This window comes from Pezoporus wallicus, unplaced genomic scaffold, assembly GCF_028554395.1.
Source record: "Pezoporus wallicus isolate ANWC-B61680 ecotype Strahan unplaced genomic scaffold, APGP_CSIRO_Pwel_v1 contig_6787, whole genome shotgun sequence".
Classification (NCBI taxonomy): Eukaryota; Metazoa; Chordata; class Aves; order Psittaciformes; family Psittacidae; genus Pezoporus; species Pezoporus wallicus.
The window spans coordinates 1,229,764-1,291,793 of NW_026636951.1; the positions used below are offsets into that span (position 1 = coordinate 1,229,764).

The 62,030-nt window shown below is 36.8% G+C and overlaps 2 protein-coding genes and 1 long non-coding RNA gene across 5 annotated transcripts; 2 read left to right on the forward strand and 1 right to left on the reverse strand.

The window, feature by feature from the left end:
* Positions 1-58: 58 nt before the first annotated feature.
* Positions 59-7,564, forward strand: CCNJ (cyclin J). 3 transcript variants are annotated; one of them, XM_057402291.1, is made up of 6 exons: positions 59-207; positions 523-617; positions 2,344-2,554; positions 4,889-5,188; positions 5,280-5,439; positions 7,076-7,564. In XM_057402291.1, the coding sequence occupies exons 2-6, from the start codon at positions 549-551 to the stop codon at positions 7,485-7,487; spliced, it is 1,152 nt and encodes a 383-aa protein (XP_057258274.1). In that variant the 5' UTR covers positions 59-207; positions 523-548; the 3' UTR covers positions 7,488-7,564. The 3 variants fall into 3 exon arrangements, with proteins under 3 accessions (XP_057258274.1, XP_057258275.1, XP_057258276.1); XM_057402292.1 differs by having other exon boundaries at positions 159-207; positions 523-1,175; XM_057402293.1 differs by having other exon boundaries at positions 159-207; positions 523-844.
* Positions 7,565-20,024: 12,460 nt separating this feature from the next.
* LOC130595500 (uncharacterized) lies at positions 20,025-32,126 on the reverse strand. The gene is made up of 2 exons (XR_008971333.1): positions 32,014-32,126; positions 20,025-20,227 (listed from the first exon to the last, which is right to left on the reverse strand). It is a non-coding gene; the product is annotated as an uncharacterized LOC130595500 (long non-coding RNA).
* Positions 32,127-32,233: 107 nt separating this feature from the next.
* LOC130595480 (uncharacterized) lies at positions 32,234-53,094 on the forward strand. The gene is made up of 11 exons (XM_057402242.1): positions 32,234-32,247; positions 32,359-32,893; positions 33,806-33,882; positions 42,941-43,016; positions 46,509-46,640; positions 47,487-47,610; positions 49,892-49,952; positions 50,055-50,101; positions 50,533-50,608; positions 51,560-51,661; positions 52,176-53,094. The coding sequence occupies exons 1-11, from the start codon at positions 32,234-32,236 to the stop codon at positions 53,092-53,094; spliced, it is 2,163 nt and encodes a 720-aa protein (XP_057258225.1).
* Positions 53,095-62,030: the final 8,936 nt, after the last annotated feature.

Below are 62,030 nucleotides of genomic sequence, written 5' to 3' on the forward strand. Positions count from 1 at the left end.
CGGGCCGTGCTGTAAAGCCGCAAGCGATTGGTGGGCTGGCGGCCGCGTGCGGGCGCTGCCTGGCTTTGTACACACGCCGGCCCGCTCGGCCCTTTAACAATGGGTGAGGCGGGCGGCGCCGCGTGATGGCGGGGGAGCCTTCGGGACGCCGTGCTGCGTTCTGGTGCCCCGGCCCCGCCGCGGCCGTCAGCCCCGCCGCTGCGTAGGGTGAGTGGCGGCTTCAGCAGAGGAAGTGCTGCCGAACTTCGCTGGGGCGCCACCGTCCTTCCTTGGGGCCGCCGCCTGGTCCGCGCCCCCTTCGCTCAGCCCTGCGCCGCAGCGGGAGGGGGCGGCTTAACAAGCCTCACTTGTGCCTCGCATGGCGGACAGCTGGGCTAGGGGTACGGGGGCGCCCCGCGGCGCGAGCGGCAGCTGATCGCGGTTAACTGGGGGCGAGTGGGGAAGGGGCGAGGGTGGTGCTGCCCGTCCCGTTCTGTTCTGCCCTCCGCGCTCAGTGGGTGCCGCTTCCCCCCCTTTTCCCAGGCCCCGGCCGCCGCGCCGCGCCGCCGATGGAGTTGGAGGCGCAGTGGTGGACAGGACAGCTGGCTGCCGACATCCACCAGGCGCTTCGCTACAAGGTAGCCCGGTGCGGCGGGGATTCGGTCGGGAAGGAGGGTCTGAGCGGGGGACCTTGGTGGGCGGCGGGGGACGGCGGCGGTCTCGGTACCTTTGTGAAGGCTGAACAATCGGAGCCAGCCCCGTGGCTGGAAGCGGCGTGGAAAGAGTGAGGCGACCGGACTTCGGTGGAGTTTGCTTTATCCTCAGTTAAGGCTCAGGCTGTTTGTTCTCGGGCGTGACAGTTTCTGTGAGTGACCGGACTCCTTTCTGCATTTAAAAAAGGACAGGGGTCACGGGGCGCTTAATTCTTCTGTCTGGATGTGGAAATGGCTTCAAGTTTAAGCTCTGAGGAAAGCGTTGTGGAGCTGTTGGAACAAAAATCTCCAAAAGCCAAACAAACACTAGGTGCAGCAAGAGTAGAGGGTTTAAGTAATGCTGCTTTGAAGTTACTTCAGCTAGCTCAAAGTTGCTCTTTGGGGCTGCTTTCTTAATAAAATACGTCTTATGCCTGGAGCTGAAAAACAGTTTACAGTGGCTGAGCCTACTAAAAATGCACTTTTGCTGCCTGATAGTACTTGGTGAGTGGATTATCTTTCTTTCAAGTGTGACTTTCTTGAAGTAGGGGTGGTGGGACAGGAGGACAGGATAATTTATTTGCTACCAAAGTTAGTGTTATTAAACTAAAGCGTTATGAAAGATGCATTCTAAAGCTTAATAGGTATGGGAGGTGTTGGGGGGGTTACTAAGTTTAGGGGTTTTCTTCACTTCAGTAGCATGTTTCAGAACTTTGACCTTAAGAATCTGAAAATTTGGCTGACTCCATTCCAACTGGATGTTGTCAGGAATGTAATTGTACTCAAAATGCTACTTACACACAGTAGGTAGGCTGCACAATCCAACTCATAAATTTATTAATGATAACAAAGGACAGCACTGCTGTTCTGCTGTATACAAGAGGAGGTACTAGGCAGAAGCTTGGGGAATGTTCTTTCTACTAGTCCAAATACCATGTCACAGGTTTTTCTCATCTGTGGTGTTGGTAGGGCTTTTGTTTTGTGGGGTCCCCGCCTCAAATCTGAGACAGTGCGAGGTTTATGTACGCTTAACTAAACACCTGAGAGCACACTGTAATCAGTGCCAGTGCAACATCAATCAGGTCAGATTAACTCGGGGTTTAAACATGCATGCAGCAAATGTTGACACATTGCATGCCCCATTCCTCTTCCTAAGATCACTACCTTCGGCTACCAGTTAGTGCCCTTCTCCTGGAGGCACCTGCAGAGATCTGGTAGCATTGGAACATGCAGATGCTTCAGTGCAAAGTCTGATTGCTCAAGTTGAGCTGTAGTGTGAGGGGGTTGAGTTAGCTATTGGACTTTGCATTGAAGCAGCTGAGGAGTACTCACATACCCTTGCTGTTTCCTTTTTGGGAGGTACAGCCTCTGCAGTAGAGATAATACAACAGAAATGGTAAAAGCTAAAGTCACTTGAACCATTTTCCCGATTGAAAGGTGTTAAATTTAAAATTGTTACACTAATATTATGCAGGACCAAATTATTTCTTGGTTCTTCTGTTATATAACAGATTTTGTTCTGTGAAAAGAAATGCTGAAATAATGGGAACAGAAGGAAGAGGGGAGAAATTTGAAAATTCCATTAAAAGTTTGAGAGTGTTAGCTATATTAATCTGATACCAATTAAACTAAATAATGGTTTTAACAAAATTGCATGTTGCTGTCCATCTAGGAGCTGAAGCTGCCCTCCTACAAAGGACAATCTCCGCAGTTACATCTGAGAAGATACTTTGCAGATCTGATTGCCATTGTGAGCAATCGGTTCAGGCTTTGTCCTGCTGCACGACATCTAGCTGTGTACCTGTTGGACCTCTTTATGGATCGTTATGACATATCTATACAGCAGCTGCATGTGGTTGCTCTTTCCTGTTTACTTTTAGCAAGTAAGTATGTAGCACCGAAGTTTAACTAGAGCAATATAAGTTCTGCTGCCAGATACAAGGTGTGTCTTGATAGGATATAGCAGATAGGGGAAACAAAGTGGTTATAAAAGAGGGGCATATTAGTGTGTATCAGTTTTGCCCAATTGGTAGAGCCTTTCTTTAGACTCTTGTTTTGAGTCCTTTTGGCACCTGTTGAAACTGATGGAACAAAAAACAAACTGACATGAAAAACTAATATTTATACTTGGAAACAAATTGTTCTAGGGGGAACTTTCAGAGCTGTATTGTAGGAATAGAAAGACTGTCTTTCTGAGGACCTCTTAAAATAGGTAGATCCAGTGCTGGAAATAAGAAATTTGCATAACTGTGATAAAGAAATTAAACCATCTGTAGACTGCACTGCACCCTGCTGATGGTGATGTGTGGTTCTGGAATACTTCAGATTTCATAAATTGCAATATTCATTAAGCAAGTTAAGGCTAACATAGACCCTGTATTGTCACATACAAAATGTAATACTGGTGAAATATGAAAGTGAATGTACAGTACTCTGAAAACAGAATTAATTACAAACATTCATTATGAGCAGTGCTGCATATATTGACCTCAGCTAGATTCTTGTGGTGTGTATCCATCTTTTGACATTTGTGGACCCCTTTTAGATGTCCCCAAAGAAATATGGGTACAGTTTGCTGGGATACCTGCTGCATTTATTCTTAAACCAGCAGATTCAGATAAATGGGTCCTGGCAGCAGAGCTAACTGTTGGTTCAGTTTCTGCTGATCTGTTTCCCTGAATATTTTAATTTTCTCAAATAAAATGTATGGCATCATAGCTCCATGTCCTCTCTGCTAGAAAACCAGAGCATGGAGGTGTTGACTATTTTTGCTATACTGCTTCCTTTCATTCCATCCCCATCTCACACCGATACAGCTATTTAACAGAACAGTTAAACAAGAAAAGGGTTATTTCAGACTCTTCTGGGGTAAACTTTGACTGGATGCAACCAGCCAGCAATCTTTTGGCAAAGGATAAGGTGCTGAGTATGAAAACCTTGCTTCAGAAACCAGTGTAATCCATTTAGGAAAATGGATTTGCTTTGAACTAATGCCAGACTTTCAAATGAAATTCATGTTGTGAAGAGAATTATAACTTGAAAAAAAAAAAAAAATCGCCTCTGCCATCTTTCGTGACAAGCTGCAAGTAGAGCTCCAAAAGCTGAGACTGCTTGTTCTTCCAAGCAGCAGTGCATGAATTGTTTCAGAAAATACAAACCAGAATGCTATTTTAAACTTTTGCCCTTTTTAATCAGTGATGCAATATATTAGGCAGATCACACCATGATGTATCTGATAAGGTTACAGAAGTAGTAAGAGAAATTATGATGTGACTCCTGAAGCTTTTATTTCTGTAATTACTAGAGTATGGGAAACAAAAACTAAGAGACTGAGGCTGGTATTGGATTAAGTCCTCTATAAGTACCTTGAGTGCTGGGGGGGGGGGGGAATGTTCAGTCCTGCAAAACTCCCTAAAAATGTGCATTTACAACATATCATGTAGTACTGAATAGAGATTGTAAGATGGAAAGAATTTGCAATGAAATTGAAATAGCACAACCATATGGCAAACTGTATGGAAATATGACACTTGTTTCTCTTATTAATGGGTTTTCTACATACACAATTTTGCTTCAGGCTAAAACCATACAGGCCTGACAAGTTAAAAGTCCAAGGAAAGCTGAAGCTGCTAGCAGCATTAAAGTTGAAACAGTGTATATAGCAGTGTAGGTTTTCAGCTGTACATTGCTGAAATTCACTTGTTTAAAGGGCAGGAGCGGCTTACCAGCTATCAAATCTAAACCGATGCCTACCATAACAGGCATTAAAAGCAGCCACGTTAGCTAGGGCTCTAGCTGTACTCTTAATGAGTTTTAGAAACAAAAAGGGTGTGTGGGGGGAGGAGGGTGATGAAAGCCAAATGTTGCGGTGTTGTGTATGCCAAGGCACATCACTGTGGTATTTCATTGATGACGGAGACATATAAAATAATTTGGTGACAAAAACTTGCATATGCAGTACTTCACAACCAGCTTCTGTGTGCCAGGGTGTGAAAACCAACAGGAAGTATGCACTGCACAATATCCTACGGAGTGTTTGACAGCTCTTTATAGTACATACCACTTTTTGTCTCTTTGCATCTGAAGGAAAGTCTCAATCTTGTTTGACATTGAATTGAAATATGACCAATGCAGACATTAGATACAAGCTGTTTTGCAGTTCAGTTGTGCTGAAACTTACTTTTTTTTTTTCCCCTCCTCTTTCTGTTCATCGGAAGGTAAATTTGAAGAAAAGGAAGACAGTGTTCCCAAACTTGAACAGCTGAACAGCTTGGGTTGTATGACTAACATGAATTTGGTACTAACAAAACAGAATTTGCTTCATATGGAGTTGTTGTTGCTAGAAACATTTCAGTGGAATTTGTGCCTCCCAACTGCTGCTCATTTCATCGACTATTATCTTTCTATTGCTGTCCATGAGACTGATCTTCATGATGGCTGGCCAATGGTTTGCTTAGAGAAGACTAAGTTATATATGGCAAAATATGCTGATTACTTTCTGGAAGTATCATTGCAAGGTGAGTTATGTATTCCAGATAATGACTCCTCTGTTGCATTGATAGACAATGTCCAACTTGAATTAATCCTTTTCTTATTCCTTTCTTCTAGATCATGCATTTTTAAATTATGCTCCTTCTTTAGTTGCTACTGCATGTGTAGCTTCTTCAAGGATCATCTTGCGTCTCTCACCAACGTGGCCTACCCGACTGCATCATCTTACTGCATACTCCTGGGATTTTCTAGTGCCATGTATTGAGCGACTATTAATGTAAGCTAACAGCAGCTTTATTTTTATTTTTTAAGCCCATTTCTGGATCTGTTGGTATGTTCAATGGCTGTTAGCACTCAGAGTAAATTTCTTCTTTTAATTTCAGTTTTTCTATTCTAAAAATAATTAGGTATTAGGTAATATAGTTAAGTAATAACTGTTTTGTTCTTTCCAAAAAAAAGAAAATCTTAACAGATCTAACCTCTTTCCTGTTCTTTCAACAAACCTCAGCCTTGCATTTCTACTGAACATCTTCTGGCATGCTTTGAGAATCTGTTAAATAGCTTGTTCCCAATCTCTGTAGTCTGCTCAGAGAGCAAAAAGAGAGTGAAGAGTACTGAAGGCATAGGAGCTTCTACTTATTCTGAAGTCTCTAACCCTTGGAAGTTCAAGGGATGCTCCAAACAGATTATGCAGACTGAGTGGCCAACTCTGGGGGGAGGAAGTGACCAGGAGGTTTTATTTAATGTTGCTGTATCCGTTTCTGCACTACAGTGGAGACATACAGCTGACATGAGACAAAAATGCCAAACCTTACTGAGAAGGGTTGTTATACAATAAGTTCTTTTATTCTAACCCTTAAGATCAAAACCTATGCCCACCATAACTGCTTTCCTCCTACAGAAGTTTTCTTTTGCCCAGATCTAAACACACTTGTATTCTGTAGAAGCACAGGAACAGCTATATCTGGAAGAAAGGCATATTCATTATAAGTGTGACATTGTTTTTGCTTTGCTAATGTGTGTAATTAGAGGAACAGTACCTAAAGTATGTGAGTGCTATTGTAGAATTTTCAGAACTGCTGTGGAACATTTGTGGGGTGTGAGAAAGGTGAAGTGTTTAGGTCATCCTTGCAGCGCACCATAAAAAGCAGTCTTTCAGGAAAATCTATTGAGGGGTTGAACCCCAGCTGTCTTCAAGAGATCTGCCCCGTTTTGTACAAAACCCCCCTAGATTTTAGGCCTGACTGAAGTATGTAGGTGGCACCTGATTAACCTCAGTGTAAGAGCAAGAGAAAGAGTACAGCTAAATACATTTCAGACAGGTGTAAATCAAAGGGAATTCAGGTGAGCTAAACCGTCTAACTGAAGTGTGCTCAGTGGGCTAGAAAAAAGGTGAGAAGAAGATAAAAAAAGGCATTTCCGCTCCCCAGAACAGAATCCAATATTAGTATACATACGATCTTTAAGTACTGTAATGTACATCTTTAAGAACCCTCTGATGTAATGTCTTAACCCTATATTCTCTTACTCAACTTAAATGTGGTAGAAGCAGCAAATAAGTTTTAATTTCAGGTTCTGGTAATCTGGCACTTTATTGCAGTACCAGTAGATTATATTGCACTGGTAATTTTAGATACTTCTGTATTATTTGTATTGTACTTGCTCTTTATTTGCATTTTGTATTGCTGTGCAATGAAGTGAAATGATGAAAAGAAAGTGTATTCTAGAGAAACAAATTTTAAAATCACAGATGATTTAAAGGGTAGGCTAAAATTACTTTTTCTCTTTTTTTTAAGCTTTGTAAGCTTTCAGGTGGAGCACTCTAAAAATTGTGCGGTTTAAATGTTAACCTAGAAGAGCTTAAATTATTTTAATATCTATTTTCATGTACTCTGTCTTCTTAATTTGTTTAGTGCGCATGATAATGATGTGAAGGAAGCAAACAAGCAAAAAGGACAACATGCTCAGTCTGCCCAACACACTGTATTTCAGACCCCAGCTCCAACTCCCCAGCAGGCTAATGCTCAACAGCACATACCACAGTATCTCCAAGCTCATCAGTCTTCATTACAGTATCACCATCAGGCATCACAGCAGCAAAAGTGTCAACAGATATTATCATCTAATCATACAGCATCTTACCCACTTCAGACTTGCCCTGCTGCCTTACAGTCTACTGTTCAGGCTCGAGGCCATGCACAGACTAGTGCTGCAATGTCACTTGCTGCTCCGCTAGAAGTGAAGCCATGTATAAGTGTCTCCTACAACCGGAGTTATCAAATGAATGGACGATATTCCTGTATTACTCCCTGCTTTGAGAGGTGATAAGTACAGAATAGTTTTGTGCTTGTTTGGGGTGGGAAGTTGTGTTGAGGGGAATTGTTTTGGGTTGGGTTGTTTGTTTTTTTTTTTGTTAACCCTCAAATAAGTTTGAGGGCAACAAATCAAATAAAAGAGTGTCTTTCTAGGAAAAAAGGCAACTGGATTGACAAGCAGTACCATAGGTCAAATACAGACTTGCTACAAGCACACAGAACACCCTCCAAAAAGAACGTGTATACCTGGGGGTAATAAGTTCTTACTCTGGCACTCGGAATACTCGGTGCTTCTGACGCACATCTTTGAAATACTAGTCAAAAATAGCTGTGGATTAACTATAGACTTACCTTTTAATGAAGGAGATACGCAGTATTATTTTGAAGACATTTATGTAATACCACCATACAGTATTAACAGTTTACTGAAACTTCAGAATCCATTGAATGCCAGGTTTCTCCAGATACATGGGAACCACAGGAGGAAACAGATCTCATCTGGCTAACTCTCTATTCTTGCCCCTTTTTCAGCATATGTGTTGGATATTTGCTTTAGGCTAAGGCATTTGAGTTAACTGGTATTTTGGCTAGTTCTTAAGTTTTGTACCTCACAGGATAGACACTATATTTTTGCTTCTTTTCTTTTCCCTGTCCTTTTTAAGTTTAAAGTAACTCTTTCATACTAACTCAGGGAATTTTCTGTTCATTACTCTGTGCTGCTGGTTTGTATACTTAATTGGGTATAACTTGAAGGGAGAAAGGTAAAGAGGGAAGACACTATAGCAGGTGGAGTGGCTTTTCTTCAGGGCATCTATATGCAGGAGTACCAAAGGGATATGTTAGTATTCACAGAATGTAGATGTAAGCTACTGCCCAGCAGTGTGCTACTGAATAACTGAAGAAAAGAGAGTTTCAGCTGAACTTGTACTGTACCAGAACTACTACAGTGGCTGCGATTACTCTGTGTATACACAAACACACATGTATTATTAATCAACAGAGAGCATCCTCCAGTTGTACTGATGGTATCACTCGTACAAAAAAAGTACAGTTAAATGTACTTCCAGGCTTACAGTGGAGGAAAATTCTCAGGTAATAGTGGGGCAACTTTTTCTTCTACTATGTTGCAGTTCTAGGAGAAAATGCAGAGATTTACTCTTCTAAATGGGTGGATCAAAAATATATTGCAGAGTGAACTGCTTTATCACAATTAAGGTGCTAATTATGTAACTTTATGGACTTACACTATCTCCTGTGGAGTGGGTAGTCAGAGGGTAGAAAGCTTCACTCATCCAACTATTGGATGAAAATGGTGATATTAATGGAGGGTTGGTTTTGGGTTGTTTGTTTTTGTGTTTATTTTTCTTTAAATACAAGAAGATACCTGACTTTCTCCTGTGGTGGAATATGGGAGAGAGGGGTATGGGTGACAGGATTCTTACTACTTTAAAATATCTTTATAGTTTGTGGACTTGAGGCTTTTTTTGTTTATTTGTTCTTTTACCACCTTCTGGCCTGTCTTAGTGGCAGCACTTAAAATTGTATGCCATCTAATGACCCTGAAGTATTGTGAATCTTATAGAGACTGTTTTGAAAGCAGGGGCAATTAAGATAACATTATCAATATTTATCACAGAAGAAGGGCCTTCCATAATGTTCAGAGTGGAGGGAAGACAGCTGCATTCATTCTTTCTTGGGCTGAATGATAACATGCTACAAAAACCTATACATTGTGGAGGAGAAGAAATCCTGTTTCTCTTGATTTGGTTTGGTTGGGCTTTTTTGCATAAATCCCAATTTTTGTGGTGGGCTTTTGTAGCATGTATGCGCAAGTCAGGGGGGTGAATGAAAGAGATGATCCTCTGCCTTATGTTACAGAATCAACTTTGAAATAGGCATAGTGGGGTCAATTCTTAAATAAAGTGCAAGTTGGTTTGGTTGTGGTGTTCTTGGTTTTGTTTTTCTCTCCTCTCTCCATCTTTTAATGAATATTTGCCCATGTCTGAGAGTAGTGTTCAGTAGAGACCTACCACCTCATAAGATGCCATGTTTTTTATTCAGCATTGTTACCCATTTAAGAGGGAAAGGGACTTCTTTCTCTGGGTTTCATTTTGTTGCAATGCTATATCCAAGTCCTAAATGCTCTTAACTACCTCTGATGCTATGAATGTACAGTCTTGTAATAGACCACAACTTGAAATAACAGCAGATGCCTGTAGCAATCTTTTCTGTAAGATCTTTAAATCAGCTAACTTGTCATCTTTATTTGTGGCACAGCAGTATAGGCTTTTTTTTTTTTTTTGAGTATTAGTAAATTTATCCCATAGGCATTTGATATTTAAAAATATAACTAATACTTAACACTGGAATTATAATGGGCGGGGGTGTATTCAGTTAGTTAATACTGCAAATTTACATTTAATGGGGTATTTTTTTATTTGACTATTTTAAGACATTGGGTCAACTGTAAAAAGATCCACTACATGCTGTTTGTTTTTAATTTATTACTTAGTCTAAGTTTTTTCTGACACTACAGCTGCATAATGTCTACAGAGAAAATGTACACTGAACAGTTTCAATATATTATTTAAAAGGGCTTTATCAGCGTATTTAAAAATACGCTGTTCTTACTGTTAGAACCAAAATGTGGTTTTTATGGCATGAATAAGAATGGTGCTCCTAAATGCAAAATGTCCAACCAATGGAATCTTTGTGAGTGCTATGCATTCGACTTATTTTTTAAAATAAAACTAGTTTTGAGTAAGAAGTCTTGATTGTTATGCTTTCAGGGGTGGGTGTGTTAAAACATGTAAACTGACCCTAGTCTGTCTTGAATCATCCCTGGGTATGGGCTGAAGAGGTAAGGATTTTCTTGTGTCTCCGCACCCTTTGTGACACTATAATAAGCTTCAGGAACACCATGACTTCACAATTAAAAACAAAACACAAAAAAACCCCAAAACCCAACAGGAAGGAAATCATGCAGGAAGGGGCTTTAAAACTAATTGCACCCACAGCACATGCTAGACATTGTATACTTCAACAATAAGTCTAGTGCACATCTGTAACAAAGAAATCAAGAACAAAAGAACTGTAGTAGTTCAAGATCAGGGGCGCAAATTCATCTTGTTCTCATTAAAAACCAAAAAAAACCCCAGTGATACTGGGAATATCATAGTAGAAATCATTAGGAGATGGGGGACAAGCCTTTTGTCAACAGCTGCAACCACTGAGGGTATTTACAATAGTTGTGAATACTCAGTCATGCTACATAAAATTGTGATGTATCCTAGAAGTAGTTTTAGTTGCTTACAGTTTCTGATAACTGCTCCTTACTAAAATAAATTCTAGTTCTTCCTCATAATGTGCACATTTCACATTTGTTATGAGGCTGTGCAATTATGGATAGAGCTCCAAAAATTACAGTAGGTTACATAGAATTTAATTCCTCTGAAAAAATTAGAAAATGAAGTTGAGATCTGTTATCTTGCAGCAATCCACTTTGGAATAACTCCTTGTGAAAACCCTTGCAGAGGGTCTAGAAGGAGAGCAAGCTCTGCTCTGTCCCCCTGAGGAACAAGGACAATGTTCTTGTACAATGCATTGTACTTTGGATCTGGAAAGTTTTGTCCTCACCCTTAGGCCAGCAAATACCACGTCTGTCTAGACTGTCTCTTTGAAATCTCAAGTTTTTATATCTATCTTTTTTTACTATAATTACAGAATAAGAACTACCCCTGACCTTGATGAGTCTCTAACAAGTACAAAGACTGCCAGCTACTTTTTCACTTAAATATTTCAGTACAAGTCTCTGCTTCAGATTTTAAATTGCAAGTCTGAGGCTTTTTGTGTTTGTACATAAAGCTTTTCTTGTCATCTCTGCTTCCCATGACCCAGGTTCATTATCTGCATTAAATATGAGGATATTTATATTCTTCCTGCATTGTAAATTTAGCTTAAAAAATTAAATTTAAAGTTAACATTTTAGTTATTGATGCATCACCAAAAATAGACTTTCTTCAACTGTAATACTGCTGTTAACAATATACAAGCCAGAAAGTAATGTAGCCATCCTCCTTTAATAAATTATTACCTCTACATTCTGGATGTTCACAGGAAGCAAAGTCTCTTGAGTAGATAAGGCCTTATCTGACTGAACATGAGTGCCCAGTTAGTCTTATTTTATTACAGGGTTGTCAACAGCAATTTTTCTAAAACGCCAACTAAAGCAAAAACGGCAAAATACACATATTTTTAGTCCCATTACAATGACATTTTAGAAGTTGTGGCACAAGCGCATGCTTTCATGAAGTTTACATTACACATTTTGTTTTGTCCCTGTAATGTTACGTAAAAAAATGTCTATAACTTCAATAAACAAGACATGCATTCTGACAAAGGAAAGCATTTGCTACTAAACATTAAGTAAAACCAAAACCCCAACCAACTTATAACTGAATAATTAAACAGATTTCAATATTTTCAGTGCAGCAAAGGATGTGGGCTTCTGCTGCCAGTTCTACCAAGAGAAGAATGGAGACTTAAGGAAGACATACTGGTGTTAAAACTGCAAACCTAAGATTAAGTACATAATTTCATATTCATCACTGCAAGTCAGTTAAATCATCATACCTATTAGCTGCTGTATACACTCCAAAGCTATTTAAACATTTGAATTTACTCTCCTGAAACAGCAGAAGGAAAAAAACTAATGCCACAGAATAACCCACTAAAGCGCTCAAAGTATGTATATTCTATACATCATTTATAAGACCACTCTAAGGCTATATCTAGTCAGGGTTTTTTTTCATGCTAGTCAGCCATTAACTACTAGATTTTCAGCTACTATAATGACAATTTATAATTTATTCTGCAGATAACAGAATCTTCTTGAAACAACATATTTATTTCTTTCGGTACTGAAAAGATGTGCTATAACCTCACTGCATTTTGCAACCAAAAAGCTTCATTTCCTAGTTTTCATTCCTTATCTAGCTGATGTAGGTCCCTTCCAAATGAAATACTCTAGTGTTACATAGCTTTATCAGTAACTACTCCCTAGATAAAACATATAGTTAAAACATATATAAAAGATGCTCTAGTACATGTGCAATGCCTTTTATGGACTCAATCAGTTTATCTGGTAACCAAGCTCTTGCCAAGAATTATTTTCTGCTTAAACACCTTTTTCTATGCACCTTCAGGTATCTAGGTATCCTTATCAATATTAAGAAAACAAAGATATGTAAAGCATTACTCAGAAATTTACAGAAAATCAGACAATAGAAGTAACTGAAAATTATTGTATGTGTATTGACACACTGGCACAGACTATGGATGTTCCAACACTGAAGCCCAAAGACCTACTCTCCTTTCAGTTTGACCTGCAGATTTATTAATGGGACTCCACAGCACAAGAAGTGGGCGAACTGTGAATCCACCTACCGTCAGCATAAAGTTGTGACAGACTTTGCCAAACGGTGTTCTGGTTTACCCTTTTGAACAGAGGTCATCTCTATGCATGCTTGCATTCCAATCACCTATCAACTGTTACTTACAGATTTTCGTAGTTGGTTTGTTTGTTTTTAGAACACTGGCAGCCGTCGTGTTTTGCTAAGTGTTGCAATATGTTCAGATGTGTAGATTTTGCAGGAGGGTAAATGGCACTCCAGATGGCATCACTGCAGATCTTCAGATGATGAAATTGTTCAGTAATGCCACAAAGACTGACTTTCCAGAGAAAGTGCCTGTATTTTGAAGAGCAGTTCTATGCTTCTGGACTTGCATCATAAGTCCATGCTCATATCTTATCTTAGTGCTTGTTCACTGTGGCACAATAAGGACAATCTCCAAGGACTTGGATATTCCATAACCTTCTAGCAGAGATTATGAATACCTAGAAGACTATCCTCATTGACAGATGAAGGAATGGGTGTGTAGGTATGCACCCAAAAGCCTGCTAAATGACAGATGTGAAAACAGGGTAAGATCCTACTGGGAAACATGTTCCTCTACCAGTCGTTACCAGGCTTCTATACCTACGTTCAGATTGTGTGCTCTAAAGGGATCCTCCCTCAATACCAAGATCATTGTAAGTCCTGTAAAGTCTCCTAAGACTTAGGAGAACCAGCTGGTAAAAAGGTAGCAAACATTCAGCACTACACCTAGGAAAAACCACAACGGCTACATCAAGAATTTTTTCCACTTCCTTCATCAGCTAGATTGTGAGAATACAAAAGTAGCTTGGAAGCGCTTTTCATCACCACCTTCACTTTGAGAATGCAGCCTCTTTTGTTTGTTTCCATAAGCCATTCCCTGTTTATATATTTGTGTTGATGCTTACTTTAGTACATGCACTGGTTTATATTTAACAAGAAAACATTCTTATCTCCCCATTGATTTAACTCCACGGTCATACACTGTCCCCATTGACAAAACAGTCAACATGCTTACTGGGGTAATGTGTGGAACTGTTTGTAATATATTTCCTTGCAATACAGTCCCAATTAAGAGATTCCAAAAGAATTTTTCCAGCATTAGGCAAGTCCCACTTTTCCCCCCATAATCTACACAATTCAGCAATGATGTATGCTTCCAGAGGAAAAGAAAGCAAAAAGGCTATTTTCTTACATACTTGCAGTAAGACTGTATAACATAGATTTTAAAGCAGCGCTTTCTTTTGTGGCCTTTTACAAATTGTTCTCTTTCCTTTGAGACAGGGTGAGGGACAACTCTGAATAGATCAAAGTGTTTCATATTAGAAAGAATACAGCACAAATTATAGCTGTGTCATAAACAGTACTGTATGTTGGGAAAACGTGATTAAAGGCACCAACTTCCACAACTATCTGATTTTACCTCACATGCAATTGCTGTGACTACACTGACAAACTGAAAAAGAAAGTGGTGTTGCTTAAAGAAGAATCGAGAAAGAGTAAACAGCAGAGGAGAGCAAAATAATAGGACAGACAGGGTAAAATTTGTGTTCTTTTCATTTCCCTGTTATTAAGAAAAAGAAGGTGGAACTGAAAGGCCATGTATTTAAATACAGAATTAACTAGAACAAATTATCACAGCTTTCAATGAGGGCAAGAGCTTAGCAGGATTTTGAAGAGATTAAGCATTTATGTAGCTAATGAAATCATTCAAGGTTTAAGCCAAATACTAATGGTGGTAAGGAAGCAATATCTCTTAATGCAAATTAGTCAATGAGTGTCTGTGACAGGATTTCTTGCACCTTCCACTTAGCAGATCCAACTAAATGCAGAAAGCAGAGGACTTTCCTAGACTTGATACAATAAAGAAGTTACTTTTTAATACATTTTTGCTGTAACAGATGTATATTTGATCCTGCTAAGCACTTTATATGCTGTATGCTTTTCTTAGGCACAGAAGTAAAAATATGAACATTTACTGAATTAAAGAATTGCTTTTAAAACAGACATTCCCAAACACACCCATGTTTTTTTTCCCCAAAATACGTAAAGTATTTACACAAGAGTCCTGCATGTTGTTCCTATTTCACAGAGTCAAACTGATGTAATACTATATGCATAAGGAATAAACTGTTTGCCAGAAATTCTGTCCCCTCTCTGTAACACTATTCCTCTCCTAGATACAAAATACTGTTTTTTTTAACAGAATCTCCTTCTTCCTCTGCCCCATGCACTTTCTGCAGAGCTCTTTGAGGAAAGAGTTGCTAGGATTTGTGTAATTCAGCTTGAAAACTCTCCTGGAACTGCATTATATGTTTATTTCCATACACAGGTTTGACTATCAGAGCAAATCATGCACTGTGTATTTAGCTAGCAATTAAGGATTTTACTTTTTTCCTCTCTGTAAAGCAAATAATTACTTTGCAAGAATTTAAATGAACTTAAACCAGATTGTTTCAGTAATCTCCCACCTCATTTACCTTTATTACACAATTTTCACTTCTTATGTGCTCTAAATATCAACCTAATTTTCATCCAGTGTTTTTGATCCATAAGGTATTAAAGATACAAGTCAAGAAAACAAGAACTACAAAAAATAAAATATATGTAAATAAAGCATGCACGTAATAAATAGTAGTGAATGAAGCGCAATCCACCTTATTTAAAAACCATCTACAGGAATTATGATAAAAATTACACTCTACTGATTACCTTCTATAGCCAGCACCAGCAAGTTATCAATTACAGTGTTAAATCGTGAGTCAAGACTAATTTCACAAGTTCTGGGGTTTTTCTTAATTGGATGCTAAAAAATAAACTCGTACTTACTTAAGTTAGAATAAACATCTACTACCTCTTGTGGTGGATTCAGCACCTTTAATGTATTTCATTACTAAAACTCCTCTTTCTTCATTGTTGAAACCACAAATTATTATTTCTTCTGCTTGGAAATTGTGCTTTACATTTCTTTTTAAAATACATGCTCTTTGAAGAACTCTTTCTTTTTAGCATCCTATAAACTAGAACATGCCAATTACTTTGATATGTAACTTCAAAGCCCAATTACAGAAGAAAATCATGTAGGTAAATAGCATTGGGTGCTCCAAGGCACTAATCCATCCTATTTTGCAATTCTTAAAACCTGATATTCAATTTCTATTATTTAAATTTTATTTTAAACTATTTTCAGTGGGTGATAGTTGACGTTTGGTTTTTGCAACAAGTTAAAAATGTATTATCTTTAAAATTATGTCCATCACACACTTCTATAGGAAATAAGTGCCTTATTGAAGCTGTGTCCAAGTAAATTTTGTAGTATAGTCACATGAAATGCTCTACAACTATGTATTTTTGTGCATAGGTCAGTATTACATAAAATCACTTTATCGTAGTATAAGAGATGGTATTTAAGGTACTAAATCCATTTGATTCAAAGTATATCATATGAAATAAAAAGAAATAATAATTGTTTACATCTTCCTCAAAGGGTTCTACTCCAAAATTCTGAAAAAGGACACCAAGGAAAGAACAGTAGCAGACTCTGCCCAGGATGACACATCCTGTAACAAATCATCTTGGGAAACAGTCTTTTGCTAGTCTTCTAGTTTCAGAGAAATGGAACAGAAATCTTTGAATGTGCATTTAAACATTAAAATCTAAGGAACTTGTAAAATTAAATTAACTTGGTAGTGCTAGCTTTACAGTTGGACTTAATGTCCCTAAGAGTCTCGATTCTGTTCTATGATGTCAAGACCTCCAGTATTCTGCAATTCACTTTCCATGATCCTATTCAAATTAACAAAGGTAATTTAAATAAAAGGAATCTGTAAACAAGCCAATGAAATACTTTACTGCAAACAGAGCTACATTCCAAATACCCCTTAATTCACTCTTTTCTCCCAAACTTCCTATAGTGTACATTCTCATGATAGACATCAGCTATGTCTGAATGAAGAAGCTTGGAGCTTGAATAGTTCAAGTACTGTGACTGAACCTTCTATTTGCTGAACTCTTTGTGTTGCTCAGACAAGCTTCATTTCAATTCCTCCTTCGGGCCTTCATGCTCTCCTCAGCATGAGAGAAACATGACCCCACCTTTCATTGTAGTCACAAAATGGACAAAAGAAGTGTTTCCTTAAAAAGTTTTGGGAAAAGGCTATTTTGGAATCACAGTAACAAAGTGGAGGCCTGTTTTCACATCAGCTCTAAGGCATAAAAAGACACAAAGAGTACTCACAAACAATAAATACCCACTGCAGTTGTTACAATGTACTACTGGACACTGTAGAATATCATTACTCTGAAAATTTAAAATCTCATCACCCTGCTTTTATAACAACCAAACCTCCTACAGATTTTTGTGAACACTATAGGATCACTTTCTATTTATTTTGTATTACTTTCAATTTCTCCAGAGGAGCTGAGAACAGAATTGTAACTTAGCCAACACAATTCTTTCTCATATGAGTAGCCACTGCAACACTTAAAACATGTCCTATCAAAATGCAAAGAAAGATGATAGAATTGAAAACACAAAATTAAAACTATTTGTTGGCAGATAGAAAAAGTAACAACTAACAGTGCTGCAGGTATAGATACCAAAACTGCTTCCTCACATGCTAGTATGGATCTAGCCAGTTTTCTCAGCTCAAAATGCAGCACAATGCTGATGCAGTTGAATCATTTCCAAAGCCCTTGGAAGTCAGATGCATCATCTTCATACAGCTTTGCACTTTGAACTAATAAACACTGTTGGATGAAAGAAGGTGCTTTGCAGATCAAAGACTTGAGAGTCCTAAACTCAGAGTTCATCTTTTTAAACTGATACAAAAATGACGTCTAGTAAATAAATAAAAAAACACCATCAAAACAAACAAACAAAACCAACATACAAACCAGCAAAATAACTCCTCCAAATTATAGTCACAGTATCCGAGAGGAACATCTGTATCACATGAAGGGTTCTCACATGTGGTGTCAACACTTTCTCATTTCACCAGCTCTAAATCTTCTCTGAGCACCAGGAAAGAGAAGCTGTCTACTTTGCATCAAAGCACTTGAAAAGTTTCCTCTGATGGCAGATTTTGAACTAACTGGAGAACAGTAATACAGCAGTATAAGAAAAGGTTGTTGTCAAGACAGAAAAACATCAAGATGTAAGTCTGGACAAGGGATCTACAGCTCAAAGAAGAGAAAGAAGATCAAAACTAAAATATAAAGGCAGAGATGTCAGGTTCTGGTTACATAGGTAAAGCAACATTTTTCTTCATTGCAACACTAGTGTTTTTCTGCCACCTACTGAAACATTTCAGCTACCTCTTTTACCTGGCAGTTTACTCATAAGATATTCAACAAATGAGTAGGTGACTCAGCTAGCTGCTGCTTCTGGCATCTGCATGTGCAATCATACATTTCTTTGGAATTATTAGAGTATTTTAAATCTACATCTACTCAAGTAAGCACCCAATGAAAAGCCCTGTGCACAACTGTCACTGATAGTGCAGCACCTATGTGGGTACATATGCTTACAAAAATAGTCTAAAATAATTTCATAATGCCTATAATGATAATAACTGGAAACAGTTATTCAGGAAATGAGTTTTCAAAAGGTCACCATGCTACAAAGGCATGCTACAAAGGCAAGAATTGAGAAACAGGTACCTCGTATTATCAATATATTTTATGTCAGTTGTTTACACCTCATTATCAATATTTGTGTCAGTTGTTTATACCACTTGTTATCACAGGCCTTATTTCTGTCTGAGTTCATTGTATGATTTGGGAACCTACACAATTTTTTTCCGACCCTACAGCAGTAATAAAGAAAAACACAAAAACTGGCAGGGAACTACAGAAAAATCTCTACAAAATAGACCTCAAAAGCTAATAAATCACAGAATAAACTCATCCTCTACATGAAAGCATTTAAGAATCAATAATTTCATTGCTAATCTTGGCATAAAGACAGAGTGCTATAAAAAAAATTATTTTAAAAAACCTTATTAATTTAGATAGAAAGCTTTAGAAGAGTTGCAATAAAAACTGACAAGAAAATTTTCATTCTAGACAGGCTGAAGTCAATTTAACATTATAAATACAGTGTTACTGATAGCCTATCACTATCTGCATAACAGGAACATATTTAGTATGTAGTCCTAAAGAAGGAGATACAGGTATACCAAGAAACAATTCCAGGAAGTTGAATGTTGATAAATTTAAACTGGATGCACATGACAGAAATAAAACATTCTGAATAACTAATTTTTAGGGCAACTCTTCTAGGGGTGGAACATTTCATCATGATATCAAATTCTTTAAAGGACTAACTGAAAGAGGAGCTATAAGGCTTCTTAATGAAGGAAAAGATAGAAGTTCCTATCAGTTGGTTTGTTGAAGAAAGTCAAGCCAGAATTTCAACAACAAAATTATTTCAAAGAAATGTCAGGTTTCTTCATAAATTTCTAATTGCAACTGAAAAGTTCAACATTTAAAGAAAACACAGTTTTTTCCCCAAACCAGAAACAGTTTAAATGGAACGATGTCCATACTTCTTTAGTGCCACTGCCTTTGCTAACCCTTGCGTCATCTGTCATGATAAACTGTGGCAGCTCAGCACAAGGGCTCACAGTGTCTCATGGGATATACAGTTCTGTCCATAAGGAACGCGTGAGAAGTCTTCTAGTCTACGAAAATCAGCATGGTAGATGCAGTATCTAATAAAAATGTTACTTTTCAATTACATTGTAAAGTTTTTCCCCAGGGCTTCGCTTTAAGGACACCTAAGGGGGAAATGGTTTATTTTGTTTAAAGTATTATAGTATCTAGCCTTAATAACTGTGAGTAAAATTTTGCAAGTTATAATAAATTTCTCATTGGATTTGGATCACATAATTTGTACTGTTAACTAATATACGTAAAATGCTTCTAATTTCAGTTAATCCAAATCTCTTCAAAGTAGGAAATAAAGAAGGTAGCACCTAAATTGTGAACTAAATTCCTCGCTATATAAACATATAAAAGAACAGGAAAACTGAATTCAGAAAAGATAAAAAAAGTCAGAGATTAAAGTCAGTATAATTTGTCACATATAAGTTAAAACAAAGACTAAATACTAAATTCCTGAAATATTTAATGTGGTATCCCTCTATAAACAGAGCTACTTCAAAATAAGAGAAGTTAAACTACTTAAAGTTGTAAACTGCAACAGCTGGAAGCATTTATACTGCTAATACCTTCTTCAGTAACAGTTAAATTCTTCTTGCAGCTGTTCAAGACAAAAGTATTTTGGAATGGTTGGTTCCTTGGATCCTGCATGCTGAGAGAGAATGCAAGAGCAAGGCTGGTTTCAAAAACTTTTTTTTTTTTCCTTAACCTTTATGGTCTTTGCATAAATTTCCTCAAAGCTCTGACAATAAATCTTTCTGACTAGCACCAACAGATTAACCTAGTTTGTGGCTTATTTGAGAAGAAACTACTTATCAGGCCAAAACTGCAGTATCTTTTGGCTGTAAACAAATCCGTATTTTTTTACTGGAGTGAATTTTTGGAAGTAAAATAATTATGTTATTGCTCATCCTCCTTCCTCTGTTGTACTTTAAAACATCCATAAATATTTTTTCTCTGCATAAATAAAATAACCTTAGAAATTACCATCTGCCATTTTCTAGTACAGTAAATTAAAGGGTTTTTTTGCAAAATCATTTCACTTAATTTTTCTCTTTTCACTGGATTATCAGATACCTACTATCCCTGTTAGTAGATGGGCCAGACGTATGGAGCACAAGTAGATGAGCCATACAGGATATGCAGCATAAATTCAACACACAACCCACACATCAGAATTACAGCCTAAATTCTCTAGCCTTAATCTATGCACATGCAATAACCCTAATGTGTCCAGAACATCCCAGAGTTACTGAGTATGGACAAGATTTCTATGCATCTTGGAAAAGACAAGGCCTTTATTCCAGTTACAGAAGTGATCTTCACATAACTGCAGCAAAAGATACAAGTTTCTCTATTTGGTTTTATTATTCTGCTACAAATCCTAATCCAGTTCTGCACTGGGCTTTTAAATAACTATAACTACTTAATTTTCTTCCCATTATTTCATCTATTAAACTTTTAAAAAACATAATTACCCTTAACTCAGTCTTCATTATTTGTAATCATGTAGCCAAAAGAACTTGCATGAAAAAATATTAATAGTATCTACAAGTACCCAGTTTCCTAACACAGTGCAGACAATACATATTTTTTAGAAAACATGTCAAAATGTGCTATCAGAATCTGCTAAACATCAACGTAATCAATTCCATCATACATGAATACCATCATAGACAGATACTCACAATATTTGGCATCAAGCTCAACTGCTTTAACCCATTCAGTAAGTTTGTGTGTTAGTGAGCCATCAAATTCCAGTAGCTATTTCTGTATTTATATTTCCTGGCACATTAAAATAAAACCATCTAGCATGAATTGCAGAACATTTAAAGGAGTAAATGTTTATTGCATCAGAAATTTTTAATAACCTATACCCTTTTTAGAACACATTTCCAATTCTGACAGATTAACCAAGTTATCTGATTTAACATTATAGCTATTAAAAGAACCATCAACTAAGATGCACTAAGAAACCCTAAAACATCATAGAACCATTTCCCACAGTTCTGAACTTAAAATCCTAACAGATGAGGATCCTGACAAACCTTAAAAATATACAACTTGTTACCACCTGCATCAAGAAGAATTTATCAGCTGAGAAAACAGGTGCTACAGGAAAGCACTTCCTTCATCAGCCCCCCCCCCCCCCCGTAAAGCATGCATGAGTTTACCTGACATCAAAGGATGTAGTTTCTCTTTTTAATCTAGAAAGAAAAGTACATCTAGGTCAAAATTAGCTGACAGAAGACAAAAAGCCATTCAATAAAATTGTGTGTGTATATGTATGTATTTTATAAAAATGTATGTGAAAGGTTGCTCTCTTTCCCCTCCAAATGAAGCAAAACTTCATTTTAATTGAACATAGCAACTACATGGCTTTCAAGCAAGATCTACAGTTGACTATCTCACAGGCATAGCGATTCACCTGCATTTTAATATCTGAATGGTGAATGAGCATGTGCTTAAGTATTTTCTTGAAGGAGGATGCTTTCTTGAATTTCCAGTTAATGGAGGGGGAAAACTTGATTTTCTAAAACCTCCAAAACCCACATAATTAACAAATACTTAAGAACAGGTAGAGCTCAGCACTGGCAGCCTGTCAGAGTTTAGAGGACTTTGTGGGGGGAGGGGGGAAAGGCATCTTCCCCCATGTGTTCTTTCAGGATAAGGAGAGTGGCATTCAGAACCCAACCCAGACTTTATCTGCTTCTTTTAAGCTATTGCCTATTATAGCTGTAACAAAAGTTACTACAAAAATGGTACAGTCATGGATTTGGACACTTCTACTACAGAGCATGTTCCTTTCACTTCCAATAGTTTTCTTAAAAACTTCAAGAAAAATAAATTAGCAATTTCCACAATCCTTACAGGTCTCCGTAAGAATCCATAGAGGAAAAAGCAGAGCCTTAACAGACTCCAGAATTCTAAGAGGCAAGGGAATAAACTTTGATTGTAATCAGTTATAAAAAATTTGAAACAACTTCTCATAGATGCAAGCTTTCATCAAAACCTTGCGCTTCAGGAGATCCCCAGAACATTAAGTCCAATACCTTATTATCATAAGCAAGTATATCATACAAACCCTTCCATCAAATTGCTCTAAAACCTTGCTCTGACAAGGTTTAAAGCTGACAAGTCATGTGTATGAACTTGGAACATGTTCACAGACATTTGTTCTTGCACAAATGCTGCCTTTTAATCTAAATCAGTCTTTCCTTGTCTGGGTTTTTCTTCCTGCTTCACTTAAATAAAGCAACTATGGAAGAGCTGCATAGCTGTTCCCCCATCACGTGTCTAAGAGCATGTCCTTCAACAAGCAATGCTAAAGGTGGGAAGGGGAAGTTGCAGCCACCTTCAACCTCCTCAGTAAATCCCTCTTGACCACAACTGCTCCCTGCTCTTAGTTTCTGCTCAGAAGAGATGTCTGTTCTCACAACCAGCAATTCCATGCATTCTGGTGCACCAGTTCTCTTCTGTGCTAACCTTTCTTGAACATAGGCAACTAGAATTGTACACATTATTCTGACAGGTTCTCAAATGGCGTGTCTCTCTCATAATGGGAGAGAAAAGGGGAAATGGGCAGCAGGGGAAGTGGGGTGCTGTTTTTCTGTATGGCTCATAAGTTTGTAAGAGGTAATTCAAAGGTTCCACACACCTTAGAAATGAATCCATCAAGTTTTTTCAGGCTACGAAACAATCCAAAACTGGAGTGATTTGGATCGCTTACTGTGATTCCATTGGACACTTACAAAAGTGTAGCCACTGAACTGTTTCAGTGCAAAAGAGCAGAAAGGTGTACCCATACGGCATTAGCCATTTTTACTCTGTCATTACAGTTATTTGACCTCTAAACTCTTTTCAAAGTCACTGGCTAGAACACAGTTATATTTTGCAGATATATACCCCTCCTTTTTTAAGCATGAGTTTTTAATGTCTGCAAATGTACATTTTCAAAACAAAGTTATGAAAAGATCTGCACCATTATGTATGAATGCCATTACCCAGCAGATTTTTCTCACTAATGATTTTAGCTTACTTTCAGATAACTGAGGGAAAAAAAAAATTACTGAAATTTCAAATTACTTTAAAATATTCAGGCCTATTAATTTCACTAAGAGTGTTTCTGTGTGATAACAATCTATCCATTTAGTGACAGTTATTTTAAGGACTAATTTTTATCAAAATCTTAGTAAATTTAATGTATGATTTATGACTACTGATACATGACAATTTTTACCAAACTATGATCTCTTAATAACACATTTGTAGTCTTAAAAACATTTAATGAACTTTATCAACCAGGTTTGTAATTTAGGGTTGTTTGGTTTTTTTTTAAGTAAGGTTTGCACCAGTGGAACTAATCACACTCCTGTCATCCAGTTATTGATAAAATCTCTCTTGTTTTCAATGCTTCAGGATTGATGTCAGCCTCCCTACAAACAAAAGCACTTTTCTGAACCTTGAAGAGAGTTAGAACCGTGCATGGCCAAGATACCAATAATGAAAGTAGATTAGATAATTGTATCTTCAGATTCAGATCAATCTGGTACCCAAATACTGAGTATCTGATGAGTATCAAGTATCACTTCACAAACTAACTGTAAAGAAGACACTGATGAAGACTTGCTTTCCATTTTTGGTTTTTGGTTTTGTTTTGTTTGTTTGTTTGGGCTTTTTATAAAACAGTTTCTGAACTTTGTTTCTTCTCCTCTGTTCATGTCTGTTGTGGTAGAAAAAGGGCAGAACAAACTAACAATTACAAGAAAGTACAGGAATGTTTTGCCATCGTATTTTGTTTTGCCCACAAATTTGTCTAATCACAGAATCAGAATCACATAAGCCACACACTTTACGATGTTTCTAGAATGGATCCAAACACTCCTTTTGCTATTAATTCATAATTTGGACAAATTAACCCCTTCTGATATAGAAGTTACAGCTAAAGCTAACTTACACAGGGATTTACTTCCTTCTTATTAAACTACAACATGATACTGTACATTGACTTTAAAGAGTACCTAAACCAGCAGTTTCTTAAATTATTTGTTAATCCATATGATTTATAAAGATTCTCCATCCTGTAGTATGTTATAACAATGAAGTACACACCAACTCAAGAATAAGTGCTGCTCTGAAGGAGCTTGGACTACCCAAGAGCCCTTACATTAGATAATTAGTTTGTATACTACCACAATTTAATTCCAGAGAAAGTAAAGATACAGAAAAAAGGACAAGAAAGTAAATTGTAATAGTCCTGTTTACCAATACAGAAAAAATAAGGCATAAATCCTAAACTGGGGAGTTCATTTCCAGTTATTCTGTACTCAACCATGTGGTTTAGAATCCACAGGAGCTAGAGAGGAAATGAGAGGAAGAGGTTTAGTCAGGAAACAAAAACAAATAGCTGCAGGATGGATGAAGAGTCTCTGAGCAGTGGGGAAGAAAGTCAACTGGAAATTGCTGAAGACTGAATTTACAAGCAGAAGCCTAGAAGTAAAGAAGTAATGAAATTTTTTGAAAGCTTTTCTGTTTATTACTGGTCTCAGCTTTCAGGGAGGATACTTGGCAAGTATCTGTATATAACTTGACCTGGTTAAAAGCACACAGTTGCTATAGGCGGCACTGTAATCCTTGACTTGCTCTAAAAGTAGAGGAATTGTGAAAACAGAGATTGTGTGTGAACACGCTCTTGGAGAAACTAAAATGGGGTCACAATGAAGCTACATGAAGCTACAGCAGGTCTACGACATCTAGCTGTCTTAGTAAGTTCCACAAACTTACTTCAACTACTGACACAATTCAAGTGAGTAACCATTCATAGACATTTTTTCCATTGTGTATTTAACAGTCCACCTATATACATATACAAGTTTCCTTACTTACCTCAGTAAAATAAATATTTATAGATAGTAAGGGAAACTTGTTCTTCCAGATGTTACAGTCAGAGTGGTATCATTAAGTATACAGCGATGTACAGAAATCTACTCTAAATGCACATCATGCATGCAAAATCAGATTTTTCCAGTTAATAGCAGTGCCATTTGTGTCTTATGACACAGCATTAGCGGGTAGAGTAGCTGCAAATCATAAAAACCATAATGGGTAAGACTACAGGTCTATCTAAGCACTATTCAATCTCCAAATACATCTCCAGAGCAAGTATGTACTTGAAGTATTCTTTCAGCATTAGGTAGTCCGTGTCTTGCATACCTGTTATAAGTTAGTATCTTTATCTGCAGTAGTTCAAAACAAATATCTATTAGTTTATCCAGTCCCTTTTTGAACCTGTACAAATTTTTTAACCCTAACAGTGTTCTGCAATATGGTCTTCTAACTCTGGGAAGGACTTTCTCCTTCTGTTTGGTACTAACTTGGCCTGGACAGTTCATCTGACAATGCCTGTCTAACCTTTCTGTTTTAAGAGAAAGGGAACAGTTGAGCACTGTTCATCTTCTGCATTCAATGAATGATTTTCTAGACATTCATCAAGTTCTTTCCTCTTTAAGCCATCTCCATACCAGGTCAGCATTACATTCAACTGTAATTCCTTATACAAGAGCATAGCTTTAAATTAATTTTGCTATCCTCCTCTTTCATTTTTGAAGAGTTTTCCGTCTTTGAGATAGTTTTAACTTATTTCTCAATGCTCATAGTTTGCTCAGCAATAAGGACTCATACACCATCTGGAGCTAGGAAGACTTCTGATGAGTGAATATAAAGAACTAAATTCAGAAACCTCTACCTTAAACCATGGGAATAGCCACCACGTTCAATGGGACTATTCAATGTAAGCATGTAAAAATAAAAGTTAACAGACTTCTAGCTGACTGGTAAAGTTTCGCTGCACAAAAGCAGGAAATATGTAAATAAGTATTTTTATTGTACTACCTTCCTGTAGGTTCTGATTTACAAGTTCTTCTATTTGTTGCCTACCAATATACTCAATGTCTTCAGTAACCTATGAAAGACAAACCAGGAAAAGCTTTCAATGTTTTAAATAAAATGTAAACCCCATTTAATTTTTTCCTACATGTTTAATGTTTGACCAACTGCTAATACATTTTTATAAATGAATGTGAATGTAATAACATAAAACTTAATAATTACATATATATAAACTAAAATGTCCGATGTTCCTGATATTTGAAATTTAACATTGTTACCTTCCAAATGGATTACTTTCTGACGCAAAAATGAGGAGCGTGAACAGGTCATGGGCTAGCTCCTAGCCTACGAGTCTTGACAACCAAAGACATTCGTAGTGAAAAGTCCTTATCGTGCAATTTGCTCCCTCTGGTGGTTACAACTTAAATTTGTGTTTCAGAGGGGTGGGGAAAGGCGTTTCCAAATCGAGACCAGCGCTTTTCTTGGTTCATAATACTGGAAGAGAGATTGATAATCAGCAAAATGGTGTAAAGAACCTATCACATTCAAACCAGTATTTAACATCACATTTATCAGCAGTATTAGGTAGCATCACACTGTACCATTAAAAATGGAACATAGTTATTGCTCAGAGGGCTGTTTTGTTTCCTGGATGTCAGTTACCTTTTGAAGATACTTGATTTACAGCACAGCTGTACTTGATTTTTCTTCAATCTAACAACATGAAACTACATTCAAACATCCCCCCAAAATGCACAAATATTTCTTTGAAAAAATCCAAGCCAAATCACTGGATGCAAGTTTTCCCTTTTCCAAAGGGAATCTGCTCTCGTCAGCTAGACTAATACAAATCCACACTACTTACATTCAAAAGTGAAACAAGAGCTATTACAGACTTCTACCTGCAATGCTATAAACAGAATTTTGTACTTTTCAATTTTCATTTACATCTCAAAGACTCTTCTTTGATTAAAAAAGAATGAAGTGTCCACAACATCAAAGAGTTATTCACTTAAAAACGTAAATGCAAATCTGATGTTTAGTAATCATACAGGAGATCAAAAAAGTGAAGTTCTACTAAAAAAAAAAAAAAAAAAAGGAACAAGTATTAATTATCAGTTTGTACTGAAAGCCAAGAGGAATAATCCAATATGAAAAGCATCAAAAGCAGTACATGGAAAGCATATTTGTAAGTTTCACAAATTAGGCATCTCAAAACTGCTGTACAAAAACACTTAGTGTAGGACAGGAGTGAAGAAACAGAGCAAAGAACAAACTCAAAGTATTTGCTTAAAATATTTAATGTACTTTTTTCAAGATCCACATTAAATAATAAAGTATCAAGTAGATGTCGAAAAATATTAATAAATAATGAGAACCAACAGCTGTTTCACTGTAAATCATGATCTAAATTTTCAGAACATGCTTCTAGTACTGACAACCATTCTGGCTGTCATCCACTTATGACAACTCAGAGTACTGTGCAGGAGCACATGGGAATAATTAAGCAAACAAATCAGCACCACCCAGTGAAGTTTCAAGGACAACAAAACCAAAAATAAATTGGCTTAAGTGAGGAGGATGATGAGCTGTTTTTTAAATCAGCATTACTTGCACTTCTTTGACTAAGGAGATGGTCTATTTTGAAACATCTAGTTGGAAAAGAATCTGGCATTAGCTGTGAAGGACACATTCTTTTTAACCCATGCTGCTATTGGACAGTACACTCAAGTAACAGCAAAGAAAAGCTCTTTGGGAATGCACTATAATTTCAAAGTACATTTAGTGCTACTACCAGAAAACTGTCTAAATAGGGCTGACTGATAATTAGAACTTGACTTGAACCTAAGAATCCCTTTTGACTTATAAACAAAAAGACTTACTGCATAGACAAGCACCTTTTACTTCTTTTTTGAAACAAATAAAGTATAAAATCTCAAAACTATCTGTATCTACAGGTACCGGAACAAAACTGATGAAAGAACAGTTTCAACTGTTAAAAGTAACAAACCAAAAGGAATGCATATTCTTCAAGCCATGTACACTCGCACAAGATATTTTTTAATAACAAAGCTGCACTATGCAGGGAGTGTACACCATACCTACAAAAAGCATAAGCTTGTTCCTGTTATAACTTTTAATATTAATGTAAATCAATTCAGTTGAGCAACCTGAGATATAAAAAGACTGATACTGAAAAAAATAATGTTTTCCTCACCCCCCACTGCAGGCATTTATGAAACAAACCTAAAATAATTCAACACAACAGAATTCAGCAACCATTTCTCCAAAATCAGACAGTAATCAGCTCTTCAAAGTTTAGACTAAAACCATTCTTGTCTAAAATAATGCAATTTTACAAATTTACAAACACAGATTACTCTAACCAAAATGACTCGAATTCAAAAGAAACAGAAAATTTCATATTAATGTTTAAATGAAGCTTGTTCAAACAAGACTCCAATGACCTTAATTTTGAAGAAAAAAGTAACTTTAAAATGGTCCAAAGCATATTTTCTTACAAAATATATTTTTTAACTTCAGTTCCTTAGAGGATGCTTGTGTTAACATTAATAAATGCACTCTGTTGAGAGTTGAGCAACATTATTTAGTAAATAATATTTAAAGCCAACTTTAAATTATAAGACTACTACCAGATTTTTTTTTTCCCTCCAGATGTTTTACAACTGCATAACTATTAGAGTGTATCACTGGTTATTTGTACTGTTTATGTAACTCCTGCCATTCATACTGACACAAAATAAGGCATTCCAAAACTACATACAAGAATCACAGCATCTTCATTACCTGAGAAATGAGAATGAAGTATTTTTGCCTTTCAATACAGCAACAGTCAGTTATACTATATTAAAAGGTAACATTAACAAAGCACTTTTTTATAACTGTCTCTTTATGGCTAATTAGTGTTATAGAGATGCGTTATATGTTTGCTATGTATATAATACACATCACTAGGAGAAGAAAATGAAGTCCCTGACATCAATCAGTGCATTGACATTCCACTTAAACTGTGGAGCTGAGGAGTTCTGATTACTGTCCGCTTTTCCTTGTTTGCAGTGGCTGAATAACTGCTAATTACCTGTTTGCCTGTTATGCCTTCTCTAACTTGATGTGACAACCTCTGGCGGTATCCTACGCAAAATATTTGAAAGAGACAGAAACAAGAAAACAAAGAGTCTTCTTTGTTAGAAATAACAAACCAGACCAAATGAATCAACCTTCTTACTCCAGGGCTGTAAAAATTAGTTTACTTAAATCTTACTGTAGGTCTAAAACTTTCTCCTCTGATGTTGGCTTTGTAACTTATTAGGCAATGAAGTGATTTGCATTCGCTACATTGCACCTTGCTTAGAAGGATCTAATCGGCAAGCCTTAAGGGGACACTAAACAACTGATATGTTACCATTTCAAGTGTTAGGTTTCAGAATGAATACTTTATCATTAAGTGTAAGAATTCAGCTATTCTTCAAAGATGAAGTGTTACATTAATTTCAAGAGTTTATGGCTGTCTCATAACGAGCACCTTACGATTCCACAGTATGATTTTGAACAACTGTAAGTTACACTGGTCTTTGGCTTTCCCTCAGATTAAAACATGTTAGGACTACAGGATATATGTTTTCTTTATTGATAACACAGAATGTTTTTCCTTTTGTCCACTTCTGGAAGTGAAAAAGGAGCACTGTACCATCCTTGCATAAACTTTTGAAAATACTGCTGTGAAGCACTGATGGCTATGTCAATGGCTAAAATATGAGTAGCTTTCATAACACTCACTCACAAACCTGCATTTTACTACTCTCAGACTGTAAATAAGTTCTACATTCAAAAATAGAAACAAAAAAAATAAGTTAAGAAAACCTCTTGTACTCCTATTCATTGGTTCTCACAATAAACTTTTCCACAATTGTGTTGTGGTAAGCATGCAAATCATCATAGTTATCTCTAAGAAACAAATGCTTTAGAGAACTCAATAGCTATCCAAATAATTAAAAGATGCAATGCCAATTTAATTTTCTAAATTATTCTTAGCAAATTCAATAACTGTTTTGGGTTTTTTTTTGCCATGCAGTTACACAGAAGCTTTTTCACAGAAGCAGTTAAGTTCATTTTCTTACATCATACTTTTCTCTAAAAGCAGAAAAGGGACCCTGTGGCCCACTCCACTATACTGAACACTTCAGAGTGCTTGTGAGCCAACTGCTACATCACAGAACAGTACTGCAAAAAGCCATGTGATAAAATACCGAAGTATAGATGTCAAAATATTTCTCTCAAAACAAACTGCACAGGAATGTTCACACAGCACTTCAGCATAGAGAACAGACAAGACTGCTCTCGCAGAACACTTACTGTATGCACAGTTGTTTGGTTATGCTAATAACCCTCACTGAAAGCACGATCAAGTACTGAAGAACTGTTTTCCTGTGCACATCAAACTGATTTAGTTAAGACTAGCGACTTTATACAGAACTATACCACAATCTTTCAGCTTCAAATTGAGTTTTGGGAGAGGCTGTTACTTTTTTTTTTAAAGGACATCGGACTATTTCATTCTTATGCATATAAAAAAAGATTACCTTCTTTCTAACCAGAACTCTCAGCATTGAGATCTAGTTAATCATTCCACCGATTTAGTGAAATCAGTCATGAAACATTTCTTACACGATGAGGAAAAAAACAGACAGTGAGGATTCCCAGCAAAACAGAACACGTATGGAACTCATATTTGCCGTGTATTTTTCTAGTTTGTAATTTAGAGCAGTGTGAACAAAAAGATGGACAAAATCTGGCATTAAGAAAGTTATTTTAATAATTTTGTCTGATGACTTTTCATTTTATTTCTCATAAGGGTCCATTTGTTTGAAGTGCCTGCATTAAAAAACAAGTTGCAACACATATAGCAGAAAAAAAAGAGTACATTCAATGCAGCAGAGCAAACAAAGTTATACAAACATTGCTTTAAAGTGTGCAATAAAGAAGCAAAAGAAGCAATAAGACACTAAAGTATACTCAGGAATTACAGTCGAGTTTTCCCCTCCAGCATATTAACTCAAAAACAAACAAACAAACCAACTCAAACCCCAAACCAAAAAGAACCCCTCACAAACCCCAAAATCTGTATTACTCCAGATTTAGAAATGTTAAAAGTTTACTATCTTGACAAAGAGAAGTCCTGTTTCTCTACTACCAGCACAATAACTTCAGACTAAACTGCAGCTCTGTCATAGATAATCAGGCTTATAAATTATGCGGCAAGGAACATCTACTCTAAAATTTAACACTGGCAGCTTCTCTCTCATATAAATAAGCAAATATGAAATCCAAAAAGGCTGTTATTTCACAGCATTTGTACCTTAATACACTGTAAACTATCAACTACTTACGTTCCTTCAAAAGACAAACACTTGAAGGAGTTTCATAAACGACTTAAAGGCCAGCCTGAAAATGAAAACTAGTAACAGAAACTGCACATTAATATCAGTGATCCAGTGCTAGTTCACCAATCACCTCTCCTTTAACCGCAACCTGCCTTCCACTCTAAAGAAGTGAACATGTCCTTTCATCTATACACGTTCTGAACACAAGACGTGAACAGGACAGTGCTACAAGACAGATGCAGCAGGCATGGCACAGGGGAGCAATCTAGAAGCAGATCCAATCAAAAAAACCGCCGACCACAGTAAAAAAGAGTCGGCAGTAACCCCGAGCACAGAAGTCAAAACCTTTTCCGACAGAAAAGGTGTGAATGAGGCCGTTTTTGTAAGACGAGGCCAACATACCCTCCCTACCCGCCCGCCCCGTGCGGTTCACCCTCACAGACTCCTTCAAGCCTCCGCAGCCCCGCTGAGCTTCCGGCAACTGCTTATTCAGCGGCTCCACCGGGCCATCAAGCTCCACTTCCAGAACTGCACCTGGCACAAAACCTCCCACCAAGAAAAACCACAGCTGCCTCTACCTCCCACCCAACAACGACTCCACACGGAACCAAAACCACTCCTCACCAACCCCCACAACACCCACACCCGACCTTCCACCTTACACACCGCCCACCAGCCCCGCCCAGCCGCTAAGCGTGCGTCCCAGCCCCGCCCACCCCGCGCCCTCCGCCCCGGCCCCCGTGGGCACGCATGCGCCTCGAGGTTGGCCCCCTTCACATGGCCGCGCACGCGTAGAGCCCCCCGCCGTCCTATTGGCCAGCCCCGCTGCGTGCTCAGGGGCGGTTCTTCTGACCCCTCAGCCGTCTGCGTCGCGCAGGCGTAGTCGACACTGGCGGGCCCGGCTTCAGAGGAGCAGGCGCGTTGCCTACCCCGGCAAGCCGGCCGGCTGCTGCACAGGCGCAGTGCGGACCCTTTCGGGAACGTTCTGTCTCGCCACAACCTTCCTCTGCAAGGGAAATCCTGTCAGGGTACGGGCCACCCGCAGCCCCGGTCCTCCCCGCGCCGCCGGCGTCCGGGCCTTCCCCTGTTTCCGACTCCTGCTGTAGCCCGCGCCCCTCTCCGCACAGCCCATCCCTCTTCTACAGCCGGCCGCCCAGCCCCCGTAGTCGGGCCGCGACCTCCCTCCCCCCCCCAACCCCTTGCCCCCTTCTCTTTTTTCCTCCCCCGAGCTGAGCCGCTTCCCTCTAAAAAAGAAATGCCTGGAGCCGGTCTCGGAGGCCTGTCCTGCCCTGGGCTCCCCGCAATCTCGGCATGTGGCGTTGAGGAGGGAGCCTTGCTCCATCCTCAAGCGTCTTCGCTGGAGCGGCGGACATGGGCCCTCCGCGCTGGGGGGCAGCTCTCCTCGCCCTTCTCTTCCCTGCCCTGGTCCCACTGAGATCGGCGGGCGGTGATGCTGGCCAGGATCTTGCGGGAGCGGACCCGTCTAGGTTATAGTGGGGCAGGTGATGGTCTTTCCCTTTCTGAGGTGCCGGCCTCGCCTCTTGCAGCTGCCTGGAGCTTCTCATTGAGACAAGAGTTCTAGCAGTGGGAGTGCAAGGGCAGAACAGACTGCTCCGAACCACAGGAGAGGGACGGAAGGGGCTGACAGGAAGATCTTCATCCCTGCAGCGCTGCTGCTAGAGTTAGAAATCTGCTGCCTCTCCTCTCGGTTTCGTTTGATCTCCTGGAGGGGAGAGGTGAGTTGTATTTCCCTCTTGTCGTGCTGTAGCAGTGGAGAAAATAGGCTAGCATGCAAGCTGCAGAACTTTTTCAGGATGGCTTCAAGCCCCAGCTGACTGCTTGGTTTATTTTACTTGAGACTCAGCCCTGTGAAAAGGCCCACTGATGGAGAAAGAGATTAGCACCGTGTTAACTGCGCGGTTCTCTCTCCTTTGCTGCAGTGCCCACTTTCACCGCTGTCTCCTGCTCTGCCTGCTCCTGCTTTCAGCATGGTAAAGAAGAATACTATCCCCGATGGGTAAGTATTCCTCATACTAAGCAAGAGGCAGGAGCGGGCACAGCCCTGCCCACAAAGAAGGGGCACTGACTGCCCCAGGCGCTTTCTTGTCACAAACATCTTCACCACCTAAAGCGAGGTAAGGTAGGTATTTTCTCCAAGACAGGAACAGCCCAGCCCTTCATCCCCCAGGTGAGTATAATGCTCTGACCTGCCTGTGAACACTTCGCCATCAGCCAAATACAGTCCAATCTTCCTAACCTTATCCTCAGGTACATACACTGGGGAAATGGGGAATAGTCTTATCTTTCTGACTATTCAGGTGTTTGCTACCAGGAGTGGAGGAAGAGCTGATAAGATGGGAGCAGGTGGTTGCATGCATGTGAACAAGGAGTATTTTTATGGATTCAGGTCCAGAAATATCCTTCGGTTTTGTTTTTAACAGTAGGACAACAAAAATGTTTAATTAAAATAATAACAAAAAGTAATTTAAAAGCCCCAAATGGCATTATACAAGCTTTCTGATGTCTTGATTGGGAGTGCATATGTGGATCACAAAACAGATCTATCAGTTCTCCAGCTCTACTGGGAAGAAGAAGACGGAAATCCAAGTTTAGAAGTTTAACCCATGTGTTAGTGCTGACATCAGTACAAACTTCTTCAATAGGAGAGTGTGCCGAGGTATAAAAGCACACTGTAATGGGACAAGAACTTGCAGTTTTTATGTTACTTGAGGCAAGGTTGATGTTGTCCTGGTTTCAGGGGAACCTTCTGAGGAGGAGCAATAAAATACAAAAAGCATGGTTTCCTGCAAAATCTGTTAGCCTAAAAGCAATAAACAGAAACAAAAGTTGAAGAAATTTTCAAAATAACTTCATGAAATTTAGAAGTTTGTTTTCATAGCTGACAAACTCAGAGATTAAAATTAGAACAAAATTTAAGAAAAGCTATGTAAGTTTGTCTTTTCTCTGAAAGTTTCTATGAAATTTCAGTTGAAAGTTGGACAAACTTGAGCTAACCTGGGTTAGGTTTGCAAGCAGTAATGCAGAAAGCCTGAAAAGAACTAACTGTCCTCCTTGGTTTTGCCATACTGGGAGATTATTACTAAAACATAGAGAATCAAGTGTTCATTTCTCCCTTCTTTTTTCCCCTTGCATTTGAACTGGAGCTTTCAGGCTACATGCATTTCTCAAGTATGGAAGAAGCAGTGGACTGTACTTTGGCTTCTGTGATTGGAAACAGCTGTTTTTCTTTCAAGGGGAGAAGCATCTACCGTGGAATAATTGGTTGTCAAGTTTGTGCTACCATGTGACAGAATTCATGGTACTGAAGTGCTTTCAGCTTCTCCAGCAACTCACTGTTTGATAATATTAACAAATAAGGCTAGACATCTACAGTATCAGGGTTTTGGCAGTAAAGGGTTTTAAGGAATTGTCAGTCTCCGGATCTCATGCAGCAATATATCGATGTCATCCTTGTGCTAGCACAATATGTTACAGACTTTCACTGTGATTAGTTTAGTACACCAGGAAAAAGTAGCAGTGAATGCTGGAAGAGGGCTTAAGGAAAAATAATTTTAACCTAGGTGTCCTGCACATGCAGTTTACTGGCCCCAGAAATAGCTGTTGGCAGAACAGCTATTGAGATTGTGGTATGCTACTATAGCATAGGGACCAGTCTAGGTGGTAGCATACTATGGAAGTACAGCCTCGATCATATCAGTACTGTAACAGCAAGAAATCTAACAGTAATAGTGTTTTTAATGATACTGCAAGAGAAACTTTGCAATTGACAAACAAAAGGAAGCCACACTATGTACAGACTTTTTTGATTATCTGTTACTGCCTCAATTCTTTATACAGTTCTTAAAGAGTCTCAATCCAAATTCTGTTCCGCTAATTAAAGCAATAGAATAACTTTGAGGTTCATTTAAGTTATAAGCAGCTAGGACTAGTGCAACTGAACAAGAAATGTTGATTCTGTTTTCAACTGGTCAGCTAAATACTATCACCTTTTACAGTATTGTCCACAACGTACGTAAGTTGCTTTTATGTAAGGGTTGTGCTATAGCATTGCACAACCTTGCTTGATATCAGCACTATTGGGTGTATTTAAAGTAGTATCAAAGTGATATTAATTGCCAATGATGTTACTGGGTGTGTTGGTCTTGTACCTTGTTCTTAGTCCACTGTCACCTAACCCATGTTTGGGTTAGGTGAATGTTTGATCTGATGGTATTTGTACCATTTTTGCTCCAGCAGTGCGAGGAGGGGGTGCACTAGAAGCAAGATATATTCTTCCTGTATTCCTTCATAGCTAGAAGTGTTTCTTTTTTCTCAGTAATTCCAGCAGTGGGATCTTTTTATTATAAAGACAAAGCTGAATTATTTCTGCCTATGTACTATAAACATATTTGTTCAACTGTTTTTTTTCCTGTGCAGTCTTAAAAGCATCAGCATTTTCATTTAGACAGGATCATTAAATACTGCGGCAGAACTGATTGGGCATGTTCAAGGGTGGATGAGAGAGAAGGGGTACCATAAGGTGAGAGTTTATTTGTAAAGTAAAAGTGCCTCTTACCATCAGGCATAGAACATTTGCACTGGAAAGTATGGGATGGAGAGAAATTACTTCTTATAATACCCAGCTAATGGTAACATTACTGTAAGTGTGTAAGTGTTGAAGGCCCATATCTTTAGTACAAAACACCACCACAAATATAAAGCTATGCAATTACTTCCTGACACAGTAAGGAACCATTTCTCCCATGCTTTATATCCACACTGTTTTTTACAAGCTAGGACTTACTTGTATCCCACTTAAAGGGGATGAAGAAAAGCAAAGTGAGACATCTATGTAGTGACAGATGATTAAGAGCTATATTCCCTTCCTTCTGGTTTTGACCCGTTCAGTATGTGTTCTGTCTTGACAGCATGTCATGGTCTTTGCACATCTGTCTTCAACAGAGTAGTACCGACTGTCTGTCTAGAGAGTTACGGAAGCCGCTTGGAAAATAATATGGAAAAATACCATAATTACTCTGTATAGGTATTACATTACAAAGGTTTTTACTCCTTTTTTTAGCATATACTAATGTAAACATCAGTTTCATAAGCAGTCTGAAGTGGGTTTAGGCTTTAGAAAGACCAGTATTTGCCGTAGAGAGTTTGTAGGATATCTCTTGACAGTTTGCCATGCTCTGTGTTTTTGTGTAACTCTGTGATTGAGATCTGACAAACTTAAGACATGAATCTTTCAAATTATTTCCAATTCAGTGGTTCTGTTGTATGGTACTTACGAGTTATTTAGCAGCTCTATGTACATTAAAAATGTACATAATATCTTTATGTGAAGCATGCTATTTTTCTTCTAAAAAGATTGTGGAGTAAATAGTAAGGTATTTTGCAGTTCATTGATATGTAGGTTTGTATGTTTCAAAACTTACATAAATTTGCTATCACTTTTTCACTTGGGTTTTTTTTTGACAGCAACATGTATGCAAAATATAGCTATTATAATGTTCTCTGCTTGGATTATTATCTTGGTGTTCAACATACCTTTGAACTTAACTAAAGAGGCTTCAGAATGAACACTGAATTTTGCCTTACTCAAATTTACTGTAAACTTGTCTTTATCATGGGCATTTCTATAATGTCTTCTCTTATCCTGCTTGAAGCTAGAGGCTGCTATGTGGGCCCTGTTGATGATGCTTAGTTGTTTGGTTTTGGAGTTGATTGTTTTCTAAAAGTGTTTTGGTTTTTTTTTAAGTTTTTGTTGCCTTTTTTTCTTTTTTTTTTTTTCTTTTATCGTGCAACAGATGCCATTTCACTGGTTGCTGCCATTACAAAGCATATGACTGCTGGATTCATGGGTTAATCTAGGTCACATATCTTGAAAACTTTTATTGGATACATGAAGCTAGTTTCTTTTCTGTTCTACTGAATATATCTGAAATGTTTAGATTAAAGAAAAAGACAATGAAACATGCTTGATTTTCATTTATATTAAAAAGGACAAGCAGAGTAATACATTTCCATGTAAACTAGACTTAAAAATCTTTAACAGATTGGTTGTCTGGAGTCTCTAGTATCAGTAAGAATTGTATGTAACAGGAAGTCTCTCAAGCATCACAGAAATTCCAGAGGGAAAGGAGAATTTTTTTTTTATTTTGATTTCAACACTTTTCTCAACTAAAACCCAATTCTTTTATTTAGAATGGCAGGCAAAATTCTGCCTGTGTTTTAAGGTGAGTGGTGGTAGCTGGGGAGTGATGAAGACAAACATGATAGGGAAGTGGGAACTGCAAAAGCTAAATAGTAAAATAATTGTTAATTTGTATGTTTTGTTGACTTCCAGGTCTTGATCTGCATGTAGTCCATGGATTGATTACCTGTTTGAAAACTTAGAAAAATAAAGCTGTAATTGAAAATGGATTGTGTGCACAACATGTCACTTTTTATTTAGGTGCTGTAGTCTCTTAATTACATTCCTGTTTGAACATGCAAAATTTGGGGGGTTTTGTGGCTTCGATAGTTTAAAGTTCAGAAAAAAATTAATTACCACATTAGGCCCATAAAAGGTTATCATAGCTATTCTTGTGCAAACTTAAGTTTGATTTGCAGTTCTTTTTACACGCTTCTTGAGATTCTGAAGGGAGATTATTTTGTGAAGGGACAGAAATATCACAGATTTTAAGATGATAGTTTGCTTTTTGTATGCTGACCTAGATTATCTGCAATTTGACAATGGTAGTGTTTTGTAGATAAGTTCTCAGACTTTAGTTTCTTCCTGGATATGCCTTCTGACTATTATTTGTGTTGGGAAGCTGCAGTGTTTCTTTGAATTTCCATGATTCCATTTTAGATTCTTATCATAGCATCTTTCTAATGTGAATTCCATTGGTACTATGGGCAGAGCTATTTGATGCAACTGCCTGGATTTATTTCTAGACATAGAAATAAATTTCATGTCTGTGTCTCAGTAAGATACCACTGCCTCTTTTAGGAAACTCTTCCTGCCATCTTTCCGCTACTTTACGTCCAGCATGTTTTTTGCTCAAGCTTTGATTACCTTTTAGTCATCAGTATAGGAATGATAACAGTGCCAAGTCTTGTGTTAACACCTTTGACTCCTGGCTGTCTTCTGTTACTTATGTTCAAGCAGAACACAAATCATGTGTCACAATTCTCATTCATACTTGTTAAAATGTTTATTTCAGCCTCTGCTCATGAAAATCCTGCGTATGTGACCACCTGCCACTCCCTTGTCTTTGGTAATTTTTGCCTTTATCTAGACTTCTGTCAGAGTTTTACTTTCTTTAGTCCCTGTCACCTATAATTCCCAACCAGATTCCTTTGTTGGCAACAGAACAAATTTGAATTCATTTCCTTAGCTGACCTTTACTTAATCTCAGTCTACTGTTTTCTACTGGTTTTAGTTTGAGATAATTTTTAGTTCTGCAGCAGTATGCTGACATTTCCTTTTTAAATATAATTTTAACGCTAACATGGAATACCTACCCTTTATATATTTTGATGAAGAGTGCCTTCTGTTTGTTTTCTACCATAGAAGTGTCAGCAGCTTTCAAGTTTCTTGCTGATTATGCAGATTTATTTCTGGAAGGATTTAAACAGCTTTAAATACACAAGAATAAAAGTCCGAAGTTTATTAACATCTGACAATAAACTGAAATTCTGGTGCATTGTTCTGTCAATCCCTTAATCTGAAAAAAAGGTCAGAATTATTACAAAACCTTTTTTACATGCTAATGACAGAAAATTAGATTTTTAGGCCTTTTTAAAAAATTTCTTACTGGCTCCTAATTGCTCATATTTATGATAATCATGGTTTTCCATGAGAAACCAGGTTAAAAAAAATCTGAATTTCTAATTCATGGCATCTTTTAAGTTGTCTTACTACATAAGGTAATTGATCTTCTGTGGTTGGGACTTTTTTACTTCTGCCTTCCTTCAAAATGTTTCTAAACATATAGATGTGAATATGGCTGGCTGTCAAATTAAGTCGTACTTTTGTAAAGCGTTTCATACATTTTATTGGTAGAAGTAACACCAAAGAATAATTGAACTAGGTGGAAGAAAAAATACTGCATTCATGTTTGGTTTATCTCTATGACAGCATTTGCTGCACTAGTTTCTATATCTCAAGGTACAGTCCATTTTCTAATCATATTTGGAAGTGTAAGAGCAAAAGCAGGAGGAGTATTTCCTTTTTTTTTTTTTTTTTTTAAATAAAGGCATGTAATTTCCAGAGGTATATAAATTAGCAAGGAGCAGAAGCTGGTATTAAACCTGACTTTGTCATTAATTTTAACAGTAGTTCAGATTAAATATACATCTAAATAAGGTTCACAGCATTTAGGAACTTTCCAAGATTGAGTAAGATAAAGTGTGCACAGAGTAGATATCACAGTTTAGCCTGTAGATTTTGTTTAGCTTTTTTTTTTAACTGAGCACTTCTTGCAACTAAGATGTTGTGGGGTTTGTTAGCATCAGTAATATTTTCAGCCCTTTTTCATTGTTTGTGATCTTTTCATATGCATATATGTTTGTGAACGATTCATATACAATTTATCTAAAACTAGAATAAATGGAACATAGTCTGAAATTTTTGTTTCCATAATTTACAGCTAGTATACAATGACCGGACTCCAAAGTTTACAGGTTTAAAAATTCACTTTAGGGAGACTTCTCAAGTTAGATTGCTTCTGTAATACCAAATCTGTAATTTTCTGAGCAGACTGCGGTGATTGAGAATGTGCTCTTTTTTTATCCCTGTAATTAACTGTCCTAAGCTAAGGAAATACCTGAAGTAGGAGACTGGTTTTGTTCACTCATTGCAATTTATGAAGTATGAAGTTCCTTCAGTAATTTAGGATTTAGTGAAAAGGTTTTACTTCAAATGTCTCTTTGTGATTTAATCTCTAGCTTGTCCTTATACCTTCTCACCTTGTATCAGTCTTCTACATGACAGCTGTTTGTGACAGCCTTCCTAATGATGAGTTACTGCTACTCCTTTATTACTTAATTTGTTGTCCATTAAACCAAGCATTTGTAAGTCTACACTATAAGTCTTGAGTACACTTCTGGTTACCATGCTGTAAGTGTTCCCCTTGTTACTTCCAAGCATCTACGAATGGTAATGTTAGTATTTATATACTGTGACAAGAACAATTATGCATATTTCTTTGAGCATTTTGCTAGCCAACATTTAGTTTTTGTTATGGTCCCGTATAGGAATTGTGAACAAAGTGAAATACTTGGTAGTTAGACTACTTTAAAGTGGAGTATTCAGTTTATTTTATAATTTATGTGGTTTTATGGAAATCAGAAAGGAATCTAAAGGCTGATGGATGCTCCCTTTGACGGAAGAGATTAAGTTAAGCATTAATTCACAAATTGTAAGTGAATGGGCACCACTGTTAAAGACTCTTACAAAAAAATATTTTGTATTTTAGCAGTTGAGGTATAAATGGAAGAAGACTATGTAGATTTTAAGTCATCCATCTGCATCTTCATAAAGGTCATAGAAATAATTTGTCCTCACATGAGAAGAAATAAAAGTCCTAAATTTAGTAAGTTACCTCTTTGAAGGTAAAACTAATATGCTGATTAAATTGTTTTCCTCTTCAGGTCAAGCTTTTCATACTTTTTAAAAAAACTGAAATATGATATATCAAGAGCTTTTTTCAGTGCAGTGTAGAATTTGTGAATACCAGTTCTTTGTGGTTTTGGAGTTAACTAGTGTTTTGATTGTTGTAACAAATTTTCACCTTAGTAGGTGCTTTTTGCGAAGGTTTGGTGTGATGAAATATTCTCGGTATTTTTCAAAATACGAAGAGAAAGTTCAGTCAAGAATGTTTCCTTGAAAAAGCAGTATATTACAGAGTAAACGTATTTGCAAAATCTTGCAGCTGTGTTATTTTTAATGGAAGTAAATTTTGCGTTTTGTTTTCAACTGAGTGATGGATACGCGCCTGCGGTAACTTTTTAAAGGTGTCTGATTTAGCCAAGTTGAAAACTTTCCACCAACTGTAATAGAACAATATTTTTTAACCTGTTGAACCTAACTCACCTGCTTTGTTTTACATTGGTGCCACTTGGTTGTAAATGCAATGTCCTGCTATTCTGAGGAGAGGAATTTTTTGGAATTTGAAGAATAATTCTGGAATTTGAAGAAGGAAAAAAGACTGTTTTCAAATGTCCTGATGATACCTTGAAACCACTTCATGGAATAATTGCAGATTTGGGCATTTAATTATACTGTATGATAACAGCAATTATTTCTAAGAAGTATTTTCTTTGTGGTGGTGCTCTAAGGAGAATAAAAAGTCATTTTATTATGGCTGCTGACTTTAGACTTCCAAACAATAAAAATATATTTTTTTAAAACTCTGTATTGTGCTAAATAAGCTTCTGCCCTGATCAGTGCTGTAGCAATATTCTGTTCATTTTCTTGCAGCATCTTCTAGGCAACTCCATTTCTGTTATCCCAAAATAATGCTGATTTGTTGTTTTTATTCAAATATATAATAACAAGTTTTTATAATTCTCCTAAAAAGATCTTAGTTTCTTGGTAAAGCAGGCAGGCTACTAATGGTAGATGGATTTAAAAAAATATTTTACTTGCATATCAGGATTGAATTGGTGATATTTTCAAACTTGTGCACATCATTTACAATTGCTTCTTATGTGGTCATGGAATTTTAGGAACTATTTGATCCTTGTGTTTGGAAATCTAACCGTTAATATATTATGCTAGTAGTTACATGGCACACCCTAGGAAAAAAATAAAACTATCATATCTTTCTTGCAGAAGTTTGAAATAACTATTATATTCAAAGTACATGAAATACAGCACCAGATTTGGCTCATATTTGTAAGATAATTAACATAGTTTGAAATAACTTATAATTTTAAAGGAACATAATTTGTATGTGTTTTGGTTTACCACTATTTTAAAACGAAATTTAAAAAAAAAGGGTTTTTATGAAGTTATGGGTGTTGTCTGTTGAATCATGTCATCTGGAGATATTTAACAATAAATATTTGTTTCATTACAGGTGGCGAAGTTTGACACCAGTTGGACAGCCTATACCAGGAACTAGATTTATTGCATTCAAAGTACCTTTAAAAGGGGTATGTATAAAAAGTAACTACAGATTGGTTCTGTAAAATATGGTACAATGAAGAATACTATGAATATTTATGCAAACTTAAGGAAAGTTTTATGGTAAAATAATTTAATCAGATTTAGCCCTTCCAGTCATTTAATAGTGGCTTTTTTACATAATATTCTATTTTTTTTCCCTTTCTTTAAAATTTGTATTTGGTGTTACTCTTTTTTTATTTATCTTTTTAAAATCATAAAATCTCTATAATCAATCAGCACAATTCATTTGATCACTAATAAGTGGCCTAAATTCATTATGCTATTTAACATCCTTTCATGACTGTTGTAAGAAAATTGTATGGAAGGGGTTATGATAGTAATAACAATCTAGGCACTGTAATCCAAAATACAGTTTTATGGAACTGAAGCACTCAGTAAAGGATACTCATTAAAGGATACCAGCCACTGCATTTCTTTTAAAATTACAAAATTTCATAAGCAAAAAGCTTAAGTGATCTGGAGGAGTGGAGTATATTTATGAAAGAAGTCTTAATAGATTTATTAATGTCTTAGTGCTTCCTTTAGATTGTTACTAACATGGAGTGCCATCTTAATCTATAAAATAATCAGATCTTTTAATTCTTTGTGGCAATACAAAATGTGAAGGCTGTCTTTTTTAGACTCTTCAGTTCTTTAGTGAGTTGAGGCATAGGTCAAATAGTGCAAATTTGTCCTTCTACGTAAATTAACACAAGTGGTGTCTAAATTTTCACATGACCTTGCTTCAGATACACAGGAAGTAAAAATAAGGTTATTTAAAGTTTTGTGGCTAGACATAACTTTAGCAGTTAAGAGTAAATAGTCTGTCTAAGCTGTTGACTACAGATTGCGCTGTAGTATTCATAGACACAAAATTTGTTTTTTTGGGTGTATTAGTGCCCATTATGTTTTCAGTCACCATTCAGTTCTGCTTCCTGCAGATCCTTTTACAGCTTTATTATGATGGTTTGGTTACTTTGACACAAAGGATCTCATATGTGACGTTAGTCATGTTCTCCATGGATGGATTGTACAGTCGTGTGTTTTTAACAAGACCATCAGTGAACAGATCTAGAAGTGATATGAAATTCAGTAGATTTATAACTAGCTTCTTTGCTATTGGGGTATTTGAGAGAGGATATTTTTGTGTCATCAGCTCTTATAATTCCACTTGATCCAGCTCAAATGTTTTGCATAGATGCAGTATTCCAGGCAGGATTTGATCAGTGTAGGTACTTTCCGTTCACTGTCCATATCACTCCAGATTTCAGAGAAAGACACTTCATTGCTAACTTTACTCTTTTCCTTGCAGCTCCTGTGGTAGTCTGGAAGGAGCTCCACCAGAGATCATAGAAAGGGCAGGCATTCTCGGAGAATATTTATAACAGTATCATGAGTAGGCACTCTGTCAGTGTGTTGCTTACTTCCAGTCCTGCTGGGGCATAGATCCCTTTTCTGTGGAAGTGTCTTTCAGCTTGGCCAAAGTCTGGTACCCAAGAAAGCAAAACATGTAACATTTCTGTCCTTTAGGTTTGTTCAATGTCAACTGCGCAAGATACAGAAATTACAAGTCTGCCAGAGACTGTGTGCTTGAAATTCATGGAATTTCTGGCAGAATACATGTAAAATGCGTAACTGGCTAAACTATGATGTCTTTGCAAAGATCGGAAGTAGTATTATTAAGTTGGTGGAACAGACCTCCTTTGCTATCTGTTAGGAAATTGATGGTTGGTCATTTCACCTGAAGGGACAAAACATAGTTTCAGTATTTCAGGACTCAAGGTTTATTGTTTTAGCAGTAGATATGCTGCTAATGAAGGCTTTAAGGTCACACATTTACTTGCAAGGATTTTGACTTTCCTTTCAAATTGTCATTGTAATGCTAACAGTAACACTGTAGTATAAGGTCTGGGCAAGTTCTTTCCCATGCCATTAGAAGGAGTTTAGAATTGATACAGATTTCTCACATTCTCAAAGCCCAATTAAACACCTAAACTACTGAATACTCAGCAGGAATTTCTCAGAGGATTCCAAATAGTCTTTCAAAACGCAGTTTTTCATAACACATGTGACTGTTTACTCAGTCAAGCAATATGTTTAGAGATGTCTTAGTTTTGTAACTTGTATTCCACCTCAGTGTGTGTGACTTCATGTAGTAAAATGAAAAATTCTTTAGGATTCTACCATAGACATTTTGCAGATTCTCTATTGTCACTGCAAAGTTAGGAAGTTCAGTTTCAGATTTTACTAAAACTCACTGCTGAAAAATGATGAGATAATGAACTTGGGTTCATTTTGTTTGAACCTTAACAACCTCCACTGTTTTCCCAGCAGTGTACCAGTATCTGAAATACATAGGACTGAATACTTCTATATGCTTTCTACCCAATTGTTTTTAACTCGAGCTTCCTAATCACGTACGAGCTTTGATAGGACTGTCCTGCTGTTTATTCCTTAATTTGGTTTCCTGGTTCTGTTCCTAGATGTGAGATAAATGCATGCTAGCATCTTAGATTATAATCCATACAGTCAGAAGAAGAAATGGTTAGTTACTCTATACCATTTGTGGTTCTAAGAGGTATATTGTCTGTGGCCGCCTTCCTTTCTATTAGCCTGAGTCCAGTCTCCTTGAATTTCTTGTTGACAAAGGAACTGAGAGGCGGTTGAGACTGCTGCATCTTTTGCCACTGTCTTTATTGGTTGTGGCTGAGCCTGTGTCAAAAGGCTGTCACAATGGACAAGTGCACCATTTAGAGAAAATCCACTCTTGCGTATATGAGGCATTTTCATACCTAAAGAACACATTTCAAAAAACACAGCTAGAGTAGAGTGAGTAAACATTTTTTTCCTATTTTTTTCTGTCAAATGAAATTAATTGTTCATTAATGCAGCTTTCTTCGTAACCACATCTTAGTCTTACTTAGTATTTCTCAGTGCTAAATGACATGCAAGTACACTCTGCCAAGAGATGAAGCAGGGATAAAAAAGTCTCCACATTTGTAGGGAGAAAGTTAAAACCTTTAGAAGAAATAAACTCTTCTATCACAGCTTCTCATGGTTTGTGTGAAATGCACTTAATTTTGTGTTACTCTGCCAGGTAAAGTATGTTTGGGGGAAGCTGTGCTGTTTTGCTTCTTGCTGATGTTTAGTTACTTAAAAATCAGTATATACATGCTGCTTTTTGCAAGATCTTTGTGCCTATCAAATTTGTGCTTATAATAATATATGTTAAGATTGTACAAGAGGAAATTCTCACATGTTTTCTTGCATTTTCATCTGAATAAGAATAAACAACAAATTCTTGCTTTCTGTTTATTTGGTTCCTTTTATCTGTATAATACATGAGTGTGGTTCTGATACTGTAAACATTCCCTCTTGAATACTGATGTTTCCTAGTCCTAATTAAGACAGCTGAATATTACAAATATCTTGTTACTAGAACTTAAAAAGGAAATAAATATTTTCTATTTTCCTTGCAGGCAATTAACCAGAGGCTTACCCCAACCCAGAAATTTACACCAAAAGACTTAATAGCTGCAATGAAAGCCCTAAATGTGGAGCTTGGATTAATTATTGATTTAACATACACCACACGATACTATGAAGTTAAGGTAATATAAACAATAACAGAATTAAATAGTTACGTCAACCTTTATTTTGAAGTATTTACACATTTGCTTACCTTGAATTGGAATAGACAGGTAAGCCATCTAGTCTTATTTTGTGTTCCCAATAGAAAATAAATGTTTTACTGCAGAGGAAATAACTTCTCCAGGGAGTTGCATTTATGGCTTATTTGTGTTATGGTAACTTAGGGTAATGGATAAAGACTTCAATATCGGGCATCACAGAAAAGGTGCAAAAGACTTGCAGTCTATATCCTAAAGACGTGCTTACTTTTTCCTTCTTTCTAACTGATCTTCTGTAGAATCCACTAAGAAAGTGTACATTTTTAAACTACTTAATCAATTTTAATTTTTTTTCCCAGTATAATCCAAACAATTGTGATTAATCAGGCTTCTATTGAAAAGCAGAATAAATAGCAGTGCTATAACTGCGTGCTAATATTTGAATGTACATGGGCTGTAAGCATTAAGGGGGTGAATATGAGAGTATATATCTGATTGTGGGTGGGGAAGACAAATATTGCTTATAATTGTAAAATGGGTTAAAATGGAATTACAGGAATCTGCTCTGGTTTAGTTAATGTTCTGCCTTATTAGCAGGGGTAAGTCTTCTGTAAAAACAGGGATTTTTTTTTTAAGATCAGGTCTTTAAAGTGGAAATGTAAATGGTAGTCTATGAGAATATATCTATAGAATTGTGTCAAGATTGTTGTCAATTTCTACTCAGGATTTGAACTGCTATTTTATGTTGGCATTAAGGCTTATTGGCACTTAAGGCTTTTCATTGATGCAAGACTTCAATAATTTTTTTTTTTTTTTCCTTGTTGCTAGGATTTGCCTAAAAGTGTGCAGTATAAGAAACTTTACACTGTTGGACTTGAAGTCCCCGATAATGCTACTATCCTACAGTTCAAAAAATGGGTCAGAAAATTCCTATGGGAAAATGCAGGAAATGGTAAATATCAGGACCTTCCGCTGTAAAACCCCATAAATTATATTTCAGTGCTAACTGTATCATTTATTAATTTCAATAGATAATTTGTGACACCAGGGATATCAGACTTTCCATAGCACTTTCCACTTTATTATCATAATAAGATAAATTATGTGAACCACTGCATGTCTTTTTTGCATTCAAAACGTGTCTTAAAAAAATTACTAGTAACTTAAATACCTTTCCTAATAGTATTTGAATATACATCCAAGTAACTGCAGCAAGGCTTTCATCTGTCTGACCCAAACTGTCTACCATCAGCTTAGTGTTGTAGCTGCCAGCCCTTTATGGATGTTCTAAATAGCAGAGGGTTTCTGTGGTGACACTAGACACTGATATGTGTAAGGAATTTAAGTCAGTTTAGTCTGCTGTAGGAGTATTTTGATTCATGAGTCATTAATGCCTTCATAGCCTAGAAGTTCTTAAGATCATTTTACTGTCAGTATCGATGTTTCCACAGTGTGGCTCTGCTCTTAGTATTCATTCAGTAGTACAGTTCTTGCTGTATAAGGCACTTTCTTTCAAAATAAATTTGCATTCATTTTGCTACAGCCTGTTTGTAGCTTTTACCTTCTCACTTTTTTTGCTGGTGATTCTTTATAGGCTGATTTTAACTGTCCATTGAATACTGGAGGACCATTCTTTCAAGCTTTTTCATTTTCTCTGGTTACTTTGGCATTTTCTGTGAGAAGGTAGAGATACTAACTGCCTAAGCATATAGAGTTTTTGCTGCAGAGCATACCTGTGTTTTTGCTGTGGGTGATCAGCTATTTTGTGAAGGAGACCTGACCTACATCTTGGGTATGAGAGCCTGAATTTGAAGTTCTGGGAAAAGGAAAAGGTATGAGAAGAAGCCTTTGTCCTTGCTCAGGAAGTTAGCATTTAAGTTCTTCCTTTGCTTTTTTTTTTTGTTTAGGGAAATTACTTGGAGGTTATGAGTTTTCTTCTGGTTTTGATCTAGTAATTTTCCTCTAACAAACAAGTCTGTGTTTGAATCTCAGTATTTCTGATTCTCAGAAATAATTTCTTCCTGGATGAAGACCTGCAGTTCCAGCTAGCAAAACCATTTTGGCAAGGGTTTATGTAACTTCAGAGTTGGAAGAACTTTTATTTTTATGTTAATTTACTCATTGAAACTTGTCCTCTTGTTTTAGATTACTACTAAAATTCCTCAAGATTCTTCTTACAAATAATTTTTGAGAAGTTGGGGTATTTTAGTGTCTGAATTGCCAGGACATATATGGCAATAAAACTGTCCTGTGGCAAGCAGTTGTATTTTATATCATTTAAGAATTTGTTAAATTCACATTTTGAAGACTGTCAGTACGTCGTACCTGCTACAACCTTCTTCTTATGACAGTTAAAGATTTTCTTCAAAAATCTAGCTCAAAACTCTCAGTTAATATCCATTTATTAACTACAATTAATACAGTTTTGACCTTAAGTATTGTTGCTCCCCATCCCAGTTACTGTATTCAGTATCTCAGATCTGGTTTTACAGGCTGACAAGCTTCTTACATCCCTTCTCATAAACATTTTTTGTGACCATCATAGTAGCCCGTCCTATATATGTATAAATATTATTTTGATTTTTCATTAAATATGGGTAAGTAGAATTGTATGAGATAGTGTGGATGAGATTTTATCAATGTCTTACATGACCATATTAGCATTTCCCTATGTCTGTTGGAAATACCTTCTTTGAAACACCCTTGCAATAGTAGGAGATTCTGCTTTTTAGCTTTCAGTTGATTAGCATAACCTTTCCAAAAAAGACAAGATTTCTTTAGAGGTTGCTCGTGCTTCTTTTCTCCATGTATTTCATGCTCCTAGACGCTAGAGGCATTATGTGTATTTTCTCCTTTGTGTAGGTTTTAAAAGAATCTGTAAGTAAAGTTCCTCAATTCTACATTTATTTGTTTAGATTTGCTTTCAAAAACCATATGTTACTATTTTTCTCTTGTTACTGTGGCCAGCCACTTTACCTGTCATCATTCCTCTTCCTTTTTCCCTACGTTCTGCAGAGTTAATCTCAGTCTTCACAGGTTTGGAAGTACTGAGCTAACTGCTGCTAGAAATCCAGCATGAAGAGGACACAGTCTGGATGTGTCTGTTGTTTTACAGGCATGACAGTATAATTTTGTATTTATTGTTACTTTCCTAGAAAAGTACCAAGTTTTTTTTGCCTTGCACTGACTTTTTAGTAATTTCACTTACTAAAGACTGTTCTCCTTTTTGATAGAGAAACTCATTGGCGTTCACTGTACTAATGGAATTAATAGAACTGGCTACCTTATATGTAGGTAAGTGTTGTATAAAGACAGAAATTGTTGTTCACAAAAGTTAGTGTCCTTATATTAATCTTAATCCCTTTGGGATGATAATATAATCATATTTTTCTTCAGGTATCTTATAGATGTTGAAGGCTGGGATCCAGAGGCAGCGATCCAAGGTATTTATACAGTTTGAACTAAGGTACATGTGTAACTCACAGTTTCTGCAATTGTATTCATAAATACTACAAGTCTGTGTTAGTAACTTTAGAGTTATTTCATATGCTGTCTTCCACAGATTTTATATGACTGTTGATTCTCTTTGATGCAAGACTTGAGCATTAGCAAATTGACAATATAGTGGGAATATGTTTCAGCTATGTAATACATTTTTTCTTTTGCTTTGAAGGGTTTTGACTCATAGGTTGCTACCACTGCTAGTTTCAGTTGTTAAAAAATACTGCTATTGTGATGTCAGCTTGCTGAAGTATTAGTATCAAGTTTGAATTGTTTGAAATTCATTATCTCATGATGAACAGAAACCTGCCTTTCATATTTTTGTGGCTCAGTTTGAGCATGTTTCATTAGACTTGTATCTCTTTTTCCTTAGCCTTTGGTGATGCTAGAGGTCATCGTATGGATGGTCTTGTATATCTCACAGATCTCAGAACACAACCAATGAGAAGGTAAACACAACAAAGGCTGTTAATTGTATCCTTAACATTTCCTGTACGTCTGCTTGTATTTTTAAAAGTTCACTTCCACTCATAAGCCAAAATTAACCTTAAACCTTTAATATGCAACTACACATATAAGACTTCAGATAGGAATTACATGAAGCGCAGTGTACTTCATTCGCCTTTTGAAGTTACATGGTTCAAAAGATTTTTCTAATCTGACAACAACAAACTACTGAGCGTTGGTTTACTTCTGTCATACTCTTAACAAGTGTATGAAGTCTATTCTCATTATAAGCTGCTGCTGCAAAGATACCTTTAAGAGTTATATGATCTGTCTGCTGTTGTTGGTATGATAGAGCCAGATATTAAAAAAAAAATAAGATAAAAAAGTACAACAATTTTAGGAATAAAAAAGTATGGGAAAGTGGAAAATTGTTCTGAAACTCCTCTGTTCATAGTAGTGTATCCCTGGTGTCTAAGAATTTTACACTTATCATATTCACCTAAGAATATCTAACCTTTACATTTTCCAAAGTTATTTGTACCAATGATACCTTGTAGCAGTAAATCGATTTTAAACTTAAAAACTGATTTGCATCTTTTTCGTTTTAAGTGAATGCCATTTATTTTACTGCTACCATTGTTTCATAGTCTGTGCATGATGAAGTTAGTCCCATGTCAGATTTTTTTAATAGGTATGGTGCTTGTCTCAAATCCCTTAGGATGTTTTTCTAAGCTTAAGAAGTTTAGGTATTCTCTTTGCTTTCCTTGCAGCCCTTCCCCAAATACATTTACAAGATTAAAATTTGCTAAGTTATGAATGTGTAAATTTAATTCAATATGCAAATATTTCTGTCATTTTGAACTGTAAAATTTTATGTGGGGTTTTGTTTTTTTTCTCACTCATTAGTATGGTTTAAAAAGGAAGCTTATGTGAGATGTATTCATTCTTCTTAGTAACCTTGGAATGGATGTCTGGGATTCAGATGAAGATATTATTCCCCCACCACATGCAATGGAAGGACCTGTAGAGCGGTTCCCAAATGAAGATTTTCAGGGGTAATAGGCTGAAACATGGAATGAAAAGCCAAACCAATCACATAGGGGAAAATATAATTGTTTCTTATTAAAAATACTGGAGATATTTTAAAAGATTTTATAAATATAACCTACTGATCCAAAATAAATTTATAGAATTTGGTTAAACAGTGAAAAGATGAGGTGGGGAAAAAAGGGAATGTGCAGTATTAGAAGCCTGCAAGTAATTAGTTCACTTGGAAAAAAATAGAGTTTTACTTTGCCTGTCCTTTTTTATTTTACAGTAATCTGCAATTATATTTTATTTATTTGGAATCAATGGTTTTGCCTGTTAAACAAGCACTATAGAATTATAATTGAATGTTTGTCACAGCTTCTACTGTGACATTTAAAGTTTTATAATCTTACTTACTTGGATTCTTAGTAGCTTTGATACATTTGCAATATCTTTATATCAGTTCTTTGTTAAAAAAAAAAGTTTTCATTAATGACTTGTAGCTACAATGTTCTATTTAAGACAAAATCTTCTTTACAGGTCTGGGAAAAGATTAAGAATTTATGATGACCACTCTCATGATGATTTGCAAGGACAGATACAGTTGAGAGATTTTGATTTCATTAACAAGGGACCTGGACAAAGACGAAGACCTTTTCATGACCATCATACTCAGGATGACTTAAGAGCACCAATGCAGATGAGAAATTGGGACTACAATAGGGGACCAGGACAGAGGCAAAGATCCTTTCCTGATCACCAGTTTTATGATGATTATGAAGAAGATATTCAGTTGAAGGACCCAGATTTCAGTAACAAGGGACCTGCACAAAGGTTGAGACCCTTTCATGGACACCAGTTTCATGATGATTTACAGGCAGAGAGACAGTCAAGGGACACTGAATTTAACAGAGGTCGTGGACAAAGGCAGAGATCTTTTCCTGACCATCCATCTCATAAGGAGTTGCAGGAAGACAGGCAGTCAAAGGATTTTGATTTTGGTAGCAGGGGCCATGGCCAGAGACGAAGACCATTCCAAGACCATGAATCTCATGATGAATTTCAGACTCAGATGCAGATGAAAGAGTTAGACTGTGTCAACAAAGGTCCTGGCCAAAGACCAAGATCTTTCCATGACTATCAGTCACAGGATGACTTACAGTCACAGATGCAATTGGGAGATTTTGAATTTGTTAACAGGGGTCGTGGGCAGAGGTTGAGGCATTTCAATGATCACCAGCCTCGCAATGACTTAAAAACAGAGATGCAACTAAAAGATTATCATAATAAAGGTCCTGGACAAAGGCGAAGACCTTTTCATGACCATCAGCCTTATGATGACATGCAGGAACAGACTCGGTTAAAAGATGGTAATAAAGGGCATGGACAAAGGCCAAGACCTTTTCATGATCATCCAGGTCATGATGACTTGCCACGTGAATGGTGTTCTGACAGGTAAAGCATCATTGAGCTGTAAAACCACAATTAGAGACTAAAAGTGTTAAACCTCAGCACTTCTAAATTAAATGTCAGATGAATTCATTTAAAAAGAAATAATTTGAAAACAATTACTCATCCTTTTAAAATCATATATAAATGATCAGTTAACTCTTTATTTTGACATATGGAAGGAGTGGAGTGTTGCATCTTTGAAAGCCAGTGTTTCCTGAATTAGAAGGTTGTGCTTCTTTAAGGCTTATATGTTTCCTTTATCTTTTAAGAGTCAGCTTGAAACAAAACTCTGTCCTACTTTGCTTTTTTTATAGAAACTTATATTTAGAAAGCAATCCTCAAGACAGAAGAGGATATGAAATTTTATTTATGCCCTTGGCCAAACAGCAATAAACAGTAATGCAACAAGGAAGTTTGATTTGCATTTGTTTATTCCATGAGTTAATAATTTGTTAGAAATCCCTTTGCTTCTGAACTTGCATTGTATTTTCCCAAATACATATATCACTTATTAGTAAACCTATTGGACTCTGACATAATATTTCACAATATTTTTAATATTTTGGAAAGTATTTCTGATTTTTAAGTAGATTTTAATTAAAAGTAAAAATATTTCATTTGATAAACACATATTTTCAAAGCTTACAACTGTTGGTACTCTTCTTAACATGCAACTCTTTTGGTTAATTGCAGAAGTCAGTCTTTTTCTTCCCATGAAAATGTACCAGAACCTCATTTCTCCTCATCTCCTTCACTTCACAGAGATTATGGGTCTGATAATGATGAGTTTAACAGAAGTTATAGGTAAATACCAGATTTCGTACGTTGTTTTCTGACTTATCTTTATACTCTCCCCCCCATTTTCATAAATATAAAATACAAATTAACTGCACGGTGTAAAAATGGATCTTAATACTTTTGCTTAAATGCAGCTTAAACCATTGAATCTGAACACAGAGCAAATAACGTGGCTGATTTGTGGTCTGTCTATAATTGAGTGTGATTATTAAATGGGTTGAGAACCCCTGATGTAAGTCATTGGCATGACAAGCACAGTTCAGGCACAAAACATGAAAAGCTGTTGTCAGTAAGCAAAAAAGCAAAATAGAGATGCTGTATTTAAATCTTCACTGCTGTCTACAACAAGCTTATGAGTTTTGCTATGAGGAAGGTCAGACACTGGAACAGGTTTTCCAGAGCAGCTGTGAAATCACCACATTGTATCCTTTAAGATACTCAACTCAGCCGGATATGGCTCCTGCATAAACTCTTTTAATGAGCAGGTGGCCCTAGGTACTTCCAGAGATCCTTTCCAGGCTTAAATTAATCTATGGTTCAGTGAGGGAGAAGATTCTAAAATTACAAAGATTGTTCTGAATTGGCTTTATACACCACTTATTTTACAAAGCAAGATACTTGAGAATAAAGAGAATCCAAACCAAAATATGTGTGTATTGTATATGCATTTGTAGAGTCTTCCATATGTATTTTGTAGGAGAGTGATTCTCCAATTGCAGAAGAATTAATATTTAAAATATTTGGCGCTATAAATCCGAAGTATATTATTGCCTGATGAGACTATGTACTAGAGAGCTACTGTTGCGTATTATTCACAAAAATGAAAACATGGCCTTAGGAACAAAAATAGCCCCTAGGTGAATAATCCTCAGTAAACAGGGAATAGAAACAGCACTTGGAAAAAAAACATCTTCTAGTAGAGTTACTTACTATAAAAAGCTGTACTTTTAATCACTAGAATTGAAAAATCAATATAAACAAATCTGCAACATCCAGTAGAGAGGATTTTAATTTATGGGTAAAAACAAGAATAAGAGTCTGAATTGTTCTTTCAAGGTTACGCTAGTTTAGTTTCTAATTGTGCCCACCAACAGTAAATCAACTGGTCTAGTTCTAAGGTTTTCATTGTTCATATGCGTTTTTCTTACAGTAATCGACCAAATTGTCCTGAAGACAATAGAAGAATGCATCCCTCAGATGAATTTAATAGAGGAAAAAACAGATTTGCACCATATTCTTCACGAACAGTGCATCCATCTTCATCTGTACACCAAGAAGATAGTTCAACAGATTATGCAAGAAAACCTTTTCAGGATGAAACTATCAGAGAGATGGAACAAAGCAAAAGATTACCAGTTGTAACAGTTGATTACAATTATGGTCTGCCATTAGATTATGGACCTGAAGAGCAAGAGGGAGAACATTATGATTTACCTTCAAGAGACCGCTACAACTGGTACTGAATAAAAAAGATGATGTTTACTCAGCTTAGACTTACTTTTACACATTTGACTTTGTATGTGGACCAAATTATTTTTTTTTCTTTTTTTCCTCCACATCAGGAAAACGCAAATTTCAGCAGTAGGGAACTGGTCTCTATTATAAGATTATATTCTACTGATGTTTGGTTCTTTAAATTTATTAGGGCATATTTGTAAAAGTGTAGTTGGAGACAAGGTCTCAGTACACAGGGAATTAAAGTAGTCCTTCCTTTTAGTGAAATTGGAATCCTGTACCTTAAAACAAACAACTTTGAGTGACTGTAGTTGTGTCTTTTCTTTTACCTTTCTTTAAAATGTGTGTAATTTCCAGATGCAGAAGTCATAATAAAATACTTCACTACCAGGTAAATGAGCACTGAGATTACAGAAAAATACTATGAAATGAATGAAACAGTTATGTCTGCTTCATCCTTTAATTTGAAAACAGAAGTTTGAATTACTGCTTACAAACTCAGCAGCTTTGTAGTCTAATTCCAGATTTTCTGTACCATCAGCTGAACTCACCTACTCTTTTTTTCATAGCAGACTTTTTCACAGATTGCTGAGAACACAGAAGCAAATGGAGTTTGAATCCTCTAAATGTCATACTTGCTTTTCATCAATCTGAATATCCCATCCTGATTGTATATTTTTTTCCATGATCCTATAGGTTATATATGTTTTAGGATAGCCCAGTGCAAGTAAATTTCATAGTTTTCTCAGCAGCACATCAGCTTACCTGTCTCAACTGGCCAAGATCACCAGTGCCTATACACTTACACCTCTTTGTTTGTCAGTCATACTCTCCAGTTCTACTTTTTGCTAGTTTCTTTTACAGCACAGCACAGTTAATCAGAGTAGAAGAATAAGCTCTTCAGGTAAGTCACTGTTAAGAGTCATGTACTGAAAAGTTTCCTCTGAACTGTTGCTTCAGTGGGTATCAAGGAGGTGGTGCAACAAACAGCAACCAAATTCATGACAGCAGCTGCACAGTAGCACCAACAGCTCCTACTGTGGATAAATCTTAGTTCATATGATGGAAAACAGTATTCATGTAATACTTAGGTGAACTTTGAAAATTACATTTTTCCTTATTATTACATTTTAATAATATTTGTAAAGGCATCACAGTAAATAAGGATAGAGCTAGACCATGATATTAAAATAATTAAAATGAATTTGCTAGATTACTTCAGTCATACAGTTGAGAAACTGCCTCAAAAGCCACATACCTGTAAAGCATAAAGCAAGAAGGTGTAGGTATACCTTAGAAAACAGAAAAAAGTGTTCGTAGCCAGAACCCACAGGCTGGTTTTGCCTTTTAGCAGCAGCATAAAACGCACATTTCTGAATTCATGGTTCTATGACTACTAAATAAGGACTAGATTTGAAAAGTGTGGAACATCTGGCAGCTCCTGTTGGTTTGTAACACATGCAAAAAGTTCCTAAAATCGTAGGACTCTGTGGATATAAATTCAAACTGCAGATGCTCCATTGCCTTTGCAAGTGGTAGAACAACTTCAGCTTTGTTCATTGTACAAAGTAAATAGTTTTCTTGTTTTCACAGCAGCCAGTCAATTGTATTCCCCATTAAATCTCTGTGAGCCTCATTCATGTGGTTTCAGGAGTGAATCTCTCTATATATAAACTGGTTCTGGAACTGAGCACTGAAATGTTAAGAAAAGGCATTTGTTCCCTTACTTGCCTCTTTTTAATTATTTTTTATTTTATTTATTTCTTTTAATGAATGGTGAGCTGAGTATCTAGGCTTCTTTATTTGGAGGTGAGGAAGATCTGCACCATGGGCTACTATTATTGCCAGATCCTTTTTAAAAAAATAAAACCCCTTCCTGATACTGTCCAGAAGGGAGATAAGAATTAGAGCCTGGCATTACAAGCATTTGATTTTGGTTTGGGTTTTTTTCTTTTATACTGTGTATGCAGTTGTTCATGAAGTGAAGAAAGAGAAAACATTTGCTCTTCCTTTTTTTTTGTTTTGGGGTTTGGATTACATTTTTTTAGGCTTGAAGTGACCCTACAGTCAGTCCTTTGTTAGATCAGACAGGGGATGCTAGGACTCCCTGGAGAACTGAAAAAAGCTTGTGTACTGCAAAACTTTAGGGCAATGAAAAATGTCGCATAGTAAGTTAGCACTTAGTAGTCAGCATTAGCTGTTACCAGCCTTCTGTCAGTTCATGCAGGACCCTCAGGGTTTAGATACAGTCAGGTTGTGTAATTCCTATTATGTGATAAACATCACTTCTGAAACTGTCTTTTCAAGCAAAATTTATAGACAGGATGTGTCCACAAATGGCTTTGAGCTGACTATATGAAAATAGCCAAAGTTGGGGGTTTGGTGTTACTATTTTTATATATATATATTTATTTTTTTTTTTAATACAGAATAAGGCTTTCAACTTCATTCTTCCTTGCCAAATTACGCAGAGCTGGGCCCATGTAATACATTACAAGCGATTACTGACATTTATCTCAGATTCCACAGCTGAGACATCACTGCATATTCACATATGTAGTAGTCAATTACTAATTGATCCACATCGTGGAGGATGAAATTAAATGCTCTTTGTTTCTTGTATTTGGGTGGCATTCAAAACAAAACAAAAAAACAAAAACACCCAAAAACCAAACCCCCAAAACCAACAAAAAAAAAAAACAAACAAACTTTTATTTGTTTCACAAATCTACCAAAATGTGGTAATGTCTTGCTGGGCTCTTTTGTGTATGTTCTCAGCAAACCTAGAAATAACTGATGTTCTATCACAGAGCAATAAAAGGCAAGATTTGGGTGGGCAGTGTTGGTTTCCCACTGCCCTGAGTGTGAAACCTTGAAGAAAACCACAAGGATACAGTAAATCCAGAGATAGCATGAAATCGTTTGAGGGACTTGTAAGAGGGGTTTTATATAGATACGTGTGCATGTATATATATATATATATATATAACTATTGAACTCTGAACTCACAGAAAACTTTCTGTTGCTGTGATGAAGTTTTGGGAGGCCTGATTTTTACTGGGAGGTAAAACCATGGGGCCAGCTTACTCTCAGGTACAATCATACTAAGTTAGGAAATGTTCAGGTGGTTTCCAGAAAATGCTAGGAGAAGGTTCAGATGAGCTCTATGCAGAAGGCTGACTCCCAAGAAGGGCTTGGGGTAAAGAAAGGCCAGCTCCAGCAGAAAGATAGAACACAGGGATACAGCTAAATTTATATGTAGAAATCTGCATTACATGTGCAGCTAATTTAGTTTTATGTGTGAAGAACAAAGAGTTACCTAAAAAAAGGGCTAGAAAGGCTTGCTTGTGACTGTTTCTCTCTTAGCTGGGGCAAGAGGTAATTGTACTTGTGGCTTCTCATAGGTCATTTAGTATCCTTTCCCGTTTCTGTGTATCTAAAGTAACTGCTAGCAAGCTGCAGCGTTTTTTTTTTTCATGTGCAAATGTGATCAGGGATGGGTTATGATTTGAATTTGACATGCACTACTAAAACTAGCTTGTCAGGACTAGGAGGTAGCTTCTGAAGATCATCTCCTTCTTACGTTACCTTATATGAGGCATACAGAAATGCAGACACCCAAAGATCATTTGTAGTTTAGAATCTGCTAGGTGCTGGGGAAGGAAGGAATGTATTCCCCACCCAGGGTTCAGCAAGGGGATATGCATCCCTGGCCACTGTGAACACCGGTTTATTTCAAATGTCTGTGTAAACAAAAGCAACAGCTTCATGCTGTTATCGGCCACTAGTATTTGCTTTCTCTCCAGGCTGACTTACTCACTCTAGTTGTCAGTGGACTACGCTTTACTGGTTCCAGTGGACAGCAATTACCAAGCCTGCAGATCCCTTTCTTCTTCTTGTGGAGAGACAGAAAAAACAGATGACAAAAAGGAGCCAGGTGAGGAGGCAACTTGGATCTCCTTCCTCCTGAGCTGAGCAGACAACGAGGGAGTTGAGAGAGGGAGACAGGAAAAAAATATCTTAACAGACAAAAATGAAGGAGGAGGGAAGATTAAAGTTGTCAGGGGGAGAGTTAGCAGTGTGAGAGAAGAAATGTGCAAAAGATGCATATGTAAAAGCTGGTGAGAGATTACTGCGTATAAAAAAGAGGGCATATGCTGGAAGAGGAGTCCCTGGCAACTTCTTATCTGGGTCTTCTAAGCTGTGCCTGTGGTTCTGTGTGAGCACCCTGCTGATGTAAATAACAGTTATCAAAAAAATACAGGAGCACTCGGACCTCTAATCCTGCAATAAAGTCATGTGGGAGCTTAAAACTAATTAAGGTTTCCCTTTAAGCTTTAAATCTAGTCTATATGTAGTATAATATCCTGAATATATTCCCTCCAGAATCCAATCAGAATTTCAGACAAGTAAGTAGGAAACAACTCTGTAAGTCTTTCACTCGTTGGAAACAAGCTAGGTTTTTACTGGATATCATGAATCCCATCATTTGAGGACTCTGAGAATCAAATCCAGTTTGTTTATTACAAATACATACGTCTTATTGCACACTTTCAGGGCAGTATCAAAACACACTATAATGTTGCTATTAATGTACCCATCAGCTTACAGTTATAAATTAGTTAAACAGTAACAAACAAATCTGAAGTAATTGCCTCTATAGGAAGTAAAATAAGCAAGTTAATGCAGGGTCATACTGAAAGCAGGAGGCATTTGCTTCCTTCATGAGGAATGTTCAGAACTGAATGCTCCATAAAGGAAGATAGGAAGATGAAAGAGCCGCCAGGATAGATAAGAGTTGACACAGATGAGGATGATCCTCATGCAATTCTTCAAAGGACCTCTCCTAACATAAACAGAAGTTTTTACTTTGCCAGTTATACTACCAAACAAGAGTCTATACAGAAAAATTAACCCTTGAAGAAGACAACTGAGTACAAGCTATGTTGATATCTGTTAATCAAATCTCAATCCATCTTTGGGATGCAGATAGTAAAAACACAAGAAAGAAATAGAAAGCATGAACTAGTAGTGCAAAGTGAATGCTGCAGCTGAATTCATTCTTGTGTGCGCATCCCAGATCAAAAATGGGACCACCATATCCTGGTATCTACATTATGTTGAAGCTATTTTATAGCAATTTGGGTATATTTCTGATTTTCAAATGTTACGCACAGAAATCTCTAATAGGCCTAGAATATATTCTGAGAAACAGTCCAAAAATTAAAATAAAATACTGTTTTCTATTGTTTAATATAGTAAAATAATAAAATACATAGAAAGCAAAGGATATGTCCACCAGACTTGTTTTTAAATCCAATTTAAACTCACTAACTGTAGCAGAACTTGTGATGATGGCCACAGATTAGCTTTCTTTTCTGTCTTTGAAAAGCAACAGCTTTTGGAAAGAGCCAGACTACATGTGAAACTTCTGGCCCTGTTTATTCAGCATTATAGTGTGTGTCTGAATCCTTATGTCCCTGATGACAGAGGTGCTTTTTTATTTATGTTCTTTGTATTCAGTTTGTGCACACTGGAATTAGATGCACTCTTTTTTGTTGGTTTGTTTTTTGGTTGTTTTTTTTTTTTTTGGAACTGCACAGGCTGATGTCCCTCTTGCTTTAGCTCATGAAAAAAGAACAATCTGACTACTGAAATTAAATGAAAAAAAACGCACACAAACACAGCCACACAAGCTTAAATAATAGAAGAACTTAATAAAAGCTCTCTTCTTGTTTCTCTCATGTTATTTTCATGTTGTGTTTTTCCACAGGCCTAAGTAGAAAGACCTGCAGATTTATAGGACACATTTAGCCTCATTATTTCCATTTCTCTTTGTCTCTAACTGTGGCTTATTTTCACCTGTTACCTTGATTCAGAAAAGCATACTTAGACACCTGACAGGAGCTTTTCTCCCATTCAGTCTTCTTTCTGGATATGAGATATTAAATCCGTTTTTATAATTGTACATGTATCTATGTATGAATGTATGTATATGTGCATTATATATTTAAATTTCTGTATATAAAGGGAGATTTCTGCTCTCTTGAATGTTAGTGAGAGATCAGGTATAAAGATGCAGTTGTCCACGTGAGTTACTACTTTTAATCTCCTAATACTTCAGAGTTCATAGGCTAGATTTAGTGAATGTACACATACTTCAGTGGCTTTCTTGACATAGGAAGTGGTGTAGTTACTAGTAACACCCTGAAAAGAGAGGTGAAAAGAGGGAGGATTTAAATGTAAACATAAAACTGTTTGGGAAAAAGAACAATGGATAGATTATACCATTTCCTAAAAAACATGCCACAGGAACAATAAACTACCCAAACTAGAAAACATTTACTTAAATCAGGAGCATGGATAACAGCTAGACTAAACTAAGAAACTGCCAGGTTTTATACATTAAGTTTGTCCAAACCATATCAATAATTTAAGGTTCATCTGTTACAAAATAGGGTGGAAAGTAGTGCTGTGTTATAAAATGAGAAGTTTGGGATCATGGAATTAAATGCTGGAGAAATTAAGGACCATGGCTAAGAAAACCACGGTTGTTGAACAACCTTGTACAACAAGGTCGATCAGTTAGAATCATAGAATCATAGAATAGTTAGGGTTGGAAAGGACCTTAAGATCATCAAGTTCCAGCCCACCTGCCATGGGCAGGAACACCTCACACAAAACCATATC

Bases quoted from the DNA above. Each gene is read 5' to 3' on its own strand.
- CCNJ (XM_057402291.1), top strand. From the start codon at position 549: ATGGAGTTGGAGGCGCAGTGGTGGACAGGACAGCTGGCTGCCGACATC. The intron at 618-2,343 runs GTAGCCCGGTGC...CTGTCCATCTAG, and splicing joins ACCAGGCGCTTCGCTACAAG to GAGCTGAAGCTGCCCTCCTA. The intron at 2,555-4,888 runs GTAAGTATGTAG...GTTCATCGGAAG, and splicing joins TTCCTGTTTACTTTTAGCAA to GTAAATTTGAAGAAAAGGAA.
- LOC130595480 (XM_057402242.1), top strand. The intron at 43,017-46,508 runs GTATGTATAAAA...TTTTCCTTGCAG, and splicing joins TCAAAGTACCTTTAAAAGGG to GCAATTAACCAGAGGCTTAC. The intron at 51,662-52,175 runs GTAATAGGCTGA...TCTTCTTTACAG, and splicing joins CCAAATGAAGATTTTCAGGG to GTCTGGGAAAAGATTAAGAA.